Below are 72089 nucleotides of genomic sequence, written 5' to 3'. Positions count from 1 at the left end.
CCACAAAACATTTTACAGTGAATTTTCCTTTACTTAGCTGTAGTTTCTCCACAAATAGACTGGTAGACTTCCCTTTAGAATTCCACTACCCAAGTAGAAAAGAAAGGTACTACTTAGCAGACAGAGATCTGTATTAGCTTTTTCTTCCAGAGTCCACTGATTGAAATTAATGACAGCTAACTGTTCAATTAGTGAAAGTTGTAATTGCACAAAAAGTACATGGTTAGGCTGTAGAGAGTTACAAGAAAAGTGTAGGCAGAAGAGGATTATTTATTTGTCTCTTGCAAGTCTGGCCATGTCTACAAAAAATTTCTGTGGCTCAGTCCTGCTGATCAGGAATGTGGTCTTCTTTTCCTCAACTGACATAGTTTTGCCTGTAGAGGTACCTTGTACATACACCAATGAAGAAATACTTTTTATTGCTGTGCTTTTACTCAATTCAGGGAACTGGTTTCAGCTACATGTATAAAAATCGCTGTCTCACTGTAAGGGAGGGATGTGGAATAATGAGCATATCTTCATTAGCATGTCTATATTGGCAAAAGCTTTCAAGTATAAGACAAAACTGCAGTAATGTAACTGAAAATGGCATGAGGAGACAATTGCATATGGTACTTCTATATGTCTTGGGGAAGATACATTTTTCATATATTTGAGGCAGTTCAGCTCACACAAGATATAATATCAGTGACAATGCAAATGGGAGTCCATGGATATGTTTAAAATAACCTTGTATTTTTATCATGGAAATAAATGTGCTGTATTCAAGGATGGGTAACATTTAGTTGGAAACTTACCTTACTCTGTTGCCAGATTCCCAGGAAGTTGTAGGTCAGATTTACGTCCAGATATTTCACAGTATACCTGCGTGGTACTCAGGTTTCTTGAGGAAACTGCAAACATGTAGTTTTGATGTAAAAGATTTGATTTTAAATATATGGTAATTTGGGATCTTTTTTTGCTAAGACTTTCACTAACGTAGAAGATAATAAACTGAATTAACAACTTAGCAACATGTTTTCGGAAGAGAGATATATTTCACCTCTCAACACATCAGTTTTCTGCAACGTGTATAAGATAATCAGCATTATGTGCATTAGAACATCTCTAAGGAAAGGAAAAAAAATAAGGTTAGGTATTTAAACAGATTTCTTTCTGAAGAAGTGTTCAAAACTCTATTTAACAGTTGGGTGCCAAGGTTGTTTAGTTACCTTTCATTTCCAGATTCCGCATGCAAGTCTATTTGCATTAATACTGATTCAAAGATGAACTGGTTTGTTACCTTTCAAAACATATTGTAGTTTGTATAGTTCCAAGGCAGGAAAGCAGTTAATCACTGATGATACTGAGGAGTTATGATGACACTGAGGGCATTACAGATATCCTTTAAAAGCTGAGTTACAGATTCAGATCCAGATGCACTTGATTAAGGCAGTAAATTCTTCAAAGACTGTGTAGAGTCACTTGTGTCAGTGCTGTGACTTGTCACTTGTGTCAGCACTAAATAAATGAATGATACAGTCTGGAAGCCAGAAACGGAGTGAGCTTTGAGATGAGTTTGCTGACTGATCTTGTCAACACCATAGGCAGCCGTTTGAGGTTAGGAGTGATGGGCCCGGGATCTGTGCTGTTTTAATGAAATGTAACCCTTGCACATCTCGCGTGCTATTTCTAGTTCATGGCTGGATTAAATCCTAGTTAATCTCTACCTGTCACAAATACAGAGGTTTATTTGTGTGTGGGTGTTGGTGTTGAACTGGCATGGGAACTCAGGTTTCTTGGATTCCTTGTACAGATCTGTGAAGCTTTTCTCAGGTGTTCTCGTTTCCAGTTCTTTGTGCTGTGTTCACTGATTTCACCAACGCTAAACGTGACACAAAAAGAAATGTAAAGTATAGTCTGGGAAATCTAAATGGAACTTGCCATTTTTGAGGAGATGGGCTGATTTTTAGGTTTCCTATAAAGCAGAATGCTGGTACTGATGTAAGGAAGACTAGGGATTTTTTTATTGTGTTGTAATTTTCCACTGCGGTCTTCAGGAGTTGAGAAGTCCCCCTAGTGTGCCACGCCAGGAAGTGCATTTGTTGTGGGAGAGATACGATAATCTGAATTTTAGATATTGCAAATACGCTTCTGGAAATAATACATAGTGTGCATAAAAGCTGTGGGGAAAACAAACAAGCCACTAGCAATTCCCGTGTAAGCACAAATGAAGAGCAACGTTTGAGCAAAGAAAGTTGTTTTTTAATGACAATAAACATGTATTTCTGTGTGAAGAGGTGGCTCTCAATACATCTGAATTTTCAGTTAATTCTTTAAGGCTTTTGCAGTTTCAACTTTATGTTTTTAAAAAAAGACACTACACAGGTTTAAGCTGAAAAGCTGATTTGTTTAAGACCAAGAGATAATCTTCACTTTAGCTAGAGTTAGGCACTACTTGAAGTTCAATAGATGCATGATGCAGTGTTGAACAAGGATAGGCAGACAGGAAAAAAATTTGGTTTCTTGCATTGATACAAAACCGTTCCAGCTGTTACTTTGTTATATTATTTCTATCAAATGTAGCCAATTATAATGGCCTTACACTTATCGGTGCATGATTAATGTTTATGTTTGATCTGCTTTTATTTAGTAAGGTTACAGTAAGTCATTTATGGCTATTAAAAATTTGCATGCTTTCCCTCCCCCACAGGGTACTCCTACTGGTTGTCTCAATATTATCTTTGTATTCAGTGCATCTCCTTTTGAAGACTGCCAATGAAGGAGGTAAAGCAAATTACAGTTTTAAAAACATATGGTATTTCTTTCATATAGTATCTTTGTGAAACGCACCCTTCCATTGGATTCTTTTGTTTTATTTTAGGATCTTTATTGTATGAACAATTAGGAATGAAGGCATTTGGTATGGCTGGAAAACTTGCTGCTTCTGGATCAATTACAATGCAGAACATTGGAGGTGAGGAGATCTTAAAATGTCTTTACTGTCAGTAGTAATTGTTCCCTACTTATTCTTGGAGACTTTTTTTTTCACACAACATGTGTTCATTAACTGCTTGTGTTCAAGTGAAGTTATGAAACATGTTATGTGATTCTTGCATCTTGTGGCATATTCTATATTTGTAATGATCTATGATGTTATTCACCTACAGCTATGTCAAGCTACCTCTTCATAGTGAAATATGAGTTACCATTGGTCATCAAGACATTTATGAACATCGAAGAGACCACAGGGTAGGTGTTAGAACTCCTCATCAGAGAAACTATTAGGAGAAACAAATACGGAGACTGTATATATTTTTATATGAAGACTACGTTCGGTATGCCATAGGGTAGCTTCTTACTCAGACAGAGATACAGTAAGTTTGCCCTTCCCCTGAGTGTTCCACTTCATTTAGATCCAGCCTGTCCTGGGAAAAGGGTAGGAAAATACAGGTATCTCATCGTCTTACATAAAGCTGTTCTGTAAAGAACATCAGGTAAGTGTTAGTGTATGTACCAGTCAGTACATACTGTAAATAAGGAAAGATAAATGTGGTTATGGTCGGTTTTGGTTTGGTTTTTTATTTTTTCTATCTTACTGCCATTCCAGCTGGTTTGGACTGATTATTTTGGTTTTCTAGTGTTAATATTGTGGTAAGGGATTAAATATAAGATTAAGGTGCAGTTATATAATGAATGTCTTAAGTAACAGTTCTCAGAAAAACATGGGGACTAAACATTGTACTAAACCAGAGTTTAAATGCCCAAGGAGGATGCATTGCTATTTAGCTTTGGAGACACCTTGACTCCATAGTGGCTTTCTTGCTTGGTTTTAAAAGTGGGTGACTTGGATAGGGTTTATTTTATCTACCCGTACCATCTAAAAGTTAGACTTTAATCTCATCATTACTCTGGACTTTGAATAATCAGTGGAGAAGGGTGATCATCTGTAGTGGTCAGCTCAGTGCACGTGGCTTAGACACCTGTTGTGGGCATCTCTGAAGGACATTTTAACGTATTACTCCATGTTGAGAGGGTGTGTAAAAACAACTATCTAAAACAAGATGCCTGACTTCAAAGGGATAGAGTTAAGTGCTATAAATCTCACTCTTCAGAGTTGTACTTCTGTGCCTTGTCCTGAAGTGTCCCAGTCTTGAGAGGGCTGAGCAGCTCAAGACTCCAACTTGAACCTAAGCCTGAGTTCAGAAGGTAGGCATTTTTTTGCCTGTGTTCCCTAAGGGGTTCAAGCCATTTGGTGGTGTTCATACAGCTTGCTGATAAGACATTGTCATGACAACAGTGCTAGCCATCTTTTTTTTTTTTTTTTTTTTAATGTACTTAAAGAATGCACCTACTCCATTTACTTAGTACTGTACTGTTTACAAATTCTTTGCTGAGAAAGTTAATTTCCCTCCTTTGGCTGAATTCAAGTCCTTATTTTCAACTTCCTAAGAAAGTCCCTGGAGTATCCAATACTTATAAGGGGGCTTGGAGGCAAGTATTTTTAATTGTCCCATCTTCAGAAAATAATTCGAAATTGGTTGCAGTTCAGGTGGGACAATTTAAGGCTGTGAATCTCACTGGATACAGCTGCTGCTCTGCAAATCCGACAGGCAAAAATTCAGAAAATGAGATTTGTATCTTCAGTGTTTTCTTGTTGGTTGGTACTAGGTAGCTGTACACTGATTTAAATTAAATCTTTTCTCAGTGCTCTGGCAATTGTGGATCCCATTTAACTGACGCTCTCCATGCGTTGCTTAGGGGAGTCTGGGTGGCTACCATTGGCATGGATTCCACTCTGGCAGCCTGGTGCCTAAAATGTAAGCACTTACCTGTTTAAATGTGCCAAAATAATGCTTACTGTAGAAGAAAATATTCTGGAATTCTGAGACAATATTGTAAATAGTAGCTCTATTATTAAAATTTGTTTTGCAGTTATTTTAATTCTCAGCTCTATTTTGAAGCTGTGCAATCCCATTCTTTATTCTTCAGCACAGAAAAACTTCTAAGTCCTTGATCTGAAAGTCAGGATGGCCTTTACATGGTCCATGCACAGTAACAGTGCATATTCTTATGACTGTAACAAATTCAAGGAATCTCTGTGCTGTGATTTCTTCCAAATTTACCACAAGACAACTAAATTTTTTTAAAAAGGGAGCCAAAGGTACATGACATTATTGTCATACACATCTGAACTTTCTATAATACGTTTGTTATGTTTAGTTATCCCAGATAAAACTGGAAGGATGACCAAATTTTTTCTGCATTTACTACATATATCTGGAGCAAGTCTGTTAAAATTACTCCGTATTTGCATTAGCGTATGTGGATTTACAATTCAGCAATTGAGTTTGAATGCACACATTTCCAATTAGGTCATTAATTTTTTTTTGTTTACCTAAGTAGTAGACAGTCCATTTTAAAATAAATCCTGTTAGCTGATATCATAACAGGATATAAAGTATTAATATTGAGGAATAAATGCTCGGTGTAACTTGAGTTGCATAAAGCAGATGGGATATTCCTGTAGGACAGATGAAGAAGGCAGTTACCCTGCCACAATTCAATACTCAAGATGTTTTTCTCTTAGTTCCATGAAATTGCATTATATTTACACAGATCTAACTTTGTTTTCCTGTGTTTCAAAGGAAGGTGTGAATCTTCTAACACTCCAAAATGTTTTGTCAAAAAGTAGCTGGTGCTTCTTACGGAATAAATGGCAAAAATGATCTGAAAGAAAAAAATCTTCTGAGGTTCTTACCATAGTTTCCCTGCTGAAGGGACTAAATGTGCCTCCAAGAGACTCCCAGTGCTTGTGGGCTTGAGCTACTGCATCAACTCCAGCCCTCACCTGTTTTTCTTCAACTCCTGCAGAGTACCTAATAGAATTTTATTTCCGTTAAAAGTGAATCACCACCCTGCTGGGGCCCTGCAGTGTGCTAATACATCTGCAGAGTTGGGAACCAACGCTTAAGCAAATTACTATTTTTCCATCATTGATCCCAGTTGACTTTTTTCTGACCAGTCATTTACTTTCCTGTCTTCTGACTTTCAGATGCATATTAATTTTAGAAAAGGACACTAAAGGAAAGGCACAATGCAGGTTTGGGGTGAGATAAGATATTGTAGAGCTTTAGGTCCACATAGTAAGTTGAATGCTGACCCTTTGTGACATTAGGCTTTGCATTTTTTTAAAAAAGCTATGTGTTGTAGAAGATAAGAGTGAAGACTAAGCTGCAAATGTCTTAATTTTTAAATACTTTGATTAGATACTAATATTACCTTTTTTCCTACAGAGAATGGTATCTTAATGGTGACTACTTAGTGCTGCTGGTGTCTGTCATCCTTATTCTTCCCTTGTCCTTACTGAAAAATTTAGGTAAGCAGTCGAGTTGAATCAAAATAAAAATGCATTGGAAATAATGTGGGGAAATGGTTTCATAATGGTGCTGGAGTCTTGAAGTACTAAGTGAATTAACAGCTGTCTCCAAACTTGTCTCTTGGGACTAACCAGTGTTTAGGTAATTGCTGTCAATCTACATTAAAAAAAATAGAAAGTATCTTGAGTTACAGATGCATTTGTGGAAAATGAAGGGACAATAGGATAGCTTTAGAACAAGGCTCAGCAGTGACTTTCTGTTTGTGTTCTTATCACAGTTTGGTCAGTAATAGCGAAATATTGTTATTAGCTAATAGTGTTGTTAGCTATCCTGTAACAGTCTCAAAAGAACAGGGACGCAAGCCCTGGGAATTTAAATTGTATTAGTAATGTAAGCAGAAGTCACCTCTTTCATTTTAGATCCTAAGCAGTAGCAGAATATTGAAAGCAGGTAGTTTATCTGAAATGGCTTTAGTCCAGTGATAATACATGAATAATTCAGTTAACACGCTGTTTGCTCAGAGAATCCTGTACTGGAACCTCACTGAGAATCTGGAATTACTTTCAAGTAGAAAACTTACTGTTTTCTACAAATTATTCAATAAAAACAGGAAAAAGCTAAGTTATCTTACAATGCATTCTATTTGAACTAGTCATTCTTAGTATATAATAAGTCACGTGGTGTGGGGATTTTGTTGTAGGGGGGCTCTTTTGTAAATTTTGAAGTGTAATATTACAGGTTCACTGTATGTACAGAACCTAATATGTCTTTGAGAACATTCATAGCTGGGTTGACATTGCAGAAAGTCAGTCTTGTTCTGTGTAACACTAAGAAAATGGCCGTTGAAGAGATCGCTGTGTTTTGCCATAATGTTAAGCCTTAAATTATGTTTCTGTTTATTGTACCTTAGAATTTTTTTTTCTCTCTTTCTTGAACACAGGATATTTGGGCTATACCAGCGGCTTTTCATTACTTTGCATGGTCTTCTTTCTTATTGTTGTAAGTATATTCTTGTAGACTTCCCGTGCTGTTAAAACTGCATTTCAAAGTGAAATTAAACACAGTTTCTGAAAAGTTTGAGATATTGCATTAGTCAAAGTAACAATAAATACATGGCTTTATTTCTAGGTAATTTGGAAGATGTTTCAGATTCCTTGTCCTATGGACAGTGATATCGTGAACGTGACACTACTAAATGTTACAGTGGCACCTTTGGTAGATGAAAACATAACAGGTGATGATGTGTGCAAGCCAAAATACTTCATCTTCAATTCACAGGTAACTGACTAAAAATCAAACTCTGTGTTGAAAATAACTGAGACTTAATATATAGCAGATAAATAGGTCATCTTTTCCTTCAAGTAATTGGCCAGTTGTAAACTTGGGACGTGTTAATACTTTCTGTTCCAGTAGAGTTAGACACTGATTACCTCATATGGACTGAGTGTTTCCACATTCCAAATACACAGACATTAAAGGAGCTTGATGTGCCTTCCTGAGATGAGTGGCAATACACGCATCTCTCGTTCTTCAGCATAGCGCTAGTGAAGTCTTTTAAAAAAAGTAAATTGCAGAAGAAGAAGTAGTAAATAGTAAAAGTGTGCAAAGGGGAAATGTATGCCAGAGTTTGGAACAGACTTGAAGTTCCCAGTCATGAAGTCTTGACTCTTACGAATGCTCCCAATTAGAGTGGTAAATCTCCATGCATGGTGAGGAGGTGTGTGCAATAGCCAATACCAAGATCAGGCTATAATGGCTTAAGCCTATGAGACGCAGAATGTAATTCTGGATGCAAATACATTCAGCTCAGCACGGACTTCAGAGATTTGAGAGTACTTCGTACCTAAGAGTCTGTGTTTTAGAAAGCACAAACTTGTTTTAATTTTTGCCAAAGTTTCCATTGTAAAGTATATAGCTAGTCTTTGTCAAAAAGTAAACTGATGCCCAAGTCAAAACTGAAAAAAAACCTACTGATTTAATTTTCTAAATCTAAATTTCTAGTGTCTTTTGAGATACTTAAGAAAGGTACTTTTGTTTTTTAGACTGTGTATGCTGTCCCAATCTTGACATTTTCTTTCGTCTGCCATCCTGCGATTCTTCCTATCTATGAAGAACTGAAAAGGTAAATGTTAGATATGTGTCTGCAATTTCACTAGACAAACAGAAATAGTGTAAAACAGTGTGATCTCATTGCTAACAATGTTTCTTTTTCTCTTCCTTTAGCCGAAGCCGTAAAAGAATGATGAATGTGTCCTATGTATCTTTTTTTGCCATGTTCCTCATGTATTTATTGGCTGCTCTCTTTGGATACCTGACATTTTATGGTGAATATTGCCTTCTTTGCTTTCTTTTAAATGACCTAAATAAAACCACAGTATTTTTATGTTGGAGCAAGCAAACATTTACTATGGGTTCTAAATATACACAGTTGGGTTGTTTTTTTTTAAAGTATTTTTATAAGTGCACACCCAGAAGCAGATCAGTAGTAGAATTAGGCCCAAGGCACAGGATTAAAATTGGAGTAAAACAGGTTGTCCTTGTGTTAAATTGAGACATGCTTACAGGAACTGTTGAGACTTTCAATTTATATTGCTGTAATGGTAAAATTTGCTTAGGATTTAGAGCAGAAGTAGTTGTTTGTAAAGTATGTTGACTGCATCTGATTAAAATACTGTTTTCTGTATAGGAAAAGTTGAACCAGAACTACTTCATACATACTCTGCATATCTGGGTCCTGATGTTCTACTTCTTATTGTGCGTCTCGCTGTACTTATGGCTGTAACCCTTACTGTACCTGTAGTTATTTTCCCAGTAAGTAATTCTTTTTTTTTAATCTTACTACCATTTTTCATTTTCATCACTTGTCCTGCTGCAGTCCTGTACTGATTTGGCAACTCCCATTTATAGAATTTTTCTCTTAACTGGAAAAGGAAATTTATTCTAGTAAGCTTGATGATACCTCTCTATGCAGTTAATTCAAATAAATTAATTGGGCAACATTTCAAAGCAGTAAACGCAAATATGTTCAGTTATATTGTTTGCCTTGTATGGTTTAATTGGGAAGGTGGAATAGATTGCCACTTTATAAAAGTAGTTGTACTTTTGTATTATCAGCTTACAAAAGTTAGTGTGTTTTTATAAGTATATTGTGAATACAGCTTTTGGCCGTTTAGGTGTAAATTGTTGAGCAACCTCCTTAGATGTTACAAAAACACCTGGGATTTATTTTTGTTAGAGACAGATGTCTTTCCTTGTGTTTTCCTCTTTGCTGCCTGTGCTTTGAAAATCTAAATCACTGAAAAGAGAAATAGATAAGAAACACAGAGCTGCATCTGAAGTACAGGAAGTAAATATTTTTTTTAAAAGTATTTCATGGCTTTCAACTTCTATGAAAATCTGGAGTGTTCAGGAAAATTATGTTAAAATACTTTCAGAAGGAGGTGACGGTCACTGACTCCCACGATGAAGACTAAACTGGTTGTTTGTTTGTTTGTTCTCTTCAAAAGATCCGCACTTCCATTACCCAGCTGCTATGGGCAGGGAAGGAGTTTAAATGGTGGCGTCACTGTTCCATTACAGTTGCTCTTCTGGTGTTTACCAACATCCTTGTTATCTTTGTCCCTACTATTCGAGACATCTTTGGATTCATTGGTAAGCATTTGCACATCAGTTCAAGCAGTCTTTCAAATCTCAAAAAATGCAGTTCCAATCTAATAAAATTATAGTTACCTGTTTATGAATATTTATTTCTATGCTTTTTTAAACACAGGTGCATCTGCAGCTGCCATGCTGATCTTTATACTTCCTTCTGCCTTCTATATCAAATTAGTGAAGAAAGAACCAATGAAGTCTGTGCAAAAGATTGGGGTATGTATAGGCAAATACATAATAGTTACATTTGTTTGCTAATTCAGAGTAAGAACTTTAGTTTCCTTCTTCACAATTTAAGAATTTTGAAGCCCTTCTGAAAGTAGTCAGTGAATTGCCATTTAGTGTTGTCTTAGTTAACACCTGGGAGTTACACAGGTACTCGTAACTGAGGAGATAGACATCACAAGGCTCAGTTCACTTCAGTGACTTTTCTCACCCCCCAATCTCAATAATAGGTAGGTCATTCTGTTGCTGGTAAGAACCAGTTTTCAACAGATTACCCTTAGGACTATACTAAAAAAGTCTTGTCATTCTCCTTTGAATTTTCTTTCACGATTTATTTACATAATTTACCCCTTAAAAGCTGACCTCCACCAATTGTTTGGGTCATCCTGACCAATCTTGGTATGCTTACCTGATCTCAGACCTACTGACTCTGAATCGAATCTTGGACATACTGAGTCAGAATCAAGTCAGCACAGTGGCACACAGCCTAGCTGGTATCACCAGCTACATTAATTTCTCTCAGTTGAGGCTGAGGTCTGCTATACTGAAAATAGATGTACTTTTTTATTTGAAAAAGGTCCCCAAGTCTGAGAAAGATAACCTAACTCCTTACTGTTTACTCTGTGATCTCTTGTACCTTTTGCTTTGTCCTGCTTGAGCAATGGCATTTGTGCCATAAATGGGCATGACTTTATGGATATAGTAGCAGAAAGTGAAATATTTTGTTTTCTTTTTTCAGGCCGCCCTCTTCTTTCTGAGTGGTCTACTTGTGATGACTGGGTGTATGACACTGATTATTCTAGACTGGACCCAAAATGTTTCATCCGATGGCCATTAACTGCCCTGGTTTAATCTCTTAATACTCCACTTCAAATGCCAGTGTTCACTCAGATACTGAGAATGAATATGAGCTATTCAGCTTCCTTTAAAATGCAGATTCTTTATTGATGGTTCTTCTGATTGTAGAATACCCGAACTCTGTCTTTAAGAAACTATTCTGCACGATGGAAGTGGATATTAACATCAAACCACGTGAGTGTCTGGCTGAAGGAAGTGACAACTTTATTCCATTCCAGAGAATGGACAGAACTCTCTGTAGACTTTTATCAAGCCATGTTTGGCTTTCGTCATTGTTACTTGGATATTTTGTTATTTTACTTGAATGTGCCTAATGGAACCATTTGATGTGAGAAATGACTCTTTAATTTACAGCAAAGTGTTTAAATAACCAATGAGAGAGAAAGAGAAACACTCTTATTTTTTGTACCAAAAATTCTTATGGACCTCAAAAGCACTATTTTGACTTTAAGAAACATTTTTCTAAAAAGAATGAAATAATAACATAGAAGAGCTCATAAAAATATCAAATCAGTGTCGTAAATTAAATCAAGTTTGCCTTTCTGTAGAGGCATAATTAGAAGTAATTTTATTTAAATATTTCTAATGACCAAAACAGAAAATTAACCAATTCAAGTCAAAGTTTTCTAATTATAAATACTTCTCATGAAATTCACTTAGTTCAAAGTAGAGTGAAAATAATCTTGAAAATAATTTTTCAGCTTACTTAAGTAAATACAGTTACCCCCATTCCCAAAAGGTCTGGAAACCCACATTTTCAAGCTTTACAAAAATCCACCCTTTAGAACGGGTACGTTTGAGAAAAAACATAGTTAATCTAGAAATGATGAAGATGGCATTGACATTTCCATTCTTGAGGTACTCAATAGTGCAATTGAGTAAAACAGGGTTTGGGGGGTTTTGCCTTTTTTTTTCCTGTTGTAGATACAAATTGAATGGCACTGGAGCATATGATGCCATTAATACAAAACTCTCTGCTGGAGTTCTCTTAATTAATAAGGTCCATTGTCACTTGTAGCAATGTTTGTTGTTTGTTTTTTTGTTTTGTTTTGGTTTTTTCCTGTCCAATCTATCTTGAAATGTATCTGTAGGAAAACAAAAAGGTCCTAATGTAGTTTACTAGTTGTATAATATTCAAAAACTGTACAGTATTTCTCAAATTACTCATCTGTTATTGGATTTAGAATTACTTGACTATTCTGTTTCTGAGTCAAATCCACAAAATAACTGCACCAGTATTTCATGCTTGGTACAAACTCTCTTCACATACACAACTGGGATTCCTCTTCCAATTTATTCTGTATAGTAGTGTTAAAGGTAACCTCATAGACTGGTTAGTCATCTCATACTTGTTTGCTTCAGAAATAGGTAAATTTCTTCTGAGCCCTAGCTAGCTAGCTGATGAAACAGGTGCTGTATGGTTGTGATTAGCTGTTTTGTTTCTAGTGCATGTTTACTCTTTCATTCTTATCCCAGGTTGAAGAGAAGTAACACTTGTATAACAGCGTACTTGGCTTATAAGAGGTTCTCAAACACAACAATACTGGGTACAAGAGCCTGGATAGAGATTATCGATGAAATAATCATGGCAATGTGGTCAGCTGTCTTCATCTGACACGATGTTCTAAAGATCTGGTTTGCAAAGTTCCACTTGGTCATCGTGTCAGAGGGAACAAGTAAGGGCCTGTAATCTATTGACTAAACAGTGCCTGGAACTTTTCTGCTCTTACAGAATTAATCAGGAACAAATCTAAGTGATGTAGTCACTGTTTAACAGATAATGTCAATCTCTGCCCAGCCATTTAAAATCTATGAAAAAGTTGCAGGTATTTTGTATTGATGATACTTCTGCATGACTGTAAGTACTGGTCACTAAGTCTGTAGTGTAAAGCTGTAATGAGAAGTTGGGTTCCTCTTGTGTTGTTTGTATTATTAGTGGGGTGATACTCAACTGACAATTAATCATCCTGGAGTCAGCACTGGCAAACGCTCCTTAGGTACTTCTCTGCCTCAGGTACTGTACATCCATGGCCAACTGTCCCATGTTACCTGATCTCCACAGAAGTGCTGAGCAAGTGTCTCCTCAGTACTTGGCAGCTTTTCTTCTTCCTCCGCAGACACAGAAATGTAGAAGAGGATTAAAACGTTGTCTACCTTTGAGCAATTTGTAGCACATAAGGGATGAAGCGCTTCCCTCAGCAGCATTTAAAAAGAAAGTGAGAAATAGCCTGCTTTCTCTCAGTAGCCATAGAAGAGGAAGGAGATGTAAACGAGAAGTTACTACAGAATCCTCCTCAGCAGCCAGAGAGGAGGCAGATTTTTGTGATGACACCTCATATCATACTTGTCACTTAATTCTCTGAATGTAGCAATTTCCAGATTTGACATGATGTGTTATATTATTTGATGACTGGCTCTCCACCTGCAACAGTTGAGTTCCACTTGGCTGGGTTGGTTTCCAACGTATGATTTATTTAATTACCTTTTTCCCAAACCTGTTTGCTTAAAGTTACCTACATTGCAAACCACCTAAAAGAGCAGCTTCAGTATTAAACCACTGTTTTGTCACCTCGGTTAGACATCACTGTCTTCCATGATATTTCAGTCATAAATGTAACATGTTATTTATAAAACATTAATCCATTGAAACTAAACCTATTTTTCAATATTTATGATAGTCTATGTACATAAATTGTATGTGTGTATATACTGTAAGTATAATGTATATAATGTAGGTTTGGAATCTGAGATATATGTATATAGTCCTCTCATTACTGATTGTTACATCATTTCAAGGAGTTGTTCATGTACATCTGTATAACAACTGTCAAAAGAAAGATTCTTCTACAACAAAATATAATACAGAAATGGAAGAAATGTGTTACGCCTAAGGTGTTTAAGAAAACACTAAGATTGTATTTATTACAAATGTATATGTTGCAATAAAAATGGGAGTCACTTGGGTCCATAAAAAGCATTGTTCAGGTTCCTGTATACTTTTCCTCTAAAATTTACCATGGATGCTACAATTTCCTGAATTCAGCAACTTAACAGTTCTTACCATCGAATGTATTTGTTAGGCCACCAAATTCAGGCATCCTACGGTACAACCCTGTACATATGTAAATACCCACTGTATTGTTAGAGGCCAACACTAACTACAGTTGTTGGCAGGAAGTGCAACACAGTTTCAATGAAACCTTGTATGTTTGTTTTAACTGAAATAAATAGATAAACCTAAGCAATGGTGTGGTGGGCTTTTTTTTGGGGGGGGGCGCAAGCATTGAAAGATTTTCTTTAAAGATGATACTGGAAGTCTATTTCAGCCCCGTTACACTTACTTATGAGCACTTTTCAGGAAGGGGGAAAAAGGAACAATAGCATACAACTGAGTCCACAATTTATGCCACCGCGAGAGTAAACAGAACACATCTGGACACTAAAGAAAATGAGGGATTAAATTCTTCAAAGAACCTGTATTATGTCATTTTTTGCAGTACAGGTGTGTCTGGAGGCAAGACTCAATGTGTTGGATTTTGTATAAATGTAATACATGAATCTTGCCTAAATCCTGTGCCAACTGAATCTCCAGAAGGATGACTGCTTGTGTAAAAATTTTGAAAGCTGCTGCTTCTGTTTCACTTGTATTTTAGCAAATGGATGCAAACCAAGCACATCCTCTCAGTTCTTTGTTCTCTACAAATTTCTATCAATTCATATGAATCTTTGTCTTTCCCAAATATTAAGAATTGGGTGAGAGAGACTGGAGGTGTAACTTGGTGTGTTATGTCTAAACAAAACACTGTATGAAAGAAATTTAAAAGTCACAGTTGAGTACCCTCAAATTAGGAAATGCCTTGGTTAAGGTTACTTTAATTACATGATCCCATAGTATTTTCCACTGGAACCCCCACTGAGTGGCTACTAGGTTGCTTGTTCAATTTTTGTGTTTTAGTTTGTTTTTTTAATCACATTTTGTATGTTCACAGTGTTTCTGTATTTGCTCAAAGTCCAAAGGCCATCCCAATGAAGGACAAATGTCCTCATTTCTCTCTAGTTATTTTAATGTCATCTTTGTGAAACAAATAAATACTCATTTTCACAATATTGCAGGCCTGTAAGAAGGTCTTAATCAGTCTATACTTCCGCAGACCTGAAGTGTGCAGGAGCAGCACTGTGAAGCAGCCGTGCATTCGCATCCACAACTTAATGTCCTGCACTTGCTTATTTTGTATTTCAGAGCATTAATTTGCTCACACATCTGAAGCATATCTGCAAACAGGTTTTGGGTGATCACCATTCTTGCAACAAGAACCCTGAGCATCAAGTTTGCCACTTGGAAAGGCTGATCATGTCTGGAAATGCTCATTCTCACAACTTGCCTAGTGTCACACAGATTTTGTAGCAGTAGAGAAGCCCTTGCCGTAGAATGACACTTGACCAGTCGAACAATTAAGCCCAGCCCTCTGCAATCAGGCATTTCCATCAACTTAACATGTCAAGTAGTCTTTCCTACACACTCCTGATTCCTCCCAAGAGCTGGCTCACTCTGTGTAAAGAATAAGACGGTGCAATGATTAAAAAAAAAATAGAAATTATATTTTGTGGCAGCATCTAAAATCCCATGCTTCGAACCTCTTTAGCCACCGCAAGGCCTTTGCTCCACATGAGGGATAAGCTGTCACTTAGGGTTTATTTGCAATGCTGAGATTTGGAAATCTCTTGAGGCATCTTCAGGTGAGAGATGGCATCTTTATTTTCTTCTGGTTGCCGGGAAATTTACCTCCTTTTCCCCCTGACCTTGCCAAGTCTGGTCTGTTGCAACGTCATGCCCCGAGTGTTCATGCAGTGGCTGGATTGCATCAGCTCGTGTCCTAAGGTCCCCCACGGCTTAGCTAGCACACCTGTTTGCAGGGCAGCACAGCTCCCTGTCAGCCTGTGTGCACAGGGTTCCTTCCTGGAGAAATGGAGCAGAGGATGGCCCATTCCTGCCCAAGTTTCGGTACCAGAAGGAGCTGAGATGCCACAAGGAAGCCCCCAGTCCTACCCTTTCAGGAATGTGGACATGCCATCCCATCTCCAGTGTGGATGGACCCAGCACCTACTTCCTCAGTCTTTCTGCTTTCAGTCTCTGGAGTGTGACAGTCTAAACCCCACCTGCTTTCACATGCATTTCTTGCTGTCTTCTTGCACATCTGGTTTGGGCTGTCGTAAGGTGACTCCTTGACAGCTCTGTCACTCTTTCTCTGACCCATGCCCCAATTCATCAGCTCCCCAGCAACATCACCTCTCCCAACCTTCCTGCAAGTCACCTGCTTCCCTTATCTTCTACCTTTGTAACCACATATCTGCCCAAGTCCAGCTCCCACCCTCCTCATTCACTTTACCCAGGCACAGCTAGAAGCATCTTGTTTTTCCTAGTCTCTGCCCAGCTGGTTTCCTTTTGACCTCCACTCTAACTATAAACCTAATTTTCTTGTTCTCTGAACATGCCTCCAGTCCCAGTTCTCCAGCTGTCCCACATGGACTCCTGCAGCAGCCCAGAGAAGTCCACTTCCACACTCCGTTCAGGCCCCTCTTGTCCCTCCAGCTTTTAGCTGAGTGTCAAGTCCTGCGGTAGCAAATGGGAGAGGCAACTTTTCCCAGGAAAAAATGATTAATTTTTTTACTACAGGAAAACATTATCTTTTCCTGGATTTTATTTTCAAATGGGCTATTTTGTTGTTGAGGTTTTCTTTTTTTTCCCACATAGATACACGAAAAACGCCACCCTGCTGTAGTTACTCATAATGGAAAATGTTAGGAGAAACATCTGAAGCTAGGTAATGTTTAAAGGAATAGGCATGTATTCCAGTAAGAAAACAGTCAGGTAATCCCAGTAACAGGTGCCATCATCAACCGTGTTTGCAAGTATTATTTAAATTAGAAATAAGTGTTAATTTTTATTTTCATTATTATTTGCATATATTAACAAGGAGGGGGAAAAAAAAGGTTTTCCAGCTGGAGAACATACATTGATAGGTAATATATGTTGGATGGGTACTAACAATAACATAGAAATTCAGTATGGGTCTTGGAAAGAAAGTGTAGCTTATATAACTAGCATTTTGATGGTCTTTAAAAATCTTTACAGCATCTCCAAACAGCTCAGATTGCAGCAAAATTAAATGGAGTCAAGTGAGGTGCTAGAAGGATTCCCAGATGTTCAGGAGTTATTGGACTGGGTCTAATGTGATCAACCATACGTCTGCTTTTTGTTAAAATAAACACCAGTTCATGAGCAGCCAATATTGCTCCATTCTGATAACTTCAGGAGGATGATTTAATGAGTTGCTAGAGCGCATCTTGGCGCTGGAGCCCAAGTCACTACACAGAACACACAGACAGGCAAGTCTGGGAACAGGGAGCTGCCCCTGGGCACCTCTCCCTGCCTACAGCGGTGTCACTTGGGGGCCCTGCTCGAAACCCCACCAAAGACTTGGGTGTCGGATAAAAATGACGATGGGTGGGTGCTCCTGCTGTGAGCAGAACATGGGGATGGTGCCCCAGTGGCATGGCTGAGGAAAACACTAAGATTAGGATGAAAAAGGCTGCAACAGAACCACGACTTTGTGCAAATATGGAGAGCATCCATGGAGAGTGTGAACAGAGTTTCACTCCATGTCCGTCAGCAAACAGCAGGAACCAGAAGACAGACCTTCAGAAGATGGGTTTGAAAACAGCTTTCACTAAAATATTTGTGATGCTCTTTTGACACCATCATAAGACATCAGCTGCGAAACTGTTGCTCTGCAAGGATTACTGGACTCCAAATTAAAATGGCATATGAGGGATGTGTTTTTCTGGGGAGCAAGTGAAGAAGTTCCTAAGAATACCAGACACGGGAAACTGAGCTTTCACAAGAAGCTGCCGAGGATGCTGGTGCTGGGTGCAGGTATTTCCTACCGAGGAGCAGCGCCAGGAGCATTGAGCTTGCTGCACACCCACGCCTGCTCACAGAGGCTGCGCCAAAATGTCTTGACTGCAGGAAGTGGTGGAATCTGCACTAACACCGGTCAACCGCCGGCAGGGGCCTTCTGAAGCCTCCTGCCATCACCCAGCTCTGAGGGGTCACAGCTTCCTGCTTGTGCAGGATTTTGGCACTTGCCCCCTTCCCAAAGACCAGACAGGTCTCCCACCTTACTGCAAAGATCTACCAATCTACCTGGACTTACCTGGAAAGACAATAAAGTCAAATGGGAAGTGAAGCCCAGCCCACAAGTTTCTCTTCTAGTAAACTAGACAAGAACCAACACTGACTCCCGCACCTACATTATTTTTCTCGGTCCCATAAAGGTCCAGAATTCTCGTAATTCCTCTCACACATCATCTTTTTGAAGCCTGTACTTACTCTGGTAGCTGCAGCAAGCTGGCCTTTGAGCTCCATTTCTTTCACAAGAACATTCATTTCAGGTATGCCATATTTCACATACCTGGCTCCTTTAGATCTTAAACAGTCGGCTTTAACCCTAAATTGATTATAAAGCATGAATGCAGCCACTTTTCCTTTCACAGTGCCCAATCCTAAGCTCTGCAGTGAGCTCATTTAAGCTACCGAAGACAATACAGGCCATGTCACCAGCTGGGTCACACTGGTGTATGACCTGTGTTTCAAAACTGAGTCAGTAGTTTAATGTAAAACAAATGTTTTGGGTTTTTTGCTGCCACAGATTTCCAGACACTGTGGTAGGTCAAATGCAGCACTTCACTACTCCTGCACTTAAACAGAGCCAGTTTTCATCTTGTAGTTCAATTTCTTAACCCATTTAAACAATCCTTATCTTGGATCAACACACTGCTTATCTCCAAGTCCCAGTGAAGAAATCCTGTGACAGTTATTATGTCTGACTGTGGCTAACTGCTAGAATGGCCATCTGTCCTCCCCTGCAAATTTTAGTTTGGCAGGGAACAGCAGTCATCTTCTCTTCTGCATTTTCTAGCAGCAACTTGACCAAAACTAAATCTCTGAAGTATTTCTTACTTGCGTATGTGTAAGTGTGGGAAAGAATCAGATCCTATCTTTGTCATCCAGAAACTCTGGAGAACCATGAAATCCCTCTGAAAAAGGCATCAACAACTACTTGGAGTGACTACTTTGATTGTCTTCTTATTTTTACGAATACTGAGGAAATTTAAACTCATGGAACCTAAAGTACTTTTGCAGATGATTTTGTTTCTGTCAGTCCTGCTGTTATCTGAGTCGAGTTGTCTGTGTGATTCAGACTTTTCCATCTGTGAAGTGACTAGACATGGTGGTGCATTCCTTGTCTGTGCACAGTGAGTTATTATGCATAGTCCAGTAACACAGAGATAAAGTTATGGAAGTTCCTCTGCAAAATGTTTCCTGCTTTCATTTATTTCACTCCTCTTCAGACTAATACATTGTAGCTTTCCCTTCTCCCCTTCACCACAGACACCCCAAACCATCCGCTTTTCAAATTTTCACAAGGTTTTGCAAACTTCTCAGTGCTTCTTTTTTTTCCCACAAATATGTCTTTGCTTTTTATTGCTTTGTAGAGTTTCTCATATGATTTTCTCATAGACTGTAAAGATGAACTGATTTCGGAGAGGAAGTACATAGGTCCTTTTCACCCAATTTGGCAAATAGACTACCATTTAGTTTTACAAGGGGATTTTAATGAGCTATAAAAGAGGAAGAATTTTTGAAAGACTCAGGGACAACAAAACAGTGACAAATACTGCAGTATCATGGCAGTGTGTATGACAGCAAACTGATGCATTAACGTTACTAAACTATGGTTCTCCTTTTACACAGGAGAGCGTGACTGAAAATGTAACTGCGCAAAGTTTTTTCTGCATCCTCTCTCTGCAGTTCAGCCATGCTTACCTGCTACCCTGCACACTGACCTTGCTTGCATATCTTCAGAGTTTGTGCCTTTTTGCCTTTAGCCAGCATTACACCCATGATCCTACTTACCCTGCAGCCTCCTGGAAGCTGACAGATGCAGGAAGATGCGAAGGGGCGGGCAGGCTGCTGAGCTGGCTGTGCTGCCCAAAACAGAAAGGCATCCAAGACAAAAACTCGAGTGTGTGCTAATAAAAGGGGTGCTTGATCAAAGTTCCCTGCATCGAGGTTCCTGAAGAGTGGGAACAAGAGCTGCCAGCAACCGGTTGTGCTGCACAAGTAGACCCCACTGTCAGCAAAGCACCCATTGCCATGAGGGCCGCCAACACCTCAGGTCTTCTCAGCCTCTCCAGTGTGCTTGCAAGCAGGTCAGTGTCACCAAGTGCTCCTGCAAGCACGAGTGGAGACATAGGCAATTACTGTGGTTTTGGAGTTGGCAATGGGAATCGCTGAAGCTGCAAGCCATGGCAGAGGAAAGCAAGACAGGAGAAACATGGGAGGAAAAAGAGACCTGGAGAGGAACAGAAAAATAAAGTAATTGAATGACTGTGAAGAAGAGAGGAAGTAGACCCATTGATAAATGAGAAGGGAAATGAGAAGAATATTTATGCAAAATCCAAAGTGATTTCATGGTTATTTTTGTGCCTTCTTGCTTTCCCTGAACAGGAAGGGAGGAAGAACTTTGTGGAAATAATGCTGGACAAGGTACATCTAACAAAATGGGTGAAGAACTGAACATCAGCCAGGCCAGCCTGTGAAGCAGCTCAATTAATAAATATATGTAATAGTTTGAAATTATTTTGAAGTCATGTGAAAAAAAAGTAGGACTAAACCATACGTGTTGACAGTCTCCAAGGGAAACCTGAGTCATTACTTAACTCTCATTTCTTAGTGCCCACAAGGCCATCTTCTATCCTACTGGCACATCAACAGGGGGAAATAAAATAAATCACTACAAGCCAGAACCCTTTCCTGCTGACTGTGAGCAACTACTAGCATTTATATGCTCAGTAAATCAAGGAGTTAGCTCATCCAAGTAGCATGGAGGTCCAGGTCACCATTTGAACATGGATTTTTAGAGTGTATAACCATTAGAAATAAGCCCAAAAAGATGAGTAAGTCTTTCTGGACTTTGCTTGTTTCTGACTCTTTGCCAAAGTTCCATAAACATTTCCCTCTCCAGGTTTTCAAGCTGACGATGAGCAAACTCATCCTGGAAAACAAAGGAGTGCTGGCTCCCAGCATGGCAGATCGTCCTACAGCAGACAAGAAGTGGTGGGCAGCAACGGCTGGTGCAGCAGCTGTGGCCCATGCAACAGCCAGTGCAGTCTCACTACAGCCCTTCCAAGCAAGCTGAAGGCAGACCTTTCCTCCTTCTCCTAAACAGCCACAGATCAAATACACAGACACGTGTGTGCCCCTCTCCAGAAAAATGTTCTCTCTTGTTCTGGAAAGCTTTTGCAGTGTGGAGTTTTGGTGCTACAAATGTTAAGATGTAGAATTTACTAATTTCCTAAGGAAATGGTCGGTCTGGTCCACAGCCTTGAGGGACCCTGGCACTGTCACTCTATACCAAAGCATACCAGTGATGCTTTACGCTTCTCCACTCACAGCAAGTTACAATATTCTGAATCACAAGAATGACATAAAAATTGCAAAGTCACAAACAAAGTTCTGACCTTGAGTTAGTAACTTCAGTTCCTGAAAATAAATCAACAGAAAATGGTAGGTCTGATGTAATTTTCCAGGAACCAGAGAGGAAGGAAAAGAGGGTAAGTACTTCCTTCTGGTCAAGAGATTGATGGTGATATTCACATTTGCAGGGAGGAATTTGCCTTGACTCACAGGAAACATCTTTGTTCTTGGGGATTTAAAAACAGCCTTTGTGGAACAAAATGGATGGCCCTAACTATGCCTATGTTTTGAGGAAGGGTAACTGCCTATTGAAAAGAATAACAAGGTGAAGAAATACTTTAATGGAAAGTGAGGGCGTTTTCATTTTTCTTTATAGCTGGCTACAACAAAGGCAGATGACAATGGTGGATTATTTTTAAGAGCATAGCAACACAGAAATTGAAAGATGTTTAGTTTTTGAATAATTAATTTGGGCTACATTGCTGTTGTCAAATTCTTTGCTTATCTAGAAGACATAAAATTGGATAAATTCTTTGTCCTGAAGAGATCTCAGTCTGAACTGTGGCCATCTCACATAATGTTGGTATGAGCTGTCACATATTTACCCCAGCTCAATTTTTTTAAGCCTACCACAAAGTTAACAAGGATTAATTGAGGCAATAACATAGAAACAGAGCTGTAAATCCCCTCCAAAACCCAGTGAAGGTACTCACTCATCTAATCAACCTTTCTACACAGGAGTGGCTGGGGCTTGTCAAAAGCATCTTCAAACCTGGCAGCATCCTTATCACACTCCCAGGGTTGCTTTTTTGGCTGGAACAGAAGCATTTGTACTCCAAGCACAGTGATGGTGCTGAAGGAGACCAGCAACACTTGGGAAAGAACCAGAACTTAAAGGTGAAGTTTGTATTCACTGTGCTGTGCTTGTGGCTCTAGGGATCCAAATTAAATATATGCATTAACCAGTTTGAATAATCCCACTAACTGTAATGCTTATTTTAAAGCAGTTTTGGACTTCGGCCTGAAATAAGTTATTTTCATACTCAAGTCTTCGTCCTCCTATATGGAATTAATTTGGAAGCCAAAAAATGACATGAAGCTCAAACTTTGCATGGAAACAAGCATGTAGCTTGAGCACACATGGCGAGAAAGGCAATGGGGAAAAGTCCTGCAGCATGATAGGAGCTACCCCAACTCCCAAATTTGCTGCAAATACCTAATCCTAATACAAATCATGCCTGGATTGTCACCCAAACTGTCCTCCTTATTTTCCATTTCAAGGGCGAAACACCCGCATGTGTTTCACAGCACTGGACATGGCACCCAGAACAGAGTGTGTGGCATCAGTGTGGCAAACAAGGCCAATGGTGATAAAACAAGCTGTGTTTCTGGAACGCATTTGCCAGGTATTTGACCTTTGAACAAACTGTCTTTTCAGTTTTATGGGCTCTTATAAATAATCTCAGACACTGCTCTGGCTGTACCAGTCAAGGAATTTCTCACTAATGCCCTTTCATGGTAAATGTTTCGAGGAACTTCTCAGATAATAGACTTGAAGGTTATTTCAGGGAGGACACAGCAACTTGTTGAAGGAGACTTCTCAGCAGGTGAAATAGGAAAGAGGGAGAGGAGAGGAGAGGAGAGGAGAGGAGAGGAGAGGAGAGGAGGAGGAGAACTGCCTCAGTGTGGCTGCTGTGTGAATATCTGATTTGAACACCAGTGTCACCTTGCAGCCACCACCATGCCATGCATGAGCCACTCACAAAATGGGTGTCAAGTGGGAGGGCAGCGGGCATGTTGTGTGCGCCGGAGCTTCCCCAGACCCTCACATGGGTGGATCTGTTGGGCGAGGTGATATGACAGCACACAGAACAGTATTGCTGTGTTTCCTTCTGACTAATTAGAGACCAATCCCATAGCCTAGAGAAAATTAGGACAACTCCTGCCTGATGCTGTTAAATAGTTGAGTTATGAAAAAGCAACTATCTCCTTTAAATTTACTTTTCATTCTCCTCTTGTTACAAACATCTTTTCATTCTGCTGTGATATCAGACCTGTCAAGTTTCCTGTGTAGCAGGCACCATCCTGGTGCACTGTATTAATCCTTAAAGAGGATCAAATGAAAAGAAGGTAAAAATATTCACATTTCAGAGTTATTAGAATCCTCTTGAGGACGATTTTCTTGTTTTCCATTTCCTGACAGAATTTGATTTTGCAAATGAAGCTGACATATGGAAACCCTGATGACATCTTGCTATTAGTTTTATATTTAGACTTACAAGAGTGATTTAGATTTGGCTTGGGATTATCAGAACTTCAGCTGCTCATTTCTTTAACTCTGAGCTCTGAAAAAAGCTCTGCAAGGAAAGCATATCTGAGGATTCCACCATGACAGATCAATAAGAGCATTATCTGTCATAACACATTTCTATTAAAGATAAAGCACTTTCCACTTCTCTGAAAGGTGTACACCTATCTCCCAGAACAGCAAAAGGGAAAAGAGACAAAACTATATATTCCAAATCAAATGCATACAAAAACTGATCTGGAAAACAGAAATAATCTAAAGAATTTTCAATTTGGACGTTAATGAACCAGTGCTGAAATCTTTCTATACATCTTAAACAGGACTGCAGAAAAACTGCAGTGTAGCAGAGGAACACGTATTCTCAGAAAAGTCCATTATAAAACCTGAAATGTCCCATAAGAATCATGATTTAGTTTTGTTGCTTCTCTCCATGAACTTTGTCACAAGAACATGCTATCTCCTTCACGTGCAACAAAATGAAAAATAAGAATATGCTATCATATGTATAAAAATAAGTTGTATTAACTTAATATTTGCATCAAAGTATGTAGCATTATTGTAGTCAAAAAGGCATAAGATCATAAACAAGACAAGTTCTGTAGGTAGAGATTTTATCTTTTATTAGACAAACTGGTCTAATTAAAAAATAATAATAATAATTTTTAAAGCTTGCAGGAACACAAGTAGGCCTGAAATAGAAGCAGTAAATCTAAGTATGAGACTAAGTTTCATCACACACCACAGACTGCTCCTTTCCCACCCTCATGTCAGGCAGGTGATGCATTACCCCTCCCCACACTTCAGGGGATAAATTTACCAAACCTCTCCACTTTGCTGTGCAAGTACCAGCTCCCTTTTCTCTCAGGTGGCCTAACTTACACCTCATTTGGCTTAGAACACCTTCCTTCCACTTCTACCAAGCTTTGAGGTTTGCTTCTGCGTCTCACCTGAAGAAGGCCACGTGTTCTCAAAAGTTTGCTTTACTCAGCGTCCAAACCTGAGCTTGCCAGCGTGTGTCAGTGACTTCACCAGCATCATCTGTGTCCCAGGTCACTGACACCCTACACAATGCACCAACACGGAATAATCCAAAATACTACAAACCAGAGGGCAAGCTTTACTGCAGCAATATGGCAATGATACGAACAGTTTGGGCATTAGTATAATGACATTAATAGCCTCGTGTCACTGGCATAGGAGAAAATAAACACTTTCACAGTAAGAAATGATTTCTCAGGGAAAATGATAGGCTTGCAAATGAACGATGAGTGAATTCTGTATGACACAGCATTTTTAGACTGGATAAATGCAGGAGGGAGGGCAGTTTTTTTTCTTAGTACCAGAAAAACCTTAGTACCAGCAGTTCAACACTTGTTTCACTATTTTCTCAGAGCAGTTCAACACTTGACTGAAAAGTTATTTTTAAAAGTTTTGTTTCACTGTCCAAATGTGCAGCATGGACTTCAAAACTCTAAGAAGCACACAAAATCCATACTCAAACACCCTGAGTGGACCACCTAGGTTTTGTGTCTCTTCACCAAGATGAGGAAGGGTGCAGTGTGTGCCAAGTGTCCCTGCGTCCCATCACATGTACCAGGGTGAGGTCTGGATCAGCTCTGTGGCCCCAGCACAATGGGCAGGAGTGAGCTGGCAGTGGGGTGTTCTAATTAGCAAAGTGTTATTTATGCCCTGAAGCTGGTGGAAAGAGAAAGTTTTGCCCATCCTTAACTAATGCCATTTGCACTCCACCCTTTCCATGCTGCAACATGATATAATATTATCTGTGAGATAACCCAGCCTTAATAAAGCAGAAAAAGGTAAGGAAAAAGGCAGGGGGAAAAACATCAATTTAAATCCAGAAATTTTCCAAACATGAGACTGCAATGCTGTGGAAAAATCCCTCCATTTTCAGAAGTCCAAATGCAGCACAGTTCTGTGCAAAAGGCCTGAAAAAGGCAGCCTTTGGTTGTGTTACCATCCTCTTCATATTACACAGCTCATCAGCTCTGTTGTCACAGCATTTTCAGGCAATCGATTACCTGGTTAGGAAACACAGCTTAATGAGTCATGAGCAGCAGTGTTTGTTGTGAGCAGCACATGTTTGTTTAATCCACATGAGAAATTAAATGAAAAGCATCAGTAGCCATTTCAACCTAGCTGAACGTCAGAGAAAAGCAAATAGCTTTATATGTGTAATATTATACGCTGGCACAGAACCCTCCTGCATGAAAACCAAAAGGCAAACAAGGAGCAAGAGAATGCTTGTGCCCATAGAGGCCACATACGTTGCTGGCAACAGTCAGCCATGAAATTGAAGGCAAATATTTGCTCTGCTTAAGAAATGCCCAGATCGTAATAATTGCATAGTGCTGTAAGCTTCGAGAGCTTCTTGATCTTTTATGGACGCTGCCGCTCTGCTTGCTGAATATTTACTGTGAGTGGGGTGAGGTTCCCAGCAGTTTGCTCTCAGTCACTCCTCTGGTTAAACTCAGAACATTTTCAAACAGAGTTATGCAAGAGAAACAAGTTCTGATATATGGCATTTTAGCTTAGTTCAGCCACTGTGTTTGTTTGGGATTTTGTCACTGCAGGCAGTGGGCATGCCCCAAACCCTGATCTCTTTTTCATTTAAGGTCCTGATTTGGATTTCTTAAAATCACAATCAAAATCTTGAAATCCTACACCGGGCATGCCCCAAGCATTAGGTGGTTTGGGAGGAGGTGCGAGGCTGGATTTCTCCTGTGTCAGTCAAGAAGGGGGTGAGGCAGAGTCCATGGCTGAGCTTGGTATTTCTGGCTGTTGCTGCCAGAAGATCTACCACTCAACACACGGGATTTTCACACCTCTCACCTTTGTACCAAAACATGAACTTTAATTCAAAAAGCAGAGTGCAAAACTCAATAAAAAATGCAGAACTGTTTCTTTTCCCTGAGACATGGGAATATATGTGGTTTTACAACCCAGAGAGCTCTGTAGCTCTTGTAGGGTGGTGCTTCCCACCACAGGGCACAGGGCAAGCCTCAGTGCTCCCTCCTCACTGTCACGTAAGGCATCTTTTCCTGATCTTACTGGATGTTTATGTCACTGCTCCTTCCCCTCTATTTTCAGACAACTGTCACCAAGTCTGGCAACACTGTGTCCCTGCTCTGGTCCCCTTGACCCCAGTCCTGCCACCTCCAGCTTTGGTGTGTCCCCACAGAGGCTGCCTGGGTCCCAGAAAGGGAAAGAGCAGCTCAGTGGGGACTCCTGAGCACCCAGACTGGGAAGGGGACAAAAAGGGGTGGCAGAAAATGTCCCTTGTCCAGCGGTGGGAAGTCGGGTCCTGGACAAGTTCTTGTAGACAGCTGATGTGGGTTCAAAATGCTAGTGCAGGCTTTGAGGCAGCAAAGCAGCCTGTGGGCCAGCTGCCTGTTTCTTCCTCTACACTGGCCCTTCTGGGAACTGATCTGAGCTCAAGGCTTGGGTGGATGGTGTTCTTAACCTGGACACACGCCCCATCCTGGCTTAAAGCAAAAGAGATATCTGTGCAACCACAGCCTATGATAGAGGAGCCTCCCTCCCTGGGCTGACCCTTCCCCCTGGACCCTTGAGACTTCTACGCAATTATTTACATCATTTACCTCCTGGACTCCCCATTATGAACCAAAATTGGGAAAGTGTTTCTGCTCGCTATATTTCATGTACCTGTCTGTCTTCACTGACTTCAACAAGCTTCCAATGAGTCCTAGTGGTGCATGAGATTGCCAAAGACGTAACACGGGGAGTGAAGCAGAGTGACGGACTCTGCAAAACCAGCACTGCAACTCTTTCTGGAAACAGCATTTTTAGATGGCAGTCTTTTAGAAAAGCATCTACAACCTGAACCAGGTAGCATTTGTGATGAACATTAATATTTCAGAACACATTTACAAAATGCACTTACTCCTTCCTTTTACAACTGCATTAGGCCACGATGGTAATAGTAAAAAATATATGGGGTCAGGCTAGTACATAACAACATTTCAAATGCAACTTCAGTACTTAAGTGCACAACACTTGCAGGATCAGGCTATGATTTGCTGCCAAGGTAAGCCTTCAGGAAGACAGCATTTTCATTTTGGACTAAGAACACTAATAAACTGTAGTAAAGTTCATGCAACAAATGCAAGTTCTAAACTCATTTGCAGGGCTTTTCAAAGCGTATTTATTATAAAATGTTGCTAACATATAATTTACACTCCGTATATCTGCAAATTTTAGCTATACATACTAATGTATACAAATTTGTATATACTACATATTGTACTATATTTTCTGCTTTCTGAGCTCTTTATACCAGGTCTACTGGTAAAGCATGTGTTGCACTCTGATCTTGTAAGAATTTTTTCTACTATCCCTTACCTCAGAGTTATTTCTATTAAACCAGCTCTTAGCCCTTTACATGGGCCTTAGAACTTTTATTGTACTTTTCCTCTGACATAGCTTTGTTAAAATGTTACCTGTTTTCTTCATCTTCTGCCTACCTAATGTGAAACAGATGGAAAAACAGGAGGGACTTGTAGATGAGATAAAGCAGTAGGATGCTGGTAGGGAGCAGGTTCAGCTTTCCAACTCTAAAGATGTCAGGAGCTGGCATGAAGGCAGACCTACCTCTGTGGAGGAATATACTGATAATTAAGGCAGACACATAAAGTCTTTTAAGATGTCTTTTCTCTTGTAATACTATGCTCTTGTCATTAATATGACCACAAAGAACTTCCTGGTCATTGCAGAAAGAGAGGCAGGAACGTGCCTGGGAAAGAAAACTTGCAGGTGCTGTGTCCAACTGGAGGCTGTGAGCAGTCTCGTTTTGTACCCAAAATCTATAGCACTGGGACCTGCATGGAAGACTCTTCCACCCTAACGAAATGCAACAAAAGGTCTTTTGCTTGTGGAATCCCCTCAAGGTCATTAAAGGAAAGTGTAGCTACTCTTGAACCAGATAATCTTGCTCCACCATCTGTCAGGAATCCTAAATAAATATTCTCTCATTTTTCCTCCAAGTTTTCAATCTGCAATGAGACTAATAATACTTGCCCCTTGTAGCAAAATGCTAGGAGATTCTGAGATGAAAAACACTGCATAAGTTCAAAGTACTTATCATAATTCTACAATATGATAGGTTCCTCACTTCAATCAAGTGCACTTTAAAAAAAAAAAAAAAAATATGTGCTCTGAAGGTAATTTCCCAAAGACTATCCCTGAAATCAGAGGATTCAGATATGAAGTACTTAACTAGATTGCAGGATTGCATGCCATTTCTAGTCCTGTAATTAGGCAACAGAGCAGATCTAATCACTTCATTACTGTAATGACAGCTGCTATATGAAGCCCAAAACCAGAGAGAGAAATAGGTCACTGCACAGGTACCTCAATACGTTTTTAAGCATGACTGCTAGTGGGGCTGCATACTTTGATATTCTTGTCTGCTGTTTGCCTCTTTTCTTTATTTGCAGCATCAGCTCAACAGCACGTCAGGGAGGTGCGGGTGGCATTGACCAGCTCTGCGCTGCAAGGGAAGCTCGAGGGAAGCAGCCGAACCAGAGATGCCAGAGACTTCTCTGCCTCCAGCAGATCAGGAAGTTTTGCCATATTTACAACATGAAGTTCCAGTTAGCTTAATTGTATCAGTTTAATTTTTTTTTTTTCTGCAGAACTTGACTCCTCCATAAACACATTATTAAATGCATGCTTATTTAATAACCACTGAACACGCACACACAGAGCATTGCTTTGGCCTACAGCACTGTCTCTCTAGGGAAGGACTTCCATGGAATACATGATACTCAAAGCCTTTTAAATTATGGATTAAATTTTACTTTCAATGATTTCATTTAAGTTTAATGAAAATGTGATTAGTTTGCCTTTTAAAGAATTGCAAAAGATAATGTCAATAACACAGGAACAATGGGATGGGTACCGGGCATCCCATGAGACATCTACTGTTTGACATTATAGACATGTTAACAACCTCAGCTTTTAAATAAGCTTACTATTTCTTCTGTATTTCAGCCATACTTCCCAACATGCCCTTGGGCGATTGATAGTTTTATTTTGGTTTATTCTTTTAAAAAATATTAGCCATCCAGATGTTCTTAAAGGACTTCATTTTAACCTAGTCCTCTTCTCCTTTAGTATGAATTTCTTGTGTGTAAAGCAAATCTTTACTGGCTGGTTATTTACAGTGGTGATTTAAAGAATTCGTCATTTTACCACTATCCTGAAAAGCTTGTCATATTATTAGATAGAAATTGTCAAAAATAAGAATCTATTCCTTTTTTTTTTTTTTCAGATCACTCATTTCATTATGTTTCATGATCCCATCACTTCTCTAGGACACATTATTGTTAGATTACAATAAGGTCAGTATATACAACCTGGATACTTACAGGTTAGCATCTAGTTTCATATCTAATCAGGTAAAAGAGCACTTTTATTTCTAGATATTTTCAACTCCCATGGTTTTGAATAGCAGTAAGAGGTGCTCAGCAACTTTGAATGTTTCTCATTAGTTGTATGGATTTAGGTATATAATATTTGGCACCCAGACTCTTTTTTAATGGAGGAGAATTCAATTACTAGGCTGTGCACTAGCAGACCAGTCCTGAATTAAATAAATTATCTTTAGTATAATTTAATTCACAACAGGTATCAATTATTACATGTTTCTAAATGCATCCCATCTTCCATAGCCATGCCTTATTCTGGCACTAGAAGTTGTAAGTTGCCAGGACCATCTCTGGCAACCCAACATAACAGGTACTATTGCTCAATACAGTGAGCAAGCCTTTAAAATCACTCTATACAAATGGAATGGCAAAAAGTATCATTTTCTGGGAGAGAGAGGATCTCCTCTTTGTATTTTAAAATGGCAAAGTCTGAATCTTCTCATTTCAGAAGGATCAAAATGTTATGGTCTACTGAGACCATATAAATTGGTCCATGGCGCTATAAATTGTCAGTAAGAAGCAACCCCTTAAAAGAGATCATATAAAAGAGTATTTTGTTACAAATACTTTGAAAGTGTGATTTTATTAAGCTTTTGCTATCACTATGTGCACCTGTCATACTTGTAAATCTCTTTGTCACTATTTCCTTACAAACACATTTCCAACAAAACAGTTGTTCTGACCAGAGAAAAAAGTCAGAAGAGATGATAAGAAGGTAAGGAGAAAAAGCACAACTGCCTGGTTTATTGCATGAAGTCCTGAATCTAAAGAGGATGAGCAGAGGAGAACTCCTCCTGTTAAACCAGGATTAGTCACGCTAGTTGTAACCGCACTTTGGCCAGGAAACTAACAAATTATACCATCTCATGATCACAGGGTCACAGACACACATGCGAGATTTCTCAGCCCTCAAAAACTGATTGTCTCAACATGCAGAGTTGGAGGAGGCTGAACACATGTTTAAACACAGTTGATGCTATCGGTGTCCACGAAATATGTGACAAGTGCAGGCAGTTCTTTTCAGAGTATCGTGCAAGACCAGTCATGTACACATTGTACATTACACATTGTAGTCAATTATGTTTTCCCTTGCTCAGCTTGCTAGGCAAAATATCTTTCTCAACTAATGCCACAGAATTAATGTCAGGACCCTGCTAGCACCAGCATGCTTATTTTTGTCTGATAGCGAATCCTGGAATTGGAGACTAGAGAAACATAGACATTTTACTTTACTTCCAAGAAGAAAGTTACACTGGGCAGTGCAATAGCTTGCTGTACCACCCTAGCAGACTTCACCTGCCTCAGCAAGCCCCATGGTATGTTTGGTTTTGAACCACCCCCAGCCCAATGAGGTACCAGCACTTTGCTCCTCCTTGCAGCACAACTGCAACACTTTTTGAGTGCTCAGTCTCTGTAAAGCCTTGGTGGGAACTGGATTTCACTGTCTAACTGCTTCCTAAAAGAGGACCGGTACTTCCCCCTCCTGTGAGCAGCCCCATAGCTTAGACACTGCCTTATCAGACCTCAATTTGTGGACTCTAAGCAGCAAATGGACGTAAAGTCTTTATTCAAAAAAAACAAAAACAAAAACAAAAACAAAAAAACAAAAAAAACCAAAAACAAAACAAAAAAAAACCACACACACACAAAATAAATAAATAAATAAATAAAAGGCCGAAAAGACTATGTGCTTTTTATTTCAACTAGCATAAGATGTAGATGTAGCACTGAGGTGCAAAAATAGCCATTGCCTACACCCTCTGCCTCCTGATCACTCTTGGCCATTCTCAAAGGCCAGATGTTCAAGGTCACTTTCTGGCAGCAAACAGCTTCCCTGCAAAACAGGATTTTTCTCCTTCAGCTGGCTTTCCGCTTCTGATCTGTTCTCTTTTATTTGCCTCTCTTTCACACAAGCACTAACACATAAGTTCAAACATGTCAGTGACGGATGTACTAAAATAGAGGTGAAGAGAATCCTGTAAGCACCTCTGGCTCCTCCTGTCAGGCTTGTCACGTCACCTGTGAATTCCCCCACCCCAGGTACAGCCATGTCTGACACAAGCAACTGCTTTGCCCTGGGTTGTAGCCACATATTTGTCCAGGGGTAAAATACTTGAAAAGGTAATTATCCAAATTTAATGACCCTCTGTCATCAGCTTTGTGCCAGGTGCAAGAATTGTGCCTGGAATCTCTCATAGACTTCAGTGAAATTTGGAAGTGAAAGACAACAATAAAGAAGCCAACCAAGCCTCACTTTTCATAAAATGCACCCCAAATCAAACAGCATTCTTAAATTGTGCAGGCTTGCCAAATGTTCACATGTGATAACTTGGTAAAACAAAGAAGTACTTGGTGTGTTTTAAATTTACTTGGTTTATATAGCTATGTTGGGGTTTTTTTTGTTATGTACTCACAGTTTCCATTAGGCAGTTTATGTTAGTCAATAAGCATGAATTTTTGAAGGACTGTTCAGAAGGGAATTTTCCAGACTCTGGAAGAATTGCACTTTGGAGTGTAGTTCTTAAAATGAACATGGCTGTTGATGCATTTTAGGCAGCTGAAATACAATCTAAAAAACATTTGGAAGTTGCAGGCCTGAACAAAAGCAGGATAGGAATGGTGTTATCACAGATGGAGAAAGACTCAGAGCTTTCTCATAGGAAAGAGAGGATACATTCTGACTAGATAAAAGTGCATTGAAAGGCATCCAAGACAAGAACTGCCAGTTCTAGATGGATTAGAGGAAGAAAAATGGTGGACTTGAAACATAGGAGAAAATTCCTGAATCTGAATCTGAAGCCAGATACAGGATGAAATTATAAGTGAAAAGGACAAAGACCCAGGAGGGGTGAATAAGGTAAATAAGGACTGAACGGCATGAAAACCTCTTGAAAAAAAAAAAGCTTTCAAGAAATCATAAAAGCTAGAACTGGAAGATGCTGGTCACAAGCACGAATGTTTCACAGCATATGAAGGCAAACAGAACCATCAGTGCTAAAAAATTAGAAAGATATAGAGAAGAAGAGTAGAGAAATTTAAAATACTAGAAGTACCAAGTAAAATAGTTTTCATTTCCAAGAAGTGATGTCATTTTTGTGAAGCTGTGTTAAGATATGCTAAAAAGATTTTTTTTTTTTTCCAAATTCTATGAAAAACAATTACCTTGGTTCTAAGAATATGCATGACAAGGTAAGAATCAAATTATCTGTAAGTTAGAAAACAGCTGCCTTTATAGGTATAAAATGAATGATGGTAACAGAATGCATCAAATCAATGACCACTCACCCGATATGCAGCCTGATATACATTTTGTTTTGGAGAAGCAAAGTAGAGTTTCTTCCTGTTCCCTACAAATATACCAACCAACCACATCCACTACACAATACACAGTTTAATGTAGTAACTTGGGGGTGGGGGACGTTGATGGTCAGTTTAAGATAAATTAGTCTAATTGAGTAAGAGTGAATTGCAAATACTTTCTTCTCTGCTTTTGGGCATGGTGCCTCACACACAGGGCTGGAGAGTCAAGCCTCTGACTTGGAATCCAGCCCCACATTCTTTGTCGATCTGAAATTTCTGTGAGGCTGAGCAGGGTGCTGGTGTGAGCCCCAGGGAGGTTTATTCACATGAGGAAGTGTTGAAACAGCAGCCCTTGGCTAACAACCTCGGGCACTTAGCTCTTCCCCTGGCTTCGCTCTCATTACTGGCATGACATGGCTCTTGTCCTACTGGGGTGCGATGGGTGTTAATTAAATTACTGTTTGCACAGCGCTTCACATTCAAAGAAAAACCCTAGGAAAAAAAAAAAAAAAAGGCAGTACAAGCAGCGAAACAGGAATCCAACTTGAACATGCTAAGGTAGCAATTTGCAAACCACATTTCTTCGTGTGTGTCATCTGCCTGTTTGAACTGACATTTAGGAGACCCAAGAGGGGAACTTCCAGAGCAAACACCTCAACAGGGTGCTGGCAGGGCTACCATGAGAGCTTCCCCTCCACAGACAGCCAGGCAACATCCCTCGCCCCCCCCCAAACCCCACATGCTCCAGCATCCTTTTACTTTTTGCCTTGTGATACTCTGTGCAAATCATGCGTTGTGTGGGGTGAAATAAAGGACTGCAGTCTCAGGTTTGACAGCTGCAATGCCCTCTTGCTTCGGGTTTGTTCTTAAAAAGATTTTTTCCAAGCCAAAAAGCTCATACAATTCTTTCTGTAAATTAGTACGGAAAGAACAAGCTACAGCAAATCATCCTGTACATCTAATCCCCCTTTATGTCTGAAAAGCGTGTCTTGTCCCAGTTAGAAACGCTCTGACCTCTACCGCAAATGGCAGCATTTTCAGCATATACATCTTGCATGACAAAACAGGAAACAGAGTAACATGATGCCAGACCTTCCGTGGCCATTTCAGGGAAAAAGCCACCAAAATTCCAGTTTGCTTGCCAGAGGGTGTTCTCCGGTGGGTAAGCAGTGGTGTAAAAACAGAGAGAAAAGTGATGGTTGTTTTTGTTGTAAAGACAGTAAAAAAAATATGGTTAAAAAAAAAAACCAAACCAGGCCGAACGCTCCTGTGCCGGGGTGCGGGAGGGGCCGGGGCGCCCCGCGGGTCCCTGCCCGGGCTACGTGCGAGCAGGCAGCCCCGGGAGGCGGTGCCGCGGGGGCTCCGCGGGGCTCGGGGGGGCTCGGGGGCTCCGTGTCCCGCAGCACCTGGCGGCGCGGTCGTGGTCGTGGTCGCGGTCCTGACCCCGGTGCACCAGGCGCGCTCCCGCACGCCCACCCACCATCACATGCACACACCCGCGGCGAGAGGAGGAGCGGCATCTTCCTCGCCGGCTTCGTTTCGCCAATTTAGTTCCCCCTCTCCCTTTTTCTTATATTTTTTTTAATTGCATTTTATTGTTAGCACTGTAATTATTTGCCGGGGTGCTCCGGCCGGGTCCAGCCGGAGAGGGTGGATTATAGCACCGGGATCCCCGTGGCTCCTGGGAAGGTAGGCAGCAGCTGATGCAGTCGGGGGGGACGGGGACGCGACTCCTGCGCAGCCTTTGTCTCCGCGCAGCGCGAACCGGAGCCCGCCGTGAGCCGCGCTCTGTTTCTGCCGTGTGAGCAGCCTTCCCCTCCCTCCCCGCCGCCAAACGTGCTTCCTCGCCCTGGGCGCGGAGGATTTCAAACCCTGAAAATGCGCGCAGCGGGTCCGGAAGGGGACAGGGGAGCCCAGTGGTATCGCTGCGGCGGGAAGGGACGGGGCGGGGGTCGGAGCCGGCCATGCGGCATCTTCCCGCGGCGGGGGGGCTGCCGCCGGGATGCTGCCGGAGCCAGCCGCTGCCGTGTGCCTTTAAAAGAAATAAAAAGAAAACAAACAAAAACATAAAACCGGCAGTCGGCAGCTACGATCTTTCGCAGGGACCCACAAAAATAAATATAAAATTCTTTTAAAAAAGGAGTTTAACCCTGACACGCGTGATGGCTGGAGCTGCGCGGCCGCACCGCGTGTGCCGCAGCCGCGCACGATGAGCGGCCGCGGGTTTAGTCCTGCCTCACCGGGAAACGTCCCTGCCTTCCCCTTAAATCCAGCGCTGCCACACGGTCAGTGGGAGTTTTACGGTATTCAGAAAAGGCAGGGTGGGCCCACGGCATGTGTGTGTTTGCCTGTAAATACATAGTAACAGCTAAGCTGCTCGCTTTTAATGAGCCCAAGGTGGAAACAAAAGGGATGCCTGGGTATGCATTTGCTCACGTTTATATATGTCCAGCTTGCTCTTATGGCAGAGGGTTTGTTCCATTGTTTTGTAGAGCTTGTAAGGCAACCTGTAGCTAGGATGTGTCTCCTTGTGAAAGAGGAGACGAGGAGGTGTGTAAACCCAGGCTTTGTTCATGTGACATGAAAAGGACTGAAACAAACCCCGTGTTTGGCAGCCGATTTTGTGGAAGGTAAAGACATAGTCTGTTTGTGCCACCTGCTGAACCCACCACATGTCCTCAGGCTATTCAGTGTCCCACGGACTGCTTTGGGGCATTCTTACTGTTCCAAATGGTAGTAACCTTGCTTTGCAGTGCTTCATTCACCTTTTGATTTGTTTGGGTTTTACTCGTGTTTGAAAAGCAAAATAACATGGACCAGCCATTGTTCTAGAAGTAAAATATTAGAAAAATATCCTTCTTAATTGATAAAAATACATTCTGGAAGTAAAAATAAAATATTTGGAGTCTAACCACCTTAGATCAGAAGTAAAAACCTACAGGGGAGAAAGAAGGAGCATCCTTCCATCTAACTTTATCTTAATTTGTTACCAAGGTTGTTTAAAAAGCCTCTAAAAGGAAATTCCATCTGTTGCTTAAGGATACAGAGTATCAATATCTCCCCTTTTAGAAGCCCAGCTGAAATTGACTGGCAAAATGCCTCTAAATCTAGGAATTGCCTCTTTGCTGGTGAGCAGAGGCCTTCTGCTGTGGCTGTGTGGAAACACACTAAAATGGGATCTGCTTCACTGTCGTACTGAATGACTCCTATTTGACTTTGACTTTTTGGCCTCCTTCTCTCTATCTTTCTCTCTTTCTCTCTTTCTCTCCTTTTCTCTCTTTCTCTTTCTTTCTAAGAGGCACCGAGAGAGAGAGTACTTCACTGAAGCACACTGCAGCATCCTCTGGCTTGTCACTTGAGACTATTCATGCTGTAGCTGGGCTCCTCAGCCCAGGTGAGGATGGGACACGTGGGCTGTGGGTGCCAGGCTCCACGTACCCCTGTGCAGAGGATTATCCTCTGAGTTGTCCAAGGCTTTATGCAGACTGCCATGGATCATGGAGAAGCAATTGTCCTCTGTATCCAAATCCTGCCTTTTACAAGGGTTTTAAAGGATGGAAGGGGAATCAGGGCTCTCACAGCCAGTCTATTTGTGGGCAGCTCATCCTGTGTCTCTGGCTTATGTTTTGTCCATTTTTTCTGTTTTTGGGGTTTGTTCTTGTTCAGTGGTGACTGAGCAGAAATGCAACTGTCCTTCCTCCCGTGGTCTCCCCCATCATTTTCTCAAATAGCTCATTTCTGTAGAAACGTGCTTAGCACATAGTGTGACAATAACCACTGCTTTAAAAATCTGTATTCTGAAGGTGAATGAGATGTTGTGGGAATGTTTAAATATTCTAAGCCTAAGGTCAGTTTCTTTTCTGAGAAGCATTTATTGCTGTGACCTTAGTCCAATACAAGAAGTCTGAGAGGCAAATCTTGGGAAAAATCACAGCTTTTTCATGTTGAAAGTGTTCCACAGCCCTCTTCCAGTTAACTTTCATAATATTTGTGCAAGCTTATCAGGTAAATATCACTCTGAGCCTTTTACAGTCAAGAAAACTGAAGCAAATAAATTAATTGTAAACTAGAGCGGGAAGGAAAAGTGAGTTGCATAAGCAAACAGTTCTTCTTTCTGTAGTACAATATTTATTTTAAATAAGAATTCAGAGCGGCTATTTAGCCCACATGAATTTATCTGGATTGTCTGTTTCATTTCTGTAACCCATAAAGCCCCACTCATACAGCACTTCCACTTTCTGTGGAAGACAAGACTTCATTTATTTGTGGTGGTGTGCTCTGGGATCACTTCAGCAAAACCAAGACTGTTGAGTACATTTCACAGAGAAATATAATTAGGAAAAAATGTGACTATATTCCTCTGCCAAATGCCTTCCCTAAATTGGCTGGGAAGGGCTCAAAACAAAAATGTACTTAAAACCATTTTCCTTTATGGCTCATCTTGAAGTGTTTTGCCTAAAGTAATGAATCACTGAGTGAATCAGACTGGGATTTTATGATTTCTTATTTGCCTGCCTTTGATCAGCTGAGTAGCCTGTTGAGACTTAATTTGGGACTGTCTTCCCTTTCTTTAAGGCAGCATAGAAGGGCAGTGTGGAGTGTGATGGGGTAGAGCAGGAACATTTTCCTGTTGCAGCACAAGGTCATGCAGTACTGAGGGAAAGGTTGCAAATGCAGATTTGTTCTCATCGCTTCTTTTTTATAGCATCCTTTTCCAAGCTTCCTTCTCAAGCCTTCTGTCATTTGTGGTTTTTATTGTTTGTTTGGGGTTTTTTTACACCCAATCTTATCTTTTAACTATTTCCATCCCTTGTGCCGCAGGGGCTGCGTGAGAGAAGGAGCCTGGAAATGACAGATGATGGCTTGCAACCACACAGCAAACCGCTGCAGCAGCTGGAAGCCTGTCCAGTCCTCACACTGCCTATGGGCTGGTGGTGTTGCTGGTGGGTAGGACAACCATGTGCTGGCACCTCGGTCACTCTCGTGCTGCCCTGGAGCCCACCAGGGTGAACCTGCTTCCTTCCAGCACAGCTGCAGCCTGCTGCAGAGGGGCAGCACCGAGGAGCTGGAGGCAACGACATTTTGAGCACTGCAGGTGTTTGCTCAGTGGATGTGAGTCAGTCTTTAATTTCCGAGCTCTTTGTTATCTTGGTGACTCTTCTCTAATCTCTCTGTTTTGTCCTTCCTGTAAATGAGCAAATAGGGAGCTTTATGTTCCACATGTCAGGTGTCACTTATGCTGAACAAAAAGGAAGTAGTTGCTTCGCCACTAGCTAATTTTGTTTGCTAATATTGACCAAAAGGAGGTAGTTGCTTCCCCACCTCCCAACATGGTACAGTTACATATAAAGCCTATTACTGCTTTTTGTCATTTCAGTGAATAGTCCACACACAGAGTCTCAGGCTCAGTGTTTCATTATTTATATCTCTGGAGTCATAGTGGTCATATTTCTCTTCTTTGAAAGAACTTTGAAAAGTATGAGCAAAGAAAGTCACATCACATCTCAGGCTTTGCAGGAATAAAACCAGCTTGTGTGAAACTCAAGCGCTGGATCCTGATGACTTGTAACCAACCAAGAGGAGTTCTTGGCAAAACTCTATTTGAGAAGAAAGTTGCATCAGATTTCAGCTTTTAAGCAAATTATCTTGAATTCCATAGTTAAAATTGCTTAGCATGTCTTGGACATTTGCCATTCCTGAGACTGTTAGCCTGCGGGTAGAGCTCAGTGAATGAAGTGCCCAGTGAGTGTGCAAGGACGTGACAAAAATAATCTCCAGAGACAGGCAAGATGTTGTGTAACCTGACCGCTTACCCAAACGCTTCTCACATACTGGGTCATACTGGGTCAGCTTTTGGGCAGTCATGTCTCTTAAGATGGCACTATTCGAACAATGTCATTTACAGGATATGAATAAAAAAAACCCAAAAACCAAAAAACAACGGCCTGTGAATTAAGCCATCAGCATTGCCAACAGAAGTGATGCGGTTACTGTTAAAAACATAACTTCTAGCAAAGTTTTTGCTGAGATTACACCTCTTCCAGGTGCTGCCAGCAGAAATAAAGTTATATTGTCTGTATTACCATATTCTTACAAACACAAACTTTTTGAGCCCATTACGGCTGTTGTGGAATTTGAACAGTCCAGCAAACTGGAGTTGCAGGGATTTTTTTTTTTTTCAGTGTTTCAGAAGGCAACAGAGAAAATGACCCCAGTTCTCGGAATCTGTTTTAATGGCTTGTAAAGGTCTTGGTGTCCTTGAGAAAAATAAACTCATTTTATCTTCTTATGTCATCTCACAGTCCTCCTTCTGAGGTCTGTGACCAGTTGTAATCTTTCCCACATTCTGCAAGGAGCACACAATGAATAAATTATATATAAAGGGTTTTACAAGACATGATCTTTGAGGTTTTTTTAGAAGGGTCATTAGCTCTTTCCTGGTTTTCTCTCAGGGTGATTTCTGCTTCAAGGAAAGTTTTAAGTAAGAGCAAAATCCTTATTTCTGCTTGTTGATTTACTATGTGTGTGTCTGGAGAGAGAGATTTGATGGCAAGTCTCTGGTAGTTTTCTTTTTGGGAGGTTTAAGGCTGGGCAGAGCAGTAGGCACAGTGACTAGAAGTTATTTGGATTTCTACAGTCACTCTTCAGATGTTTATTTACTGCCTTTCAATGAGAATCAAGAATAAAGTTCAGTCTAGGAACTTTACCCACATAGCATTTTTATTTGCATTTATTTCATGGCGTTTATCAAATGAAAAGGCCTTAAAAATAAAAGAAAAAAATACCAAGCTGCTTCCAGTAGCTCAGCATGGTGAATTTTTATTAGTTGAAGCAAATATTCTTTTTCTTCCCGCAACATTAGTGGCACCTACACCTGAGGTGGCAACTTGCTGAGCTTGGCTGTCACAGTGTCGAAGCTTTGGGAGCAAAGCTCCTGTGTTTGCAAAGAGCACCCCAGTGGGGCTGAAACCCCCAGCGTGGGCCAGGACGGGTTGTTCTCTAGTAGCACAAGGCTCCGCTCAAAAGGCCAAGTGATGAGCCTCGAATGGATGCTCGATTTGTAGGGAATAAGGTTGGTTGACAGGAACCCTACCCTTTGGGATTGTAGGTTTTATTTAGACTCTGCAATTCGTCACATCCGTGAACCTGAAATTTAAAATAGGTGATTTAGGGGTGAAATTCATTTAGCCCACTGACAGTGGAGGGTACCTAGAGTGATTCGCAATGACAAAGAGTTTGCTCTGCATATATCTAAGGTAAAGTTATCTTTGCAAAAAAAAAGGAGTTTGCATAGTTTTTCTTTCCAGGTATCACATTTCTATCACCCTTTCCCTCTGAATCTATAAGTACTTCACAAACTGAGTGCTATCATTGCTATTATCATCTTGATTTTACAGATGGAGGTGCTAAGAACGAGGTGGTTATTCTTTGCCAAAGATTTGCAAGTTCATGCTGTGACAGTGAAAGTTTTTGTCCCTAGCCCTAAAGCTCTCTTTTTACCCTCCTTGTGTTTTGACACTGAGATCAGGTTTCCTCATACCTGGAAGTACAATGCATTATTTCATTCATCAGTGTTTTTGTTTCAGGGGTTTGTTTTGGTGTTTTTTTTAGTAAATCAATTAACCTAGCAAGCATGCAAGGCAGATTCCAAGATGTGCCTGCTGTCATACTGCTTCAGGAGCAACTCACCTACCTGGGACTTGGAACCTGCTGAAATTATTGTTGGTGCTTGTTCTAAGGTTTTGCTGCACCTTTGTTCAACCATTTTACCATAAAATCAGAATTTTGGTTAAAACAATAAAAAGGTTGTTTGCACTGCAAAGACTCCTTGCGAAGAAAGCTGTTTTCCTGCCAGCCCAGCCTTGCTGCATTTCAGCTACAGGGGAGCAGAACAGCGGAGCTGGGGCTGCTGTGAGGTCTGCTCTCCATGCTGGTTACCTCATAGGAGCGCTCGTTTCAGCACCTGCTTCTGAAACACTTCATAGGGAATTTATTAAGCACAGGCAATGTCAAGGCCATTCTGAAAATCCTCCTGGGGGACCAAGATGCAAAACGGTGCCCAAAGGGAAAGCTGCTCCGCTTGAATCTTAGACAAACCTTTATGTGCGTTTTTAAATGCCAGGGGATACAGATCTCAATAGAGAGGTTGTCACATCTATTAAGGAATTGTTTATTTTAGGAACTCATGGTCACAAGAAGCTTCAGGATTCAGCAGGCTCAGTCCTTGCCACCTCAGCGGTTGCCGTCTCCTGTGGCTTTATCCTTTTATAAAAGATCATGCTTGCCTTCCAAAATAGGTAGACTATTTTATCCCCACAGCCTCTGGGAAGACTGTTCCAGAATGTCACTGCTAGAACGACACTCTGCTTGCCAGTCTGCATTTATTTATCAGCAGCCTAAATCCACTTTGTTGTTGTTGTTGTTGTGCCAATATTTTAATACCTGAACGGTCACTCCCCTGCTATCTATAGTGGAAATATCCTCTGTAGAGGAGTTGAAAAGGACCCAGCTTACACCCCTCCCCATTTTCACACCATCTGCCACCATAACCATGTGCTTAGTTGCTCCTTCAATAGAAAAAAGTAGATCCTGCCCTACTGTAAGCCTTGAGGCTTGTCTTTAAACTTTGCACCTGAAATTTGGACAGTTTAGTCTTGTGAAGAAATGTTAAGAGCACATGTAAACTTCAAGATAAACCTACATTTCTGAGAAATTATTTACAGAGGAAAAAATGCTCATTTGCAAAGCCATTTTCTGCACGGTGGAGATGTGCTATAAACCAGAAGTACTGGGTCTTGTAAACTTAATTTGAAACAGGCAGATGCCATAACTGAGCAAGTTAACTGTGTCCTCCTGCCTTGCCATAGTGCCCTGAAAGAGCTGGGGATGCTCCTGCTTCTTCGGTTGTATGATGGTTTTGAGGTAGCCCTGAGAATTTTAAAATATCCCCCAAATAATCTGGCACCTAAACATTCAACGTGTACCTCAGGGTGAATCGTTGTTTGTCAATACTGTGGAAAATTCATTCACAAAATGGGAAATGAGAGAGTTGTGGTGCAGGACCTTGTTTGTGCATAACATCCTGTTGCCTCAGCACCACACTGGCGTTGTAGCTCACCTGAGAGTGGCTGGACTCTGGAAAATATTGGTCTTACAGCTGATTTGCATTGCTGATGAGGAAATACATCACTAGCAGACTTCTCTGATCTGCCTTTGGTGTTATTATTGGTGCTTTTAAGCTACACTTCTATCAGAGGAGAGATCATCTAATATTTAGATAGTAACTGCTTGACACAAGATACCTAATACTCTTTCTTCCTATATACATGAGCTTAGGGATTTGTTTCTGTCTGTTGCTGTCCTAGTTCAGAATAAGTTTAACCATACATAAAGCATCCTCTGCACAACCTCTTTAACCAAAAAACCTTAACAAATTCAAATACTTGGAACACAGATATCAGTAGAACACAGTATTGGGATAACTTTGTCCCCCTCTTCCATCCACTTAGCAACAGCACAGACACAAGATATTTTATAAATTTAAGTAAGAGGCAACATGGAGAACACGGAGAGATGAACACCAAACATCGAACGAGACCTGGACAAACAATAATTTTTATTCCTTAGCTTGTAGATGGTTTATATATATATATATATATATATATATATATATATATTTTTTTTTTTCCTTCCCCTGAAACAAATAAGATTGGTTTGCTCACTAGTTTATAAATACAGTTACTATCTTCCCACTTGGTTGTGGGACCGAATAAATTTGTAAGGTATAGAGAAGCTGATCTCATTAAAGTGTATAAAGTTACTACTGTTGTGCAATGCATTTAGGTTATAACCTGAGGTGCTTCTAACAACATAAAACTGGTTGGTAAGGAAGGTCCCTCTTGTCCAGGTTTGGTTGGTTTCGTCTGGTGATACTGCCTGCTGTCGGTGGTATACATCTTGGATTTTTTTTCTTGTGTTTTATTTAGGTTGCTGACACTGCGGTTGCAGTTTACACACAAGATACCAACCAAACACTAATATTTGGAGGAGCACTTGGAAACATACAGTTCCTCACCCAGGATGCCTTTCAAAGCTGGATTAGAACTGACTGAATTACAGACTATGACTGTCCCTGAAGATGATAACACCAGCAATGATTCAAATGATTTCACAGAGATGGAAAATGGCCAGATGAATAGGTGAGTATTTTTCCACTGACGCTGCCTGTGCTAAGAAACACACTGTTTAAAAACAGCATTCTAATTTTCAGTATATGTCTTGAATTATTCATTACCAAGTCATGCTCCATTTGAAGATGCAATTTGAATTTCATATGTGACATCTGTTGGGCATAGTCAGCAACAGCAGATAAAGCAAACAGAGTGGCAATTTATTCATCGTTTCGAATCTTTCAAATTAGTCTAATAAAATGCACAAACATATAATGTAGCAAAAAGCCAACATTTTCAAATGTTTGCTTGCACACAGCAAATAAGTAATAATAATTAATACAATTAGACCAATGACAAATCTCTTTGTTGACCTTTGATCTCAGATATAACAATTTTAACCTGCCTGGCCCCTTCCATACACCCAAGCTCATGGGGATTTACAGCTGATGTTGTTGGCAGCAAAGTAAACTGGGTAATGGCTGTCCTTCCCCAAAGTAGGGATGGCAAGAAGCCAGTAAAACAGAGACGTATACCGAAGTCACATCAAGTTTTAAAAAATGCATCTATTTATCCATATTGGTGAAAATCATTATGTTTGTTCAAATTAGTATGTGGACTTTCTTCCAAGCTGTACAGTCATTGCAAAGAGCAGCCTGTTCCACCTGAAAGTGGTTCTTCAAGCTTCCCTGCCAGCCTCCAACAGGTACTCAGCATCCTGTTTACAGCAAAGACCTGCTGATGGACCCTGTTTGGGTTTTGTGAGCTGTAAAACAAGATGTTTTTTGATCAAACTTCCTGTTCAAATATTGCAAACTGAGGTGGAGCACACTGGCCAGTCGGTGCCAGCACAGGGAACCAGCCCTGCCTGGCACTGGTGCTGCTGGGAATCCTCTGCCAGCACATTATCCTGCCCAGTTGTAGCTGGATCGCTGTGGCCACCTGTGTATATATGTTCTTTAAAAAACCTCTTCTCTCACCCTTTCTTCCTTTTGGCAGCAGCTTCTCTGGCTGCCCAGAGAAACTCACTTTCCTGTGTAAAAGCAAAATTAAGAGCTGTTTTTTTCCCTAGTGAAGGTAGAGACATGTGGTTGTGTGGGTGGACAGGGAGCTTGGTGGTGAGTATGGGAATAAGCACCCAGCATTGGCCATATGTACCATGCATGTAGCAAAAACCACCAGATGCACCCCAGGACCAAGCAGGGGGCCCCGGCTGTTGGCATGGGCAAGCTCCCCCCACCTTCAGGAAGGTGCCAGCCTGTGCTCCCCCCTGCCACACACCTGGGGAAGTCCTGGGGCGGTCACCAGCTGCACCATGTGGCTGTGCCACCACAGCACAGCTGCACTGGTGAAGATTAGAGCTGGTCAGGAATTTTCTGATGCAACTGCTTTGATGGAAAGTGCCAAAATGAAATGCAAACCACTTCTGTAAAAAAAAAAAAAATATATATATATATATATTAAAAATATATATATATATATGCATGCACACATATATATAATTAAAAAATAAAATATAATAAAAACCTCCAACTTTGCCAGAACAAAACAGTTCTAGTATAGACCTGCTTCCTTCCTTGCTGGCTCACTTGTTAAGACCAGGAGCCCTGGGGCTGACAGTGGTAAATTGACTCCCTGGAGCCTGCTGAGGATTTATGTCCTTGGGAGGAGGAGTGGCTGTACGGTGCTTTGAGTGCTGTCACCTGTAACTGTTACAGGGAAAAAACTTGTTAACGCTTCATCTTTCAGTGAATGTTTGTGGAGGGTGGGGAAAGAGTGTGCCCTGTGTTCCTGCACCTTGTGCTTTGTGGAGTTATGGGCTAGTAAGCGTGGCAAAGTCTGGGTCACATCCAGACTGCCTGTTAAAGGAAGAAGCAGCATGGAGTGAGGAATGAGTGTCAGAAACTTAGAGGCTGACTTTTTGATCACTGTTCTGGCTCTTAAGGCAGACGAACATATTCCACAATTTTCTTTTCCCTTCTGGATAACTTTTTCCCCCGCAGAGCACCATTTGCTTGTAGGATGTAACCCATTATGGTTGTCTATTATCCCTCTGCTGGGGTGCTCGCAGTACAGCTAGTGACTCATGCATCCCATACATGAGTGTTTTCCCTGTATATCACAGTGTGTTCATATTTCCCTCCATGTCTAAAACAAGAGTTTCATGGCAGCTCATGCCAACTGCAGCTTCCAGCACAGCAGCACGTTGGCACTGGTGCAGCCCCGTCAATGTCCCCTGGGGCTGGGCCTGTGGCTTAGCCACCCATGGCCACCATGGCCACTGCCCTGGGCAAGCACCTCCATCCCAACATGGGTGACAAGCCAGCCAGCAGACCCTGATCTGCACCTTGCATCAAACACCTCCCGAAAAAATGTGGTTATTCCCTTCCTATGACTATTTTGGCAAACGCCCCATCTCCATGGGACAAGAGATTAATGGGTATATGGAAGAAATAATATTGTGCTGCCTGGCACACAGTGCAAGGCCCTGTGAAACTCCAAAGTCCATCAAAATCAGTGGGACTTTTTCTGTTGGTTTCACTTGAGCTTTAGATTAGATCTGTAATTTTCAACTAACTATTTTTTGTTGTTTCAACCTGGTGGTTTTGCATTCTGTATTTAATTTTAAACCTTTTTTTTCTCCTAGTGTATAATTTTTCAAGCCCTATGTAGGGCAGAGTTTTTAAGGGTCTTGTGGGGAAGGTAAACTAAGTACATCAGGAAGAAGCTCATTCCAAGTCTGGTTTTAAACCCTAAGTATTTCTTGATCTTGGAAAAGAGTTCTCTAGTTTACTTTGCATTTCCAGCCTTTTCTGGGCCTAAATATGAATTTATATATGCAGTCATATGTAGGGAGGGGATGTTGTTTGGAAGGGGATGTATTGGGAGGGAGGTTTTCTTTATACACGTATGTTGAATTTCTTCTGGGCATGTCAATAAAGAAGTCTCTATCAAATCCAGACATGGATTTGGTGACTTTTAACCATGTATCTTGGCTATAAAACTTTGTCATCTCTGCACATAACTCTAAACCTGTATTTAGGTGATGTACTCCTTAGCTGTAACGACAGCGATGCTCTCAGGAAGCTGCTGGCTGAACGTTTGTCTTGGTTTACAGCTACTAGTAAGTTATCAGCAGCCCTTGGTTGGTTAACAATGCTGTTAGTAGCTATACCCAGACCTGGTCCAAGTTTCTTAGTGTAAGCCAGACTAAGGTTTCTTCTGTATTTCTAGTTCCTGCCTGCCCTGGAAATCTTTGCTGTTGCTCAAGCTAGAGCTGAGTTTAAGAAGCTGCCTAAGGATAAAGTTCTGCCACCTTGGCAAAACTAGCTTTTCTTAACAAATGTTTAGGTCATTGTCAAATATCACTTTCGTTTAATTCATTTTAAACATACCTGAGATGGCTAAAATGATTTTGGCTAACTCTGCTAGTCAAAATGGTTAGCTTGGGGATATCAACTTAGTCTAACACTTTTCATGTAAGTTCTTTAATAAATTAAATTTCGAAACTGTAGTTAAACATGGTCCTTTTAAAACCACTTTATCAATAAGACTAAGTTTCTACTTTGAACTAAATCAAACCAAGAAAATACTTAGATGAAGAAATCCCTTCCAAGCCAGTGGTGAGGCTTCATGCATCACAAGGATCAGGTAATTATTTTTTTAACAGGTTATTTTATTAATTTATCTGAAAAGTTTTGTACAAGCTGCTCCTACTGAGCTGTGAGCTCACAACAGGAAAGCAAAAACATATAAGAACAGGTTACATCTTTTAATGATGAGTAAAGTGTTTGAAATGAAGACAACAAACAGCACAAATGGATTTCATACTTGTCAGGGAGCCACAAGGCTTTGGTGGCACAGACGGTCCTACTGCGCATTTCCCCAGCACCTGTCACAGTGGCCTCCAGTCCTTGGGAGGGCTGGGAAAGGCTGGAGTAAACAGTCGCTTCACTTCATTCATGTCATATTTATAAAGGTCAAATATACAACATTCTGTGACAATGAATAGCTTGCTTTCTAAGCACATCTATTAAGCAGAGCAGGTGCATGTCATGGTTTAACTAGAAATTCCAGTATTCCAACATATGTTCCCTTTCAGATGCTGTAGAAGGGGAAAAAAAAATGAAAAAAAAAAAGTTTATAAAAAGCAAAATCTTGGGAAAATTTGTTTCTGTTGAACCCATTGGATTACCTTCCCCCTAGGTTGGTTGGTTAGTTGTTTTTTAATTTAAGTTCAGGAATACATTCCATTTACGGAAAACTTAGGCTGCCATATGTTAAGTCTGTACCACCTACTGAGCATGGTCCCAAGGCAACCTTCTCGTCTGGGCTTGTCAGTTAAGTTGCCTGCAATAGCAAATACAGCACAGTGTCTGGATCAGGCAGACCCCACAGCCCCCACCTCTGCATCACTGCTGAGATTTCTAGGCAAGACATCCTGGTGCTGGGAGGTGGGTGCTGGGAAGCTCCCCGTAAAAAAATCTGGCTGCAATGCTCTATATTTCATAGAAAGTGTGATTCAGGAGCCTCGTGACCACATTCCCACGTCTGACTTTGCCCTTCCGAACACATCACTTAGCGTATAAGTAGAAAAATGTGCAGTGTGATATGGCGAATGAGGAGCCCAGCTTAATAGATGAGAGGCTGGACAATAAGCTCAGTCCATTTTAATATAGGACTAACTCGAAAGTATTTTGGGTCAATTTATCAAATCAGATGTGTTATTTTTAAGTCACATCCATAAGGAAATAATGTGTTTAGTGGTCACAGAAGATATCAGTTCTTCAGAAGCTGTTTACTCTGTCAAAAGTATCCTAATGAGAAGTCCCACATTCACTTTATATTCAAGCCATATTACTCAAGTGTTGTTTTCTTTATCATGTGTTAGTTCTTTTAACAATAATTTTCATTAAACTTTAATACCATGTGGTAATAATAATACTATCTACAAATTTGTTATATTTGTAATTATTAAGGGGAACTGGCTGTAGAAGGATGAGAAGTAGGGGGAGCAGACTAGTTACTTCTATCATAACTCTGACAAAATCTAAAATGACACATGATCTCTATAAATGACAGAAGAAGGCAAAACCCACAGATGTTCCCAGCAGCACTTACAAATCTAAAAGAGACAAAACTCTTCTGTGTGCTACTGCCTGTGCAAATTGCCTGTGGGGTGTTTCGAGAGAGCTGGAATGTCTTTTTCAAACTGTTCACACTCTGCTGCCTACATTCAAGAGATGGGCTCTGAACAGACATGGAAAAAAGAAAAAAAAGCACATGCTCTGAATCAGGTTGAGATTTTATTCCACAAAGATGAAATACATATATGGTGAGCTTCGAAAAGCTAATTTTGGATCAGTCTATCTTAGAAGTGGTTGCTTTGCACTTCTCAAAACAGTGGGGGAGGCTCAGCCATCTATTCCTACTGTGTTAGAGCTCATAAACCTGGCACAGTGTCTATATTTTGCAGCAAATGCTGAAGTTAGTAGTTTAAAAAAAAAAAATCACACAGGAGAAAACCATTGTTGATTTTTACTTATATAAAGGAAGCCAAAGCAGACCAATGGGTAGGAGTCAAAGTTACAACAAAACCAGTAAAAATACTACATACATTTTGCCAGCTATGCCCAGATATTAGAAAGAAATTCTTTACGGAGAGAGTGATCAGGCATTGGAATGGCTGCCCAGGGAGGTGGTGGACTCGCCGTCCCTGGAGGTTTTTAAACTGAGATTGGACATGGCACTTAGTGCCATGATCTAGTAAATGGACTGAAGTTGGATCAAGAGTTGGACTTGATGATCTCTGAGGTCTTTTCCAACCCAGTCGATTCTGTGATTCTGTGTGATTTAAGGGATAAACTCAAAATGTGGATGTAATATCCACAGTGTTAAAGACACAGGGCGTTGTTTGTCAGCTATGGAAGCCAAATCAGCAGCATTATGACTACATAATTTTGGCACAGGCTTAGAGGTTGTTCCAGCATATATCACCAGTAATCACGCCACAACTGGGGTAGTATGGAATTTTGACAGAGCTCTGTCTTTATGACCTCACAGCTACGTTACCAGGCTGGATACCGCTGGATGTGCTCAAACAAGCACAGTCGGTCTTGAGCCACAGGCTGAAGGAGAACACCCTCGGACAGCAGAAACTTCCAGGTGTGGTAAAGGACCAGCAGTGCTGCCCTCTATGTTCAGCCTGTTGTTTCTCTGTTTCAATTTAAGAATTTAATTTACCCACAGCAAAAAGGGCCTCTGACACTTGGTGACAGCACATCTGATGGCTGATGCAATATAAATATTATGATTATTATAGCACAGTATTTATTACTAGAGTGGCACAGGATTTCTACAAGCAGAATGAATGCGGTACAATCTACAAGTAGCATAATACAGAATTTATAATACAACTTAATTCACAATTTCTTATCACTTGGGCCCTCCACAGATTGGGTCAAATGTTAATATATGATTTGCTGTATAAATATAACAACCATAATCTAGAGTCAAGAATCATATAAAAGAAGATGAGTCTCTCCCTCAGTCCTGGGAGGAAGCAGAGGATAGTGGGGGTGTTCCTGGCCATTGGGGATCCCGGGTCTCACTGTCCAGCAGCAGCTTTGGACCAAGTTCCCCTCTTAGGATTTTGATGGACTTTATGGACAGTGTTCTGGGTGCTGTTAGGCTTTCCTCTTCTGCAGTGGGGCTCATCACCACCACTGGGGGGGACGGGTGTCTGGGACCTTCAGGGCTGGCAAGGAAGGGAGTAATCAGCCTGGCGCTCGGGAGCCTTGAGGCCAACAGGGAGGGGAAGAAGAAATCTGTTTGGTTTGTCTACTTGGTTTAGGGGACCTTCAGGGCCTGATAATGAGGGAAAGGGAATGAATGGTCCACTTAGTCACAGAGAATGGCTGCTTGCCTCATTAAATGGTACTAGCGATGCTAACCACATTGGCAGGGGTCGGGAGTGGGGGGTACCAGTCACACACACCTCTGCAGCTCACCTGGGGAAATATGTCCTCTCAGTGTCTGTGCAGACAAACTACTTGCCTGTATGCAAAACTGGTGCTTCTTCTTGACTTAATCTCCCAAAAGACCATTCAGTATAAATACATTTATTCTGCTAGCGTTACCTTTATCAATACACAATATATGCTGGTATCAGCAAAGCATAATCTGGCTCATTAAATAGTTATGAGTGTGACCTCTTTTCACATACAGTTTTTGTACATTGTGTATTTGTAACCCCATGCTGCTCATGGAATTAATGTGTTCGCATTTTCTAAACGCTGGAAATAAATCCTCTTTTTTCAGCAAGTTTATTTCGGATCGAGCAGAAGGAGACTCACAAACAGCAAGATGGAGAAACAAGAGAGTGATGAAGATGTAAGTCTCTCTTGCTGTTCTTTTCCCTGTCAAAACGAACTATATGTTGTGCATATGAAGGGCTTTTACACATGGTCTTCAGAAGTGCTGGGCACACACAATTGTAACTGAATTCTGGGTTCCAGTAGAAACTGCCTGTGCTCAGCACTTTAAAAAAGAAAACCTGAGCATTTTGGATGACCTGAGGCAAGGGAATCCCTCTGGCCTGTGTTAGGCAGGAAGTCCTGGTGGTTCCTTATGGCATCATATAACTCATGTGCCTAAGACATTTCACAGGCATAGTGAAAGATAGGCTTTTAAAGTGTAGTGAGTTGTGTATTGTCTATACCACTTATGTCAGTTTACAGAATCTATAGGATCAGAGTGTAGCTGTGACAGGATTTAGTGATGTTTTTTCTCTTTCAACCCAGTTTTTATTAAGTCATTTTCATAGCAGTAGTTACTTATACCTGATATATCACAAAATGTGGAGTTTGAAACGTAGATGCATTTTCCCTGCTCTGTTCCAAGCTGCTGCTGACACGTCTGTCTTTACTTCCCCAGATCCCAGGAACTACTTCCATGGGAATGTCCATTTTCAACCTCAGCAATGCAATCATGGGGAGTGGGATTTTGGGCCTCGCTTTTGCCTTGGCCAACACAGGAATTATCCTTTTCCTGTAAGTATTTGCGTGGTGAGTAGCTGATCCCCATGCAGTTTTACTGCATTTAAAGAATGTGTGCGCTGTCAGCAAATGGAAGGGAAGGATTTATAGTCCATCTGTAATCAAGTACAGCATTCAAACCTGAAAATGTTAGATACAAGTTTTGGACAATTTTTTTTTGGGGGGGAAGGAGGGGGAAAGCCACTACTTGCAATGCCAGAGCAAATTAAGTCCATTTTATTTACTACTAACCTGAGCCTAGCTGTGTTTTTTTCCCATGGTCCACAAGTTACATATACATCAGAAATATTCAGTAGTAATAGTTGCAGTGGGATAGTGCATAGTTTTTACTTGTGTCACAGGATCTCTAGAGCTTTCATCAAAGCATGGTGCAATAACTACTCTTTTTTTTTTAACCAAGAAATAGAATATTTATATTCCTTTATAAGTTACATATAATATTTTCATCTCACTCCCACAGTTTCTTCACTTTCTTATGTGAGAGTCCTTGAGAGCCAATATAAATATAGCCAAGATTTTAGTATAAACAAAAAGAGTTGAGGAAGGTACTTAACTCCAGCAAAAAAAAGAGGCATTTTGTAAAGGAGAATTTTATAGTTTAAAAATGAAACTGTGCCAGTGCATGAGTAAGACACAGCGTTATTCTGTGTTATTCTGGATTGCAGTATGAGATGTTTCATTATGAAAAGTGATTGTTAAGAAATCAGTTGGGAATTGTGTGCAGATTTCAGATAAATGTTCATTGAGGGAAGAAATACAATAATTTACAATCTTTGAGAACTGTTCAACATGGTTATTGAGTTTACAGACTACTCTAAAGAGGTGCAATTTATTGCATGTCAAATCTAAGAATCTAAAAGTTTTGTTATTTCTTAGGTTTTTGGGAAATATATAATATCAGTCCTGTATGTAGCAGTGTGAATGGCCCAAGTGGCACATATAGCCATCTGTACAGTGGTTTTGTGCCAGGATAGCTACATCCATGCTGCTAGCTTACAATTTGCCGTGGCTGGGTAAAATCTAGGAAAAATCCAAGGCTATAAAGTATTTCTTGTAGAGAGAGACCAAGTTTATCTTATTTTTGCTGGGTTTTTTTTCCCTAGTACTCTAACTTGTATATGATACCTCTCTTCGGCCTCGTTACTTTGCTGTTATAATAGTGTCTCACCAAGGAGCACGCTCAGTTTCTCGTTACTGCTTTCATTTTCTGTAAGTTCATCCTCTTCCTATTCTTTCAGCAGTTTTTCATCAATTATGTGAAATGTATTTGCTCTAAAGGATGTAAAAAGGCAGTTTCTTTTAAGTGAAATAGACCAGACCAGTGCTTTGAACATCAGAGAAACTTTTAACAACATGTGACAGTGCCTGGGCTCGTCTTGGCCCGAGTAGTGGATGTGTAGATCTGTACCACCACATTGCACGAAAAACTGCCCAACCTGAATGAAGAGATTTTACACAGTAAATAACAGCATTATTCTCTACAGAATTAACCGTGTGTATTTAAAACTGGATAATTGTTTTTGTTGGCTTTATAATGACTTTAGATCTGTTGGCCTGCAGCTAGACCAGCCAGCTGAGATCAAGGGTAAGGAAGCCAGCAGGACCTCACTGACCAGGCCAGCAGAGCTTTCCTCTTTGAAGCCTGGAGATACAGGATCCTAATGTGGTGTCTGTAGTCAGGCTTGAAAGTTGAACTGCTTTAAATGTTCTTTTATCACACAGTAATCTCAGAGGTAAACCTAGTCCATTGGTGTTAGATTTTTTTTTCTCACAATCTCATTCAGTGCATTTTTCCCATAAATGTGTAGTTCTGCTTTCATTATCACAGGTAGATCTTAGAATTGTTTCTGCTTTACAAGCAATTAAAGGTAGAGTCCTAGCAATACTTCCATTGCTTTTTGCACATGAGAAAGCACTTAAATTCATTGTCCTTGAGCAGCACAGTTCTGGAAAGTTTCTAGATTGCTTTATCCAGTATTGGCACGTACCACCCCTGAAAAGTAGAAAGCAGAGGCAGAAAAATTAAAGGAGCAGTTCCAGCACTAACAAAGCAGACTTAGCCTGATTTCCACTCTCACAACTTCCACACTGCTGCAGTGTGAAGTGGACACTGCCATATACACACCTGGATCAGTTCAGATCCAAATTCTTGGTGTAATACATGCAAAATAAACATGGCAATGAGTATATACTCCCACATCTTATTTGCATAAGTTAGTGCCATAGCAAAGTGCCATGCATCCTAGGCAAAATAACTGACATGAGAACTCTGAGGAACTTAATCCCAATATGATTGATAACTAAAGCCCAGACCAAAGAAGAGCATCCTTTCCTGCATGTAAAAGGGGAGAAAACCTTGTTGCAGAAAGATGGCACAAAAGGCTTTGGAAGTTAGAGATGGGGCAGGATACCTCAGAGTGGCAGGATCACGTATCGCTGCCTGCAGTTTCATCCTGGAAACCCAGGACCAGAGGGGTGGATCACATTGCAGAGACATAGTGGCCAACCAAGCTCAAGGTGCCTTCAGCCTGCATTTAGCCCAGCACTGCACACCGTACGAAGAACCATGCTGAGACACAGGGCCTTGTTAGATGAGGTGTAGTACAGTTGAAGTATCACACTGCTTGCTGCAGCTGTTCCTGCTAGGGCTGACTGGAAGCAAACATGAAGCCACAGCTGAACTTCTCTAGAGGTTTAGGGCAGACCGGCCCTCTGGGAGGACATACGGTGGCAAACCCCACGCTCGGCCACATTTTTCTGCACTCAATACCTGATGAGGGTTCAGAGCTGTTCTGTGCAATAAGGCAGGTGACTGCACGAGTCTCACAGGTCTTCTGACCCTCAAACCTGGGACTTCACACAGGGCTGGGGACAGCACGAGTTTCAGCTGACCTGGTAATGTGGCAGCTGGGAGCAAATAGTGGCATGGCAGGAACAGTTTGTTCTTCCCAGCGCTGTATCAGTCCCCTGCCTTAAACTGTTTATTCTGAATTGGTTGGGGGCAGGTGACTTTTGCATGTGCCGTTTGCTTGCAGAGCTGCCAGCACTTTAAGAACAGTCAAAATAAAAAGTAGGGGGAGTGCTTTTGGGACTGCAGTGCAAGCTCGCCTGCTTCTGTTTTGAATTTGTGCAGACTGAGTGGCATGGACATTTTCATTCCTGTCCAAGGGGTGGTTCTGGCGTAAATATCCCTGTCCATACCACAGTCCTAACACAAATAAGTTTTTCATACAGTGCTAATGAAAATGCCAAGTGTCTCTGTGAGAACCCTATGGGGAGCTAAGGACAACAGATCAGCTAAATACCTGGCTGCTTGGGAGTGTTATTTTTACTGCTGCAAAGACTCCATGAGCTCAGCGCCTGAAAAACGGGAGCTTTTAATATTAAAATAGAATTGATGTTGGCATGGGGAGCCAGAGCCATTTGGGGTGGGGGTGAGTGAGCCCAGCAGCCGAGCACAGAGGTCTGTGAGCACCATGTGTCCTGGCAGGCAGGGGTGTGGGGGCTCCTCAGGGAACAGGGGCAGGAATGGGGCTTAGCACATTGGTAAGAAATGGAGCAGAGTGACCTCAGCCTGTACAATCTCCCTTCCCTTCTCCAACTCCTCGAGGAGAAACACCCTCTGGGCTGTACAAAGAGTGTGTTGTTATTGTCAGACATCATACTTTGTTGGCAAAAAAGCAGTCTCTCCCATCACCTCTTTATGTTTCTCCCTGCTTCTCTGGCCCCGAGAAACTTGTGGGTCATTATTTGGCGCTTAAGTATTTTTAGTCTAAAATAACAAAAAAGTGGGAGGCGGAGGCTTCTCATCCTTTTCTTTCTATGTATGCCTATGAAAATGATGTGTTGCTGCCTATCTATGGCAGCAGCTTGTTTTCTGTTAAATTTTAGGCTTGTTTTTCTCAGTGTCCTGAGGGTAGTTGTCATAATAAAGAGAGGAATTGCCAACAGATTGTCTGAATGCTCTTCACACACATCATGAAAACATCATCAGGTCTTTGTGTGTCAGAGTGTTGGAGGGGAAGGCACACATGGTGCTGGGCTTAAAGACATAGAGCAATGAGCAAATGTGTTTTTATGCACTTAGCCCCCGGCACTAACTAATTATCATTTGTGCCAGCAAGTTCCCTATGCAAACAGTTTGGTCATTACTTCCTGCAATTCTTCTGCGTGAAGTCAAATTATGTATGGATCATGGCAGACCAGGAGTGACATCAGTGACACCAGCCCCCAACCGGACAAAGCATAAGATTTTTGTTTCTGCCTTTATTCCCAAGGGAAGCCAGTTGAGCCTTATTTTCCCTCCTCTTCCCCATCCTGAGGCACTGGGACACACATAAAAAGCCATTTGGGCACCGCTTTGGTAGCATATGAAAGACGTCCAGGGAAAAGATGCTTTCATTTGGTATGGAAGTCTTGAAATAGAGGGATTCCCTTTGAAATTTGTACTCTGCTTGCAGAAAAAAAGCTTTAGAGTAGGTGGTGAGGGACATGCCTTGCTCATCCCTGCTCTGATCAAATCTTAATTCCTACCTGAAAAGATATCTTGATTCTTGCTTCATTTAATTTGGGGGCATGTCACTCACTAACAGGCTGCGTTCTCCAGCTCTACCAAGTTTGACTTGGATGAATCTCTGTATATGCAGGGCTTTCCCCCTCCACCGTGGTTTGGTGGAACTGCAAAAAGCACGGGAATTACATGTGGGTATAGGGCTTTATGCATTGTCAGAAGAGTACAAATTTATCTCAGAGGCAATGGGAATATGACCTAATGTGAAATATTTCAATGTCAGAGCTCAGCTCTTCCAGTAAACTCTATTTTCCATTCTTTTGTAGGCTGCTTTTAGTTGCAGTGATGGCGCTGTCTATTTATTCAATACATCTCATGTTGGTGTGTTCAAAGGAAACAGGTAATTTAAGATGTTATTGTACCATTTCAATAGAATTGTAAAAAATAAGAGGTGAAAAGTGCTCAAATAAGGCCAACTGTTTTATGTAAGACTGAGTTTCTATCACTTTGCTGACACAATAGAAAAGCCTAACACATTTTGGACCAGAAGCCTAGAATTAACAAGAATTTATGTCATAGCGATGGCAAACAGCATCTAACCATCACTATAAAGAGAAAAACTTAATGACAAAGAGTGAATTCTGCTACTGTGAAATGTTGTCCTCAGTGAGGTAGAAGTAACAGGTCATATAGTTTCTTTGCATTACAAAACCAATTGCAAATGAAATATAATGAATCTTTACCTATGCTGAAGCCTACCTGGAAATATAGTCTGTCCTTAATGGTTAGTGTGAAATTCCTCATAGTCTTTGTGGTGCAGCAGGAATTTTCCTAGAAGAAAATAAAACGGAACAGTTTCTTGACTGAGGGAAGTGTATCTGTAAGCAAATTATATCACAAAACCAGAAATTGGAAGTTACCTACAGTGTCAAATGTCCCTGTACTCTGAAGTCCAAGCATCTCTTTCCTTGAGTAGCAGTCTCTGAAGCCAGATTTTTAAAATTATTTGTGCACAAGAACACTGTAATATTTTAATATCTAATTTAGACACAGCTGAATTACTGGTTTAGCATATATAATGGCAGCAACAGCCTATTTAAATTAGGTATGTATGCCTAATTGTGGACACATTTGTGCCCTGTTAGTTCGTAAAATCCAAGCCCTTCTTACTAAGCTGCTGGTACGTTTTAAGCTCAAACTCATCATTTATAAAAGCTTCAAAGCAGAAATGTCAGCTATAATAAAATGTAGAGAAAACCAAACAATGGAATACATTTTTTGAAGTCACATGTACAGTGTAACACCCGCAATATTTCTGTTTTGGTTCTCATGTATCCCACCATCTTCACAATGTCCAGTCTCTTTCTCAGCCTAAATCACAGCCAAGGAAAAAAAAAATCACATATAACAGAAACACAAACCAATTAATAGAGAAGTTTCTCAAGCTTGATTGATATTTTAGAAGAAGTTATAATTATAATTTACACCTTTCACTGCTTTTACAAAAAACAAACCACATGGAGAATTCGCAAGTTAAGGCTTCTTCCTTAGAAATTGTAAATCATCCTGTAAACCAGTGGCTGCTCTCATTTAGGTCGTTTAGTCAAAGCAGGTGAAACTGCAGAATTAGGGTACTGTGTCAGCTGTGGCCAGGCTGCCAGCGCTGACCGGTGGATCCTCCTGTGCTGAGTTTTGTCTGGAGAAGAGGCTTCCTACATCACTCTCATTGTGGGCACAAACCTAATATGCCAGGATGGGATTACCAGAACTTAATACGGCACTAGGGGTACAGACAGCCTCATTAAAGGTGTGTAATAGGGTCATTAAGAGCTTCTATTTCAAAAGTGACTGGTAGCCAATGATAACATTTATAGACGTCAAGAAAACATTCCTACATAACTTTCAGTCCTAGTAGTTACAAAAGAGCTCTCTATTTACTTGCAAAAGGCAGATACAGCTGCATAGGTGCGTGTGTAGCTAAAAAGGAATCATAAGTGTTTCAACTCAACAGCTTTCGCTGGTATATTTGTTACATCTCTCCTTTTTTTTTTTAATAGGCACCATGGTGTATGAGAAGATAGGTGAGCAGCTCTTTGGTGCCCCAGGGAGAGCGATTGTCTTTGCATCTACATCTCTCCTGTACATTGGAGGTAAAAGAGATTAAGGGTATTGAAAAACAAAACCCAGGAATGTCTTAATAATGTTACAGCTACCAGTCAGTCAGGTTCCTCCTTCAGTGATGTCTTGGGATCTTCATGCTCCTCAGTATAGCTGTGACTAACACTTTGCTTGTAGCCCTTTAAAAATATTGTATTACTGAATGATCAGTAGTTTACAGTCAATTGTAGTTCAAGGTCTTCTATCATCAGAGGCTGATGTGGGAAAAGGTTCAAGATGTTTCTCTGTACTTATTCCACAAAATATCTCACCCATTTTCTAAACTGACTTTCTTCTTCCAGCAATATTGAGCTATCTCTTCATAGTCAAAAATGAACTGCCTTCTGCCTTAAAGTTTCTAATGGGAAAAGAAGAAACTTTTACGTAAGTTGAATTCATTTTGGTGATTAGATTATAGAATTCAACGTTGTGTAGATAAGTTTAAGCATATGTTTATAAAAGGTCTTAAATATTGGACATTCTTAGGTTTGTCAAAATAGATTTTCACAGGAATATCTCAGAGGGTTAAAAGACAACTTTGGGATGGAAAGGAGTAAGGATAGGAAATGAAAGGTTAAGTCATCAGTAGTTACTCTCTTTGCACACCAGATTTTCATGCAGAATTGTGATTTATACAAACCTCTTATCATAGGAGGATCCAATCTTGAAGATATTTGGAACAATGCAAGTTTAATGTTTTTCCCTGCATTCTAAGCATCTTACAGGATTTTGTTCCTGAAGCACTGTTCATAGTATGAAATTCTTCAATAGTAGCATAAGACAACATCAGAATATTATACTTGGATTTCTGCCACATATCACTACTTTACATTTACCAGCTTGTTGATTAGAGAAGTGGTGTTTCCTTATAGTGGTAAACATCCTTTGCACTGGGTTATATGATGTGTTGTAGTGCATGAGAAAAAGCTAGAGACCCCATTCCTCTCAGTTCCACTCACTGATCTCAGCAGTATGGTGATATTTTACATATTAACTATGAAATCTGCCATATCTGAGTCAGAGCAGAGCGGTGTGAGGAAAATCAAGGAGGGTTTAATGTGTGCTCATTGTGTTGTTTTTTTTTTTTTTTTAATTTTTTACACAGGGCATGGTACATAGATGGGCGGTTTCTTGTTGTCATCGTGACATGTGTTATAATCCTCCCTTTATGTCTCCTTAAGAACTTAGGTAAGATGCAAATGCCATTGTGGGAATAAAGTAAAGGAGCCCAGACATCACACCACTGACAGCCACACTGGCAACTCAACTATAATCAAAAAAAAGGTTCTCTTGTTGTAATCTAAGAAGTCTTCCTGGCCTAGGAATAAGCTGTGTTCCAAGCATCTTGGAATAAGTAGGCCTAAATTGTCACAGCTGTTGAACTCAGTATAAGACAGCTTCATCCACACAATTGTGGAAATTCATTTTAAAAAAATATAGTTATGAGGGTCTTCATTTCATAAGGCAATTCTATTTTATGTGTAGCCTGTAAAAATAAGTTCATAAATTGTGAGATTACAAAAAATAACTTATTTTTCTATAAGCATCAAAATTTTTAGTTGTGATGTTAACTAGAGTTATTGGACTTTGAAGTAAAATGTCTTTAGACCACTCTATTTTCAAATGTGTGTGAGTGCACAAAGATGCCAGTAGGTACATAACGTATTTGTTTTTAAAACCATGTAGTAAATTTTGGCACTGAAGTCCTGTTGGGATCTTCCTTTTGAGAAAATAACCCATACTCAGCTGATGTGGCTCATGTCAGGGAATCTGGGTCATGCTCTGATCACAACTGCACTTTTTCAGGTTTGTTTCAGTTATCACAGCCCCTTACAAAAGCCATAAAGATGAGCCTTGGGAAGTCAAATTAGTCAGAGCAAAGCTCAGGTCTGTCTGAAAGTGGGGAGGCTTGTGACATGGGAGACTCCCACACCAACAGAACACGCTTTTGTCCTGCCTAGAAGGTCATGATACATATTAAAAGCATAATACATTTACACTTTTCATGAAGCAACAAAAATAAGTAAAAACCAAGATATAGCTAATAAAATATTTTTAATGAGGTTTCATTTTAATGTATTTCAGGGTATCTTGGCTATACCAGTGGATTTTCACTGTCCTGCATGGTGTTCTTCCTGATAGCGGTAAGTTCAGCTATCTTTGTTGGATCAGAGTTACTTGGTAGGCAATTCACAGTTTCACTGACGTTTTGATTTTTAATTTGCTTTTTATTATTTTTTTTTTTTAGTAACTATCTGTCTTTGGCTCTCATTCTAGGTTATTTACAAGAAGTTTCAAATTCCCTGTGGCGGATTGGAGCTAAATGCAACATCAACTGCCCTATCAAATAGCTCAGTACATGAAGATATGTGTAAGCCAAAGTATATTGTCTTTAATTCCAAGGTATGTTTCTTTTTATAATACTTATTTTTAATTCATGTTCTTAATCCTATCAGCACCACATAGGGGCTGATTCTCCATGCTTACGCTTGTACTCCAGTGACGAAGGTGCAATGGGTCTCCTTGCCCAGTGTTACGAAGATGTTGTGTTGAATGTACCTCCTTGCAGTCTTGCTCTGCACCGGTAGTAGATGTCCTAAGGCTGTGAGCCCAAGCTACCACCAGGCAACAAATGCTTCCTTTGGAAGAGTTTTCCTTTCCACTGCTCCTTACTACCCGTGCTGCAACTGCACTCTTTAGGCTGTAGTTCAGCAAAGGCTGAGTAAGCTGTTCCTGCATCCAAAGGCCAGAAGTAATCCCTCTGTCCTTCTGCATACAAACCACTTCTTTGTGGCAGGGTACATGTTTTCTGTAGCCATATGGTTTACTGGATTGGGAAGAGGATAGAACTGAAAGCTAATCCAGCAAAAATTTGATTGCCTTTTCAGCTGGATGCTTTCCTTCATCACCACACAGCTGCAGGAAAAGTTGTGCCAAGAGAATGTGAAAGAGCAACTGGCCATAGCTATGGGAGCAGGAGGATTCTCCTGTCAGCTGTGCTGGGACACAGCGCTGGTTAAACTGCACCTTACCCAGCAGAGCAGAGTCCTCAGGTGTTGCATTCATAGGGAATGCACATGTACAGCATATACATGCAAAAATTAATTTATTTAAAATTTATCCTACCAGCTTCAGTTGAAGAAGCCAATCCAAGCACTTATCTTTATTTTGGGGCAGCCATCAGCCCAGATCTGGTGTGACAGACCAAGAGTTAGTTAACTTGGTGTGCAATAGCAGCTTAGGCAGAGGTATATTTTAGGTAGTGTTGGAGGGCGGTTGTCTTCTTCTGCAGTAAGTGTTAGCATTTGCCTCAGAGTCAATGGAGGTACATCAGAAAAATTGAACTAGGCATCCTGGAGCTGAACACTAGAGATTTGCCCTTATGGGCAGCAGTTTGCCAATCAGTTTAGCAACTTTGGTATGTGAGAGGAGAGACAGTTTCACAGAATCAGAGGATGGCAGAGGTTTGCAGGGACCTCTGGAGCTCATCTGGTCCAACTCCCTGTAAAAGCAGGGCTGCCTAGAGCCAGTTGCCCAGCACCATGTACAGGCAACTTCCAAATATCTCCATGGATGGAGACTCCACAACAGTAGTGTGCTGTGAGTGAGGAAGAGGAGGTGGCACAGGCCTGGGTGAGGAAGGACTGCTGGAGAGCAACCAGTGCACTTACTGAATCTGTCAGACATGGGCCATGCCCCAGGATGGTTGCTGTGGGAAGGGGACACCCGTGGCCAGCACAAGCAGTTCTCAGAGGGCTGGGGAGAACCGCATGTATGGATGGACTCATTTCATCATTGCAGGAGGACCTGGTTTTTGTGTGATCTCTGCTCCTACGTGTTCCCTGGGAAGAATGGAAGCACTTGGGTGCTGAGATCATTTGTAAAGTTTGGCTGAGGATTGAAACCTGTTCAAGTTTTGGTGGAGAATGGGACAATGTCCCCCACAAAGGCCTCCTGCTCTTGATGACATAACAGTGTCTCCCCAAGGAAAAGCATGCCCCATCCACAGCCCTCCTAGCCCTTTTGTTGGCCTGGGAAATGAAGGGACTCAGTCTGGTACCTTGAAATATCTATTTGTAAGTTCTGCGTTCCTCTTCTCTTTTCTTACAGTCTGGATATGGACTTTCTCTTCAGGACTTCAGCCTTAGCACCCCAGGTGCGCACCCCTCTCCATGCCAAGGCAGAGTAGCGTAGCAGTGACCCACCATATGTCCTTTCACATCTGACAATGTGCTAGTGACGGTGGCAGTAGCTGGGCAGGGAAACGCATCCCAGGCAGCAAAGCGGCAGCTGCGTGGTGTCCAGCGCTGCGCTCTGCCAGCAGAGTCAGGATGGTGCTTGTGTGGCCAACGCGAAGACTTTGTCCTCCCTTAGAAAGACCGCTGCTCTCCATATTTCATTAAATACATGCTAATTGACAGGTCGTCTGCCTTCTCTGAAGGCTCTCAACATTTGATTGAGGAGCCCAGAGAGCTGGGGTAGTTGAACGCAGATCATTTCTTCACGCCACTGGGGGAAATACTTCTTAATTTCTTTTCTGAAATTCTCTCCAAACAGACCGTGTACGCTTTGCCTACCATCGCATTTGCGTTTGTGTGCCACCCATCAGTCCTGCCAATTTACAGCGAACTTAAAGAGTAAGCCTCTCTCTATTTTTTTCCAGTTAATTGTTTTGCACCGCTTTGCACGGAAAATGTTAGCGCAGAGGTGCTCTGAGTCACTCGTGCCATTTGGAGGAGATGTACTTTAATAACACCCAACAAGCCAAGGAGCGTGGCTGTTGGCTGGGAAATCTGGCCTCCCAGGCGTGCTGCTGGGGTGGGGGAGGTTGAGCATCATGCAATATTTGGGGAGTTTTCTCTGGAAGTACACAGCAGTCTGGGGAGACCCAACTTGTGCTGGTCATTATTTGGCACAGGAGAGAGGCGTGTGTTCAGCTAACGCTGTTTGTTCCAGTGCAACTAAATATCTATTGCAGTACCTGGAAAAAAAAAAAAAACAAAGGAGTATTTAGAAGACTTTTGCTGGTCCAGCTGTTTTGCTGCCACCTCCGGCTGGGGAGGGCTGTGGGGAGCTGGAGACCAGACTTGTTGCAGCATCGCTGGTGGGCTGCAGGGGGTCTTGGGCTGTGGGGGGAGCCAGGGGGTCAGTCAAACCCATGGATGCCCTCAGGTCCCAGACATTTACTGGGTGCTTTGAGTTTCAAGGCACTCCAGCAGTTTCCCAGGTGCCTATTTAAGGCATTTTTGAGGGGTTTTAGAAGTCTAACTTTGGGTACCAGAGTGTGAATATTTCAGAAAAAATATCTAAAAATTAAATGTTTACACTTAACCTATTTTATAGGTCCGTAGTGGTCCGCATACACTCACTCGTACACTTAATTATTTTCTACCCATGGGGACACAAATGTTTCTTTGCAAACATCCAGAATGTTGTTTTTGTTTTCCAGTGTATAATTTTACTCTTCCTTTATTTTGGCCTTTTAATTTAATTACTGAAGTGTTTAAGGGCCACCCCTCGTCACTTGGCTTCACCCCTCACTCTGTTTAGGCAGGTATGGCCAAGGAGCAGAGCCACAGGGCAGACCCAGCATTTCTTGACTTAAGCCCCAAGTAGGGTCTGTTTCCCCAGTCCTTCTCTTCCTTATGCAGCTGTAAATGAATTCCTGTTTTAAATGAAAATGCATTCATGAGTCTCCCCAGAATTATAATGCTTATGCAAATGCTTAATACGTCTTTATCACCTATTGAAAAATCCAGTCCAACCATTTTTGTGTTCTTTTTTCCTTCTTTCTCCAGCCGTTCAGAGAAAAAAATGAAGTTGGTTGCAAATATCTCATTTTCTTCGATGTTTGTGATGTACCTTTTGACTGCCATATTTGGCTATTTGACTTTCTACGGTAAGTATGTAGTTCTTTACTAATCAAAGTATAAAAGGAATACATGTGAAATCAATAGCGTATCCCAGCCATAAAGTCCCATCCACTTATATTAAAATACTTTTTCAAGTATTTTTTATTAAAGTCCATGTATTAAAGGTAGAAATCCTTTCCTCCTTTTCCCCTCTGGATGAAAAGCACAAGTGAAAGTACTATTTGCAAAGGCACATTCAAAATATGAGGGAGAGAATTGTTTAAGAGATTTGGGGATTAGCTGGGCCCCACTAAGATTTTCATTCCAAGGTCCTCACCTGAATGCTATATACATTGGTAATGACTGAAGCATGCACATCTGCATAAAATGAGATGGATTTGAGAGCAGATCCTAAGAAAGGAATATTGAATCAGCCATCACAGCTTCTTCATTTTCTTACTCACGCTTTCATCATAGAAACGAAAGACCAATTGTTCTCCCTGTGTCTCTAGATCTGAGCCCTACAGGTCTTGGTTAAATAAACTGGCAGTGAAGGTGGGGAAGCTTTGGGTGTTGTCCCAGATCAGCTGCTAAAGGATGGTTATTTTGGAGTTTGAGATTTGCCCCATCTCTTTCCATGCATATCATTTCCCTTAAAGAAACAAACAGATTATGTTGTATCACTAAAGGATAAAACATGTATGCCCTAAAGGCACGATTATTAAGTAGGATAAATATTGCCCAGCAAGCTACTCCCATGCTCCAGTGTAATGGAAATGTTGTAAAGTAGTGTCTTTTCCCATGGACCATTAAGGGATTACAAGACAGATGACAAAACTGATATTTGCCTTTTACCCAAGAGTCACCAAAAGGTCATAATTTTTTTCCACTCTGTTCCAAGTGAACTTTTTATAGAATCATAGAATCGTTTTTGTTACAATCTCCTCATTCATTATACCGTTCCCTGTGAGTCATGTATTGCAAGAGAAAGAAAATAAGTAAATAAGAAATGCAATTTTTTTTTTTCCAAAGATGTACCTATCTCATATTTGTTTCCTCAGGCTCTCATTCTGATTATGAGGCCTTGAGTCTGCATGCATCGAAGTAACTTGAGGTCATCTGTTCTAATTTTCCCAATAGAATTGCAAATATGCTGCAAGTGAGAGCAGCAGCAGCAGCCGCTCTCATCCAGCTGCTCCCATCTAACACATTTTTGTAGAAATGCATCAAATTAGCAGCCCCAGGGAGCAAGTGGGTATAAATCAGCACGGACCCCTTCGCTTTGGCAGGGAGGAGATTCTGCTGTGATTGCCCCATGGGTATGAGGAGGCAGATCCATGGAGCTCCTCTCTGAGAATCTCCCACATCCCTCAGGGACGAGGGTCTGAGTCCATGGAGGAGATAGAGGCTGTGACCTTCTGTCCCTCCCGAGGGGGAACGAGTCCCTGGGGTGTCTCACATGCCTCTCCCCATGTCAGGCGTCCCTGCTCCCAGTAGCGAGAGCCCATGGCTGGAAGGTGTGTGGCTCTGCTGGGGCTTCTGCAAGGGTTGGTGCCATGAGAAGCAGCGAAAAAAACACTGAGGGAATATATAATTCCTCCACTTTGACCCTTTTTCCCTTTGAGACTGACAAGACCTTACCTTTCATATGTTTGCTTACAGTTTTCTAACCCTCTTCTCTACCCTTACCTGGGTAGGAACACCATTTTTATTGTGGCCATTTCTTCTTTACACCAACAGCCCTTGTCTGTTTGCTGTATTCTCAAAAGTATTGCGGTGATGACTATATTTACATTGCAGAGTTACAGAAAAGAGGTGTTTTTCTTCCCCTAAAAGGTCACACTGTGGTTGGGCTCTGTGGTGTATCTAGCTGAAAGCAAAACAGACCTTCAACTGTAAGCCTTGCCCTTCACTTCCTACCTGGCTGCAGCTTGTGAGCAGCTCAGAAGGTGCAGTCTGTGCTTGCAGGAGCAGAGTATCACAGTATGTTTGGGATTGGAAGGGACCTCAAAAGATCATCTAGTCCAATCCCCCTGCTGGAGCAGGAACGCCTAGGTGAGGTCGCACAGGAATGTGTTCAGGTGGGTTTTGAATGTCTCCAGAGAAGGAGACTCCACAACCCCCCTGGGCAGCCTGTTCCAGTGCTCTGTCACCCTCACTGAGAAATTTTTTCTCAAATTTAAGTGGAACCTCTTGTGTTCCAGCTTGATCCCATTACCCCTTGCCCTATCATTGTTTGCCACTGAGAAGAACCTGGCTCCATCCTCGTGGCACTCACCCTTTATATATTTGTAAACATTAATAAGATCACCCCTCAGCCTCCTCCGAACTAAAGAGATCCAGCTCCCTCAGCCTTTCCTCATAAGGGAGGTGCTCCACTCCCTTAATCATCACAGAGTAAGCTCTGTGTTGCAGAAGCTCTGCATGTGCCCAGCTTGAAAACCCCACTCCTAATTCGCAGGGAGGTGGGAGAGCATTTTCTTCCTCCTGGTGGGGATTTGAGCACTGTGTAGGTGGTGTCAACTCGGTGTCTCTCCCCAGAAGGGCATCCTGGTGGGGGAGAGCGCAGGCATTTTGCCACAGGACAGAGGCCTCTGCTTCCAGGGATACATGAGGTTTTGCCAAGTGCCAAAGATTTTAAACTAAATGTGGCCGCTGAGTTCCCCTTAAGGATTTAGGCTTAAGAGCTGTTATATTTTACCATGAGCATTCTAAGATTAGCAGCAGAAACAAAACATGAGCCTAAAAACAACCTTAGTATGTTTTTGTGGCGTGTTTAACAGCCACTCCCTTAGGTTATTGCTCCTAAATATGTAAAAGTTACAAAGCAAACACATAGGTCTATCAGCAACTTGGTTTTCCTGCTGGTTAGCACGCGCAGACCCACTGCACTATTTATCATGGCTTTAAGGAGACTTTTTTGCAGGAGGTCATATTAAAATATCTCCGGCGTCTCCCTATCGGGCACCCCCCGTGATTTGTGTTGGGGCCAGCGGCCGGCGTGGGGCTGAGCTGTCGGCACTGCTGGGGCAGGGGGTGACAGTCTCCAGGGAAAAAAACATCAGGGCAGCCCTGGGAGGAGGTACGAGGGGATTTGAGTGCAAATGTCAGGGTGTCCTGCTGGGAGCTGACCCAAGATAGGCTTTGTTCTTGGTTGAGAACAAGGGCACTGCTTTTCCCTGGAAGTTTATTTGCTGTTTAGACTAATTTAGCTCAAAACCTTGTAGTTTATATTAAGTTCAGCCATTACAGTGCATGTGATTATTTTTATATCATTTGAAACTTCAGGAAAAAATAGTCTATGGAACCAACTAGAAATAGCTTGTTTCATTTATTTTTTTAATATGTATACATGTAAGCAAGATTTTGTATATGTCTCACTGTTGTCTTTCCTACAGTGAAAACTACCTTAGTCATGCGCTGTCTTGAATTAGGATGCATTCCTAAATCACGCCTCCAAAGGATTAATCTGGAATAAAGTGATCATTAGGATTTGGTTCAAAGTGCTGTTTGAATTCAAGGCTGTTTCATTCCATAGTCTTTTGTTTGCAGATAAATCACTTGTTGTTCAAGAAGGCTGCTGTTAAGCAATGATTTTTTGTGAACGAGTTGCCTGTTTGCCAGAACACTTATCTTACTGTCTTTTCCATAGGCGGAGTGAAGTCAGATCTGCTTTACAAGTACCAGAGCAAAAATGACATCCTCATCCTGCTGGTGCGCTTGGCTGTGATCATTGCGGTGGTACTCACGGTGCCGGTGCTGTTCTTCTCAGTAAGTAAAAAGTTCCGCATGGTTTGGAAATTGGTAGCAGCTGTACACGGTGCATTTCTTCAAACCACAGTCCAGCAGTTGCCGAGTCAGTGACGTTGTAGCTACACAAAAAAGAACTTGAGCTTGGATAAGCCTTTTCCTGCACCGGACTCCCACTAACTTCTGGAGAAGTCCTCCCTGCAGGAAATAAATTAATCACTTTTGCTCTTCAATCTGTTTTAAATTGAATCCACATGGGCCTTCTTTTACTTCACACGACTTCACTGGAGCAGGCTCAGAGGTGAAGATTATTTTTAAGTGCAGAAGGATTCCAAAAGGCATGTTAGAAAGGGAGGAGTATCTTACTGCAGATGCACGTATACCTACAGTTTTGAAATATCAAATTAATTTTAAGGATTATTTCAAAGGGTATTACATCAGAGACACAAAAACTTCTGATGGATCTATGTAGCGCTTGTTGTTGCATGAAGAACTAGTTAAAATAAATACAAGAAGCTTTGAATTGGTTTATAGACTGTTTTTGACAGAGAACTCTCTCTCTCCCTCTTTCCCTACAGGTGCGTGCATCCTTATTTGAGATGGTTAGAAGAACAGAATTTGACTTACGCCTTCATATTCTGTTTACTGTCTTTATTCTGTTTTTCCTCAACATCTTAGTCATTTTTATCCCTACGATGAAGGACATTTTTGGAGTTGTAGGTACGGTATCTGATTTTGTACTACTAATAAAACTGTTGCTAATCAGCAACATAATAATTGGCTGTTGCTGACAGCTAACAAAACTCATTTATTTGAATTTTGCAGGGGTCACTTTTGCCAACATGATGATTTTCATTCTTCCTTCGGCATTTTATTTAAAATTGACACACCAGGATAGATCAAAGTTCACTGAGAGGATTTGGGTATGCATTCCTTTCTTGTCAATGCAACGCTTTCGTCTTGTCATTCCTTATAATGCAAGCTTTCTCTGTCTCGGCTCATTGATTCAGAAAGCCTGCAAAGCACTTGGTTTGTGGTGTTCCTTGTGGTTTTAATGGACCCAATTCAGACTTAGGGTGCTTCAAGCAGAAGCAGCCAGTTGAATGGTCAGCCCTTTGGCAAGCATGAGCGGATGGGAATGGGCCTCGGAAAGATTTCCTATGAGCCCCAGAAAGAGCTGTAGCTGAAAAGACACAACACTCCTGTGTATTCCCAATCTGAGGAGGCACCCCGAAGTCAGACCTTCCTGCTCTGGGCAGACAGGCAGGAAACCCGTGTTTCACTTGCACATCCCCCAGACGAAAGGGCTGAGCTTTGACAGGCACATATCTGATAGGCAGAGTATGCTTATTACTGTGAGGCTTTGAAAAGCGCAGAGCTGATCAGTCCTAAAAACAGACTTACTTAATCCTCTTTAGGGGTGATCAGTGGTTAAGAAGTAAATTGAAAGGAGAAAAAAAATAGTTTTGGTTCAGGAAGTAATTGTTAATGACGCTAATCTGTTTAATTATCTAGGTGTCTTGTCTTTACCAGAAATGCTATCCCATTTTAGCTAATAACTTTGATACATCACCTTGTAAATCTCCTTAAGAGGAGAAGTTAACATACTTGAATTTATTGTCTTTTTTATTATTCATTAATTTTCTCTTCTCTTTGTTCCAGGCTGGTCTTTTCTTGGCACTGGGGATAATATTTTCCCTAGTGAGCGTTCCCTTGGTCATCTATGACTGGGTAAAATCAGGAGGCAGTGAACATGGCCACTGAAGTTCACTTCATTCTGAAAAGAAGACACCCCTGTTTGCTACACACCAAAATCACAACCATCTATTCGGTTATCTATTCCATCTTTTCTGAGTTTACTCAAATCAAATCCAAATAAAGACTCCCCAGCAGTGAAAATACTGTTGTGTGTGTATTTTCTTGCAGAAAACAGACAGATATTTCCAATAGGCATATCACTGTCCCCAACACTGAGTTATCAGATCAGCCTAAAGTCTGTGTTAATTGTCTGTGAGACATATATAGAGCATTGCTCATAGAAAATTATCACAATTAATTTGTTTCCTCTCTTCCACCCATGAATTGCATTGTTCCATTATTATTCCTAGCCCTTCAACCATAAGCTCTGCTCCTTTAGGGCAGCACCGCCTCTTTTCATCAATCCCAACTGGAGTGATGTCAGTTCACACCCTTCCCCCAGCCTTTTAGCCCCAGCTCTACTCTCCAATTGTATGCACCCTTGTTGTTTTGTTTGTTTGTTCTGTTGCTGTTTTACACACCATTTGCCTCACGGGGTTAAGCGTAGCATTCCAGGTATGGACACAAAAGGCACCATGAGAGCATAAATATGCATTGTATAAGCGCAGGTCCTAAATCTGGTGCTTGTCTCTGCTGTTCTGGCCAGGGAGCCAGCCCCAGGGCTGGGCCCTTTTGTGGTTTAGGGGAACAGACTCCTGTGTGCTTGTGTGCCTGTGTGATGAGGTACAGGGAGCAGGAAAAGGACAGCCACCACCAGCCACCATTCCCCTGGCACACTTGAGTTGGACCCTGACCAGAGCTAGACTTGACCTCAAGCCGTGAGTACTTGAGCCTGAAGAGAAGCAGACGCTTGGAGATTTCCATAGGAAGTCTGCGTTTTCTTCAGCATTAAACTGTTTACTAGTGCCCTACTTCTCTCAGAAAAAAAAAAAAAACAAAAGGCACGATAACATCACAAGCTCCAGTTTTATTGAAGCCTACACATGTTATCATACCTCATGCCTTTTCCATTCTGGGATTTATTTGTACATACCTGCTAGAGACTGGCTTCTCCCTTGCGTCTTATCTTCATCCACTGAAGTCAGCGAGTTTTTTGACAGCAGCGGGAGCAGGATTTCACTCACACAGCCAAACTACTGGATTTCTAATGGAAATTGAAATCTGTAGCATTTCTTTAAACAAACAGAAACACTATTTATATTTAAAATGTTTCCTTAATTCACACTTCTCATCGATTCACCATAACAAAGACATTCAATTACTACTAGCAGAAACACTGTAACTTGTATCTGTTGTCCACAACATAAGCATTTGCCTGATGCCTTATAGCTAGTGTAGAGAACGCTAAGCAGGTAACCGTTAACCACCCTCTATTAGTGCACTGCCAGCAGCATAAACGTGTTCATTTTGTGTCATTCACCATGTGAGCTAAAAAGTGTCTCAAAACGTGAACCTGGCTCCCACCAAAGGAACCAACAGCCAAAGGCAGCCCCGCTTCATGCCCAAGGGCTGAGCGATGCCCTCAGTGTGCTCGAGCCATCCCCGTCAGTATGTGGTGACCCTCTTGTTCCCAGTAGCTGGTTCATTGCCATCTCCCATTGTAACTGTGGAAGGAGCCTGTCATCCAACCTTGAGGAACCTGTCATTGCAGCTTGCTCTTTTCAAGGTCAGAAATAGAGAATTTGGGATCTTGGGATTTCTGTGAGCTATTGAACTGCCTCTGTTGCCATTGCCTTGTCCTGCAGGGCTTGAAATCACTGAGAGCTGAGAGCATGAGAGCACTACTCAAGACCTTGAAAGTTGGTTTCTAAGGGTGATATCCAGAGAGGTCAGTTTGGATCCTTCCTTGGAATTTGGGCATTGAGATGCAGAGCATTCATGCTGCAGAAACTAAGCCTACAAACCCCAGACTTGGATATCTTTACCTCAGCCTAAGCAGTAAGGTACCCAGCTCTGCCAATGCTCCGCTGTGATCCAGAAATAAGGCAGAGTGGACTCCCAGGCTACCCAAGTTCTTGGAGTAGCCCAGCAGCAAGAACAAAACTGGAAGCCTCCTCCCTCCAAGCAAAGTGACCTGCTAGACGGCAGGGTGGGGTTCCCTTACCCTGTCCTCCTCCTGGCCCCTCAG

At 41.2% G+C, this 72089-nt stretch overlaps 2 protein-coding genes across 2 annotated transcripts in view; both read left to right on the top strand.

Moving 5' to 3' along the window:
• Nucleotides 1–14328, top strand: part of SLC38A2 (solute carrier family 38 member 2) — a 16689-nt gene extending 2361 nt beyond the window's left edge. The window contains exons 5-16 of the mRNA XM_080364071.1: nucleotides 2693–2766; nucleotides 2864–2956; nucleotides 3150–3231; nucleotides 6276–6358; nucleotides 7300–7358; nucleotides 7488–7637; nucleotides 8402–8481; nucleotides 8583–8683; nucleotides 9046–9170; nucleotides 9866–10010; nucleotides 10129–10226; nucleotides 10975–14328. Of these exons, the coding sequence (XP_080220197.1) occupies nucleotides 2693–2766; nucleotides 2864–2956; nucleotides 3150–3231; nucleotides 6276–6358; nucleotides 7300–7358; nucleotides 7488–7637; nucleotides 8402–8481; nucleotides 8583–8683; nucleotides 9046–9170; nucleotides 9866–10010; nucleotides 10129–10226; nucleotides 10975–11073 (1189 nt within the window). The 3' untranslated portion in view covers nucleotides 11074–14328. The remainder of the gene's footprint in view (nucleotides 1–2692; nucleotides 2767–2863; nucleotides 2957–3149; nucleotides 3232–6275; nucleotides 6359–7299; nucleotides 7359–7487; nucleotides 7638–8401; nucleotides 8482–8582; nucleotides 8684–9045; nucleotides 9171–9865; nucleotides 10011–10128; nucleotides 10227–10974) is intronic.
• Nucleotides 14329–43788: 29460 nt separating this feature from the next.
• SLC38A1 (solute carrier family 38 member 1) lies at nucleotides 43789–69967 on the top strand (the record flags this gene model as incomplete). Its single annotated transcript, XM_080364072.1, is given in 16 exon segments — nucleotides 43789–43907; nucleotides 51198–51214; nucleotides 51217–51269; nucleotides 51813–51928; nucleotides 56771–56844; nucleotides 58502–58594; nucleotides 58904–58985; nucleotides 59707–59789; nucleotides 60687–60745; nucleotides 60879–61004; nucleotides 63159–63238; nucleotides 64400–64500; nucleotides 68106–68224; nucleotides 68782–68923; nucleotides 69029–69126; nucleotides 69866–69967. Coding segments are annotated over 16 exon segments (1464 nt in total).
• Nucleotides 69968–72089: the final 2122 nt, after the last annotated feature.

The sequence above is a fragment of the Nesoenas mayeri genome, assembly GCF_963082525.1.
Source record: "Nesoenas mayeri genome assembly, chromosome: 1".
Classification (NCBI taxonomy): domain Eukaryota; kingdom Metazoa; phylum Chordata; class Aves; order Columbiformes; family Columbidae; genus Nesoenas; species Nesoenas mayeri.
The sequence above is the reverse complement of the archived record's forward strand: the minus strand, read 5'-3'. Positions and strand labels throughout refer to the sequence as shown.